Source organism: Antechinus flavipes, chromosome 4 (assembly GCF_016432865.1).
Source record: "Antechinus flavipes isolate AdamAnt ecotype Samford, QLD, Australia chromosome 4, AdamAnt_v2, whole genome shotgun sequence".
In the NCBI taxonomy this organism is placed as follows: Eukaryota; Metazoa; Chordata; class Mammalia; order Dasyuromorphia; family Dasyuridae; genus Antechinus; species Antechinus flavipes.
Genome location: NC_067401.1, coordinates 166306736 through 166378824, shown reverse-complemented (window position 1 = coordinate 166378824; position 72089 = coordinate 166306736). Strand labels below are relative to the sequence as shown.

The following is a 72089-nucleotide window of genomic DNA, read 5'->3' as shown; positions in this document are numbered from 1 at the left end:
ATATGAACACAGGGCTTCCTGACTAAAAATTGAGTGTTCATTCACTGTGCCACTTAGTTCACCTTAGTAAGAACTCCATCTGGCTCTGACACGTATTAGCTGTGTGACCCTGGGCAAATCACCTATTCTTTCAGTGCTCTGTGCAACTCTCCATGGCTGTAAAATACAGACAAGATATCAACCGACATTGGTAGCAGAAGTTTCCTTATCCACAAATTCTTTGTTCACACTCTCTCTGTGCCTCTGTTGTTGTCTCTCTCTTTCTCTCTCACCCTGTCTCTCTCTGTGTCTCCCCTCTGTCTCTATGTCTTTTTCTCCCTCTCTCTGCCTCCCTCTTTCTTCCCTGTCTCTTTATCTCTCTCTGTGTCTCCTTCACCTAATCCTTTCCCCTTCTTTTGTACTTGTTTTTGCCCTGCATTTTCCCCATCTTTCATCCACTTATTGCTTCTCTTCTACCTGCAGAGTCATTCTGGAGTATCCTGTAGTATCAAGATTGGTAACAATTTGGAAGAGGCTAGGAGAAAAACATGAGAGATTACGAAAATCCCCACCATTTAGCATTTTGATTGGACTTTACTTTTCCTTCAGTTTAGGTAGGAGAAAAAATATGAAAGGTTAAGAATGAGAAAGAGACTTTATACCCAGTTTGTTCTTTAAGTGCTCAAAAATCCAACCACAGACATTTATCTTGGGCAAGTCACTTAATCTCTTGTCTCAGTCTCTTCAACTATAAAATGAAGGAACTAATATAATCTACTTCTACAGGTTATTTTAGAGATTTGATCTTCTTCTAGTATTTATTCTTCTAATATTTGTAAAGCACTTAATGTCTGGCACATAGTGGGCTCCATAAAATTATTATTTTTATTATTATTCCTGGAAAAAAAAAACCTTTTAAGGAATGCTGAAAATGACTCTTTGGAAAACAGGATTTTGCTCAGCAATGGGGAGAGAAAGAGAGGAGACCTGGTTAAATGAAATAGGAAGAGGCAGCAAGAAGGGGAGTAAGTACTCCTGCTACTCCTATTTGACCAGTTCCAGTAATATGAACCCACTATCAAAGGAAATACATTCCAATTTTTAAGTTCTTCCTTATTATCAAAGACATTTGACTCTTTGGAACAAAGGAAAGAACTCTTTGGTCATAGTTCTCTTCTACCTGCAGAGTCATTCTGGAGTATCCTGTAGTATCAAGATTGGTAACAATTTGGAAGAGGCTAGGAGAAAAACATGAGAGATTACGAAAATCCCCACCATTTAGCATTTTGATTGGCCTTTACTTTTCCTTCAGTTTAGGTAGGAGAAAAAATATGGGAGGTTAAGAATGAGAAAGAGACTTTATATGACTTTGGGGTCAAGAATAATTATCTGTATTCCGGGTAAATTGTGGGTATTTATGCTATGGGCTATTTAATTTTGATCAAGCAATTTACCTTTCTGGGTCTCAAATTCATCATCCATAAAGGATAGTCAGAATATATGATGCCCAAGGTCCCTTCAGGCTCTCTTCTACAAAGTACAGTGATATATTCAAATAGAGTTGTAATTAAGGTGGATTGAGGGGGCTTTGTATCAGGATGCTGACAATGGATGAAGCATTTTCTCCTTATGAGAATTCTTAGGCTCACCATTCTTGTATGGTACAGCACAAGAACCTCATCTCTCATATGTAGGCCACCTCCTCTCCCTACTCCCAGGATTCCTTTGCCATAGTTCTTTTCTTCCAGGTTTTACTTTTCCCTCCCAGCACTCTGTGCTTCTCAGCTCTCCCCTATCTCCCTTCATAGAGAATGCTGAGGGGCCAGAAGTAAAGAGTTATGGACCATGCAAAAGGGTAAGAAATAGATCTCTGGGGATGGGCTACTTTGAATTTGAGTTCACAAAAGATCACTGGAAATTCACATGAAAATTATTTCAGCAGACATATAGGAACCTAAAGCTCTCTCCAAGGGCAGCTCAGTGGCAAAGTGGATAGAACATTGAGCCTGGAACCAAGAAGTCTCATCTTCCCAAGTTCAAATCTGAGCTCAGACATTTACTAGTTGAGTGATCCTGGGAAAGTCATTTAGCCCTGTTTACTAGCATTTCCTCATCTGTAAAATGAACTGTAGAAGGAAATGGAAAACTATTGCAGTGTCCTTGTCTGAAAAACCCCAAATGAAGTCACAAAAAGTCAGGCATGATGTTCTTTAGCCTAACAATACTATCAAAAGAGATTTGGGGAGAGGGGGAGAAGGAAAATGACCTATAAGTATAGAAAAAATATTCATAACAGCTCTCTTCTCAGGGTAAAAAAAATTGAAAATTAAGGGGATACTCATCGATTGGGGAATAGCTCAATTAACTGTGGTTTGTGTTTTTGATGGAATACTATTGTTCTATGGGAAATGATGAGCAGGATGCTTTCAGGAAAAAAACAACAACCTGGAAAGTCCTCCATGAACTCAAACAAAATGAAAGATACTGTATACAAAATAATAACAATGTTCTAGAATCATCAACTTGTGAATAACTTTGTTGTTCTCAGTAGGACAATAATCCACAACTACTCTGAAGAACTTATGATGAAAAATTCTATCCATATCCAGAAAAAGAACTAATTATGTCTGAATACAGATTGAAGCATTCTCTCTTTCTCTCTCTCTTTTTTAAATTTAACTTTTCTTGAGGATTTTTATTTTCATTAGGATGGGAGAGTTTGTTTTTTTTTCCACAACTTGACTTTTATGGAAATATTTTGCATAACTTCATAAATGGTTTCTTAATTGCGGGTGAGGATAAAGAAGAGAACCCAGAACTCAAAATTTTTAAAAACAAATGTAAAAAATTAATTTTGAATGTAATTGGGGGAAAATATTCAATAAATAAATTTAAAATTGCCTATTAAAAAGGGTGTATGTGACACAAAAAAAGAAGTCGGGAATGACCGAAAAAAGTGACTGAACAATAACAAAGCTCTTTCCACAGTGTAAATCTGGCTCTTCTGAGGTTAAAAAAATGTTCTACATATCATAGGCATTCAACTGTAGATTTGAAGTAGATTTGCAGCCAGGAATAAGATCCTAGAATATGAATATAGGACAAAGAGAATACTGGCAAACCCTTCATCTATTTCTTCTGAAGAATGAATGCCATTCACTCATTCATTCAACCTCTCTTTTTCCTTCCATCTCTGTCTACTAGCTTCTTCCCTACAAATATGCCCATGTCTCTTCCACTCTTAAAAAACATCACTTGATCCAACTATCCCCCTATTATCCTATATCTCTCATCCTCTTCTTGTCTAAATTCTTTGAGAAAACCATCCATACTAGCTGTCTCTAGTTCGTCTTATCTAAGTCTCTTCTAGACTAGGCAGCTCTTCTAGTAAGGGCCTCTCAGTCTTCATCCTTGATCTCTCTCTCTGAAATCTTTGTCATTGTACATCAAGTATTTGTCCTGATTGCTCCCTCCTCTCAAGATTTTTGTGATACTGTCCTCGCCCGGTCCTCCTATAAACTTCTATGATCATTCATTCCTTCCCAATAACCTTTGCATTTCTTTTCCATATCATGTCTACTAATTGTCAGTATTCCTCAGGATTCTATCCTGCACCTCTTCTCCCTCTACACTAGCTTACTTGGTAATTTCCTCAGCGCCCATTATCTCAATTATTGTTTCTACATAGATGATTGCCAGGTCTATATATCTAGCTCCAGTCTTTCTTCTGAGCTCCATCTTTTTGCCATTTCAGACATCCAAAATAAAACATGTCCAAAACAAAACTCAATTTCTCTTTTCTTTAGCATTCTCTTTTACTGTACAGTGAAAGAAATGTACTGTCATCTACCCTCAAAATTTTACTGTTTTCAACTCTTCGGTCTCATTGATTCTACTCATTCAATATATTTTCCAGATCATTTCATTTTTACCTTTATATCTCTCACATATGTCTTCTCTCTACTCACAGTCACCCTCCCAATCCATACCCTCATCTCCTCTTCCCCAGACTATCCCCATAGCTTTCTGATTGATCTCCTTATCTCAAGATTCTCCTTACTCCAGTTCATTTTTTGCTGTGATTTTTCTCAAGTGTAAGTATGATCGTGTTATCAGTGAGCTCCAGTGAGTCCTTATTATTTCTAGATTCAGATATAACAGACTTTATTTGGCATGTATAGTCCTTCACAGCGTGGCCTTTTTTCCCTTTCCAGATTTTTTACATTTTACTACCCCCCACAATGTTAGGATCTAGCCACATTAGCTTTCTTGTTGTCCCTCTACACAACACTGTACTTCACATCTCTGTGCCTTTGGCTTGCCTGTCTCCCATGCTATATATTTAAAGCTGGAAAAGACCTTAGAGGACATGTAGTGCAGCCCTGGATTTTATATAACAGAAAACTGTAGTCCACAGAAGTTGTGATTTGCTCAAAATCACATGTGGTAAGTGGTAGAATTCATATTTGAAACGAGGTCCACTGATTTCGATTCAGCATTCATTTCGTTATACTTCTCTCACATAATTGACTTACTTTTTTTTTTTTAACTTGATGAAAGAGTCTGTTTTTTGCCTCATTTGCTACTTAGCCTTAATCACTGAATAGATGTGGCTCCAGTCAAAGTGAGATCTGTCAAAGACCTTAGTTTAAAAAGGCTAAGGTCTCCCATTGCATTCAGGACCATTTCTAGTCATCCTGATCTATGTCTGGCCACTGTACCCAGATAACTTTGGAGGGGAAACTTAGGCAGCCCTCTCTCACTTAAAACCAATTCACTTGCATGACATGGTGCAATTTTCCTGCAGTCGTAGTCCTCTTCAAAAACAAAGGACAAATGACAAGAACAATTGCCTGAAAGATATAGAAGATTGTCATAACCAGCAGGACCTTGTCATTTGTGGGGTGTCGAGGAGGACAAAAAGACCTGTAAGAGAAACGGGCGAGAAAGGAGGAGGGAGACTACATTGCGGTGGAGAAGAATCTCATTTATTGAAAGAAGGTGCTTAAGTTATATATGATTTGACTGCCTGCGTTTTCTGGGTGGGGGGTTGCAATGTAAAAAGAGAAGAATGTCAGACCACAGGTGTGGCTGACATCATGGGGCATACTCGTTATCTAGTTCCAGGGCGGAAATGGCCAATTTCCTGGGACACACATTATCTTGTCTCAGGAATTTAGGACGTATTGTTTGTTCACAATAAGGTTTTAGCTAACCGTGTCAGAGTTTACGCACAGGTAGTCACATTCTTCTTGGCTCTTTATTTCCTGTCTCCAACATCTCCCCCTTCCTTATTATATGCACGATGAATTATGGGTCAGTGGAGGGCCTGTCTTAGGCTATGCGACGTGCATCTGGACCTGCGGCCTACCTAATTCATTTGGCAGGACTCCTGTCTTAGGCTATTCGAGCTGACACCACCCCTACTAGAGGCAGGCTCACAATAATCCTGTCATTGGATAATCCTGCAGCATAAGGCCAGCATATAGCAGATCACAGAGTCGCAATAATCCTGTCATGGGCTCCTCCACAGCTTTAGGCCCACTTAACTATCTCAACAGCATTTACGATACCAGGGGGTGTTGAGTTCGGCCTCTAAATTGGCAAACTGCAGAGGCTCAAAAAGTGGATTTTGCATTTGTTCCAACGACTCAGGAGTATGGAGCCTTTGATAGAACATGTGAGTACTCTTCTGAACGGCAGCATCCACCTGGGACTTAACAAAACCAGTTAACTTAGCAAACAGCCAAGGTCCGAAAGAAATAAGAAGAATAGCCACAAACGGTCCCAGAAAAGTAGGAAGAAGGGTTGTCAGCCAGGGGGAGGTTGAGAACCAGTTTTGATACCAGGATTAATAATCCCAAAACTGAGTCTGCCAGGGAAATTTTAACAAAATAAGGGATTCTAAAACTAAAGCATCCAAATTCAATCTGAACTAGTGAGATAAGGGGTGGGGCAAAAGTGCTTAAGGCAAAGTGAATAGGAGCTAGGCGTTCCCATTCTTTCAGGTATTTTGAAAAAATATATACCAGTTTCCCCAATGTTCTATCTCTATCTCCCCCCCCCCCCCTTTTTTTTTCTCACGGAAAGGAATTATCAAATGCCCATTCCCCATATAAATTCTGAGAGTGAATCAAAATCCCTATACATAACAGACTAATACAGTAGCATTTCCTAAAAAGCCCTCAAACATAAAAGCAATAATTACACAATTTTAACAAATCCCATATCAAATCTTAAACACACAGTAATAGATGAACCAGGCAAGGTTTAACAGTCAGTCATCAACCATTCCCAAAGTCCCTCATATCAGTCCAAAGTACAGTCGATGCAGGGTCCAGTCCATGGTCTCATTTAAAACTGCTGCTTCAGGCTGTGAAGTGATAGGAGGCTCTCATTCCTTGCAGAGTGGGTGTGTGCCGTGGTGACAATCAAAGCTGATCAAAGCTGATCCAGGTTCCAGAAGCAGGCCAATATCTGTAATTTGACCAAAATCTAGAGCAAAAACACAAATCTAGCAAATAAAGATTAAATCAGTCTCAGATAGACTCAGTTCACCAGACTGTTGCAAAATACGAGGAGGCCAAAATAAATTGGCCAGCAGTTTCCTATGTGAAGAAATGAGTTTGCTTTACAGGAAAAGCAAACAGCTGCAGTCTTACAGACCCCTGTTAATTGTCCACTTATCATGTAGAAACCTTAAGAAACAAAACACCAATATCCAGTAACAGACAGATGACCAGACGAAACAGTTAGTTGCCCAAGCATTTAGGATACAATGATTACATATGACCAGACTGAAAATAGCAAGGCATGACATAACTGAATTGTATTAACAGCTTCTTTTGACTATTGCTCTGATCAGAGAGATCAGTTACAGAAGGAAAAATTCAAGAACATAACTATAATATAACATAAGCAGTTGAGTTTTAACTGCTTATCAGTTGTCCCAGTAATTGTCAGAGGGTGGAGCTTTAAAACTCCCAATAGCATTAACTAATTAACTCTAAGCCCAAAAACCTTTACCTCCAATAACAGATGTCATTAATCTAATTTCTGATAAATCTTAAACAAAGAGTTACCGTAACCTTACAGTAATAACAGAAAGAAATTTTGCCTCAGTAAGTTCACAACTTAGAACAATTATCATATCTAGGTAGATGTTACATGAGTGAACATTATACATACAAATCATTTTGCTTTTAAAATGCCCAATACATAGAAAATTATCCCAAACTGCATATTGTCCATAACAGAAACATTCTCAAAGGACAAAGAAAAAAACTATTATGTTCAGAGACCCTTTAAATAACCTCAGGATGACCCAATACAATCAATTTAAACTTATACAAAAGACCCAATTCCACATAAAAGAATTCAAGAAGGTTTCTAACATAGCAATTAAAACTTTTAGAAATACTCGGACCAAAGTATGGATCACATTTATGACCATATTCCTTAACCAAGAAAACTTTTATCTATCAAAAAAAAAAACCAAGTATTCAATCAATTTAACCTAAAAGTAAGCATGTCCTTAAAAATCACAGTTTGCTGCACTGCCACAGTCAGATAAGAAAAAAAGCGGCAGGAACATACTTAAGAGGGTGAGGGGAGGAGAGGATTCCACATGGCCACCCTTCCCCCACTCCTGACCCCCTAGAAAAAAAACTTCCCTCGGGTTCCCCACTCGATTTCCTACATGGGGATCCTTTTCAAGATTTAACCCATCAGTTTCCCAATATCAGGTTTCTTCCCAAATCCACCCATTTCCAACTTTCTCTTTCCCTCTAGCTACATACTTAAATAATCTCCTTAAGAACTTTCCTTCCCAGATGCTCCTTTGGTAAAGTAGCAGAAGGCAGTGGGAGTGGGTGGCTCCCTCCCCCACCTCTTTACCTACTCCCAAAAGTCTTTCTTTCACCTTCCTTAAACCATGCAAACCTCTAATTTCCCTACAAATCAGTCCTTCCTAAATCACCTGTATTCCTCTTTCCTTTTCCCTTCAAAAACCTGTAAGATTCACACTATAGTGAATAACCCAAACCTCCACAAAACCCACACATGTCCAGCAGAGCTGGATTTAAAGTATAACTTATGTTAACAAATAACTCAATATATTTCAGATGGTAACAAACTGAATCAAACTAATACAGCTGTCTTTAAAAGTTTTTTGTTTTCTGGTTTTTTTTTTTGTTTTGTTTTGTTTTGTTTTTTTGTTTTTTTATTTTTTTGTTTTGTTTGTTTTTCACCACATTTCTTCTAACAGCTATTAGCATCTTATCTCCAGAGCTTTTTATTGCCCATGTCAGGCTAAGTTTGAATTTTATTGCTCTTTACTCTAGTAGGCTATTCCTTAAAAAAAATTTAAAATCACAAGCAAATTTTCCTTAATCATTGTTCTTAAAACTTAGCAAAGCTCTTAAATCAGCAAACAGACTAGGGGCTGTTTCCAAGACCTCCACCCCAAGAGAGAAGTTTGTTTCACCTTGAATTCCCTTTTCCCATTCCAGAATCCAAAGAGGTTTCTATGAACTTCCAAGCCCATTTAGTGCTTTTCTCTGCCTTCACAGAGAATGCCTAGATATTCCATTCAAACTTCTTTCCTTTAAATGTTAGCACACTGCTCTTCTATATATATTTTAACTTTCTGAACTTTCAAATCCCTTTCAATCTGTGTGTTTTTTTTTTTAATTTTCCATTTCCTTTTTCTTTTTTTCTTTTTTTTTTCTTTTCTTCCTTTCTCTCCCTTTTTCTCACAGGCTGCTGCAGTCAGCCAGAGACAGAGAGAGAGAAAGATTTTTCAAACTTCTTGATATTTTCTAAGCCTGCAACACAGAGGCTGAATTCTTAACCCTTACTCCCCTTTCCCTGAGTGAATCCTTAAGATCTTTAACAAAGATCTGTTCCTTAGAAAGCTTATGGCCCATAACTGAAATGAGGTGGATGAAACTACTCACCAGAATTAGGGGTCCGGACGACTTCAGGGGTCCACCTAGTCGAGAGTCCGTTCCTCGAGCCCCACGTTGGGCGCCACTTGTCCTAACCAGCAGGACCTCGTCATTTGTGGGGTGTCGAGGAGGACAAAAAGACCTGTAAGAGAAACGGGCGAGAAAGGAGGAGGGAGACTACATTGCGGTGGAGAAGAGTCTCATTTATTGAACGAAAAGGATCTTAGTTATATATGATTTGACTGTCTGTGTTTTCTGGGTGGGGGGTTGCAATGTAAAGAGAAGAATGTCAGACCACAGGTGTGGCTGACATCATGGGGCATACTCATTATCTAGTTCCTGGGCGGATATGGCCAATTTCCTGGGACACACATTATCTTATCTCAGGAATTTAGGACGTATTGTTTGTTCACAATAAGGTTTTAGCTAACCGTATCAGAGTTTACGCACAGGTAGTCACGTTCTTCTTGGCTCTTTATTTCCTGTCTCCAACAGAAGATCCCAAAGTATTTCTTTGTGGTTAATTATATAATAGGCAAGTCACTTAAATCTGTTTGCCTTGTTTTTCCTCATCTGTAAAATGAGCTAGAGAAGGAAATGACAAACCACTTCAGTATCTTGGCCAAGAAAACCCCAAGTGGGGACATGACTGAAATAATTGAACAATTATCAAAAGCATTTTGATTTGATAGAGCGAAGTATCTTTATAAAAGTCCTTTTTCCTCATGTCTACCATGCACCCATCAAAATTATACAAGATTCCTTGAAAGACATAATAGACAATCTTATTGGATGTCTCTTTATTAATATCAAGTAAGGCATGAAACAGGAAGGCAAAATTTTATCAGAGGTGTTTCTGTTTACAGATAACATTATGCTGATCCCATCAAGCTCTAGAATAGTTCAGAGATTAGCCTAATTATTCACTCACTGGAAAAAACCAAAGTAAATGAAGAATTTCTATTATCTATAACAGTAGTTCCCAAATCTTTTTGTCTCAGGACTCTTTCACACTGTTAAAAATTATAGAAAACCCCCAAGAACTTTTGGGGTCCACAAATGACCAATGAGGTGGGTCTAGAACTGAACAAGAGAAAAAGAGCAGATTGGATTACCTATGAGAAACTATAAAATCCTTTCAATGACTCCAACCTTCTCTCTGAAATAAAAGCCCATTTTAATTAAAAAAAAAAAAACCACCTTATTTTTATTGGCATCTTTTGCTTTTTTATCACTTTTATTTTTCATTTCTGAATATATTCTTTCCCTTCTCAGCAAGCCATTCCTTGTTACAAAAATTTTAGAAGGGAAAATAAGCAATTCAATAAAACCAACATCAATTATATGTAAAAGGTGGTACACACAATATTCTATACCCACTGTCTTCACCTCTGCAAAGAAGGGAGGAAGGTATATTTTTTCAGCTCTTCTCTTTTCAAAAAATTTCATAAATTTAAATTGTTTTAAATTATTATGAACTGATCAACAAACTTCTAATATATAAAGAACCAAAAAGAGAGTTATACATGAAACTATCAATTCTGTTAAGTATTATTTGGTTTTTAAAAGTATATAAGAAATTTAACAAAATTGCTTTTTGTATCACTTTCTGAATTTTTTCATCTTTTGTGTATTTTTTTTCCTTCTGTGTGTTCATTTTTTTCTCTTCATTTCTAGTGCTGCTTAGTGTGTGGGTCAAAAACCATTTAATAAAAAAGACTGGAGAGATCTCTAGAAGCAAAGCAAAGTTTATTATACATTCTCACGAGAATTGGGAATCCCACCCATGGAGCAGACAATTGAAGGGAGGAAGCACCGTAGGGGGCAGGGTCAACGATTTTAATCCCTAACGCAAATTCCCCTCCCACCACTGACCCTCATCCTTATTGGCTGAGGATCTTACATTCTAAACGCGGGAATTACCCAAGAAATTGAACTTGACCAATAAGTACATAGTTGCCCATATTTGGCTGAAATAAGGAGGATAACAAGAAGGGGATTTAAGTATGCCCTTAGGGAGATAACAGGGAGGAGACTTTAAATATGCCCTTGACTTAATGCTTAAAGTCCTTCAGGCCTACTCAAACTTTGAAATAGATGAAGCCTTACTGATTTGAAAGATCTCACCTTATCTCCTTCATCAGGAATCTACCAAACTCCTTGTAAATAGGGATTATTCCATTTTTTGTATTTAAATTCCTTGTTGCTTAATACAGATTAGCTGCTAGATTGATAAGCAAGGAAAATAAATTGATATATGGACCACATCTGAAAATGTGTTGACTTATTAGATCTCTCTAATTTATTATTTCTCCATTAAATAGAGCCCTATGGAATTGTCTTGGATCATTGTAATGCTGAAAATAGCTAAGTCATTCACAGATGATCATATAATATTGTTGTTACTATGTACAATATTCTCCTGGTTCAGTTTACTTCACTATGCATCATTTCGTTCCCTCCAGGTTCTTCTGAAATCAGCTTACTTGTCATTTTCTTTATTCTCATATAACACAATTTGTTCTATTCTCCAATTAAAGGATATCCCCTCCTTTTCCAATTCTTTGCCACCTCAAAAAAGAGCTGCTACAAATATTTTTGTACACATAGTATCCCATCACGATTTTTCAACTTTTCCCCAAGAAAAGGCCCATATTTTGGAAATTAATGTTCTATTGATGATATTATATGACTATATAAGCCTCAGAAGAAATGAAGTGGTAATAGTGAGCATGGGCAAGCTGCATCCATTACAAACAAGGAATTATACAGGCAAGGGGTATAAAGAAAGAGATGTATGATCAAGAAAAAGATGGTGTTAAACTACCCACCTCTCAGATTAGTTAAGATGACAGGAGAAGAGACTGATCAATATTGGAGGGGATGTGGGAAAACTGGGACACTAAAGCATTGTTGGTGGAGTTAGTTGTGAACTGAGCCAACCATTTTGGAGAGCAATTTGGAACTATGCCCAAAAGGCTATCAAACTGTGTATCCTAAAAAGTTCATAAAAAAGGAATAGGATCCACATGTGCAAAAATGTTTGTGGCAGCCCTTTAGAAGTGGTAAGAAACTGGAAACTGAGTGGATGTCCATCAGTTGGGGAATGGCTGAATAAATTATTGTATATGAATATAATAGAATATTGTTCTATAAGAAACGATCAATAGAATGATTTCGGAGAGGCCTGGAGAGATTTACATGAACTAATGCTAAGTGAAGTGAGTAGAACCAAGAGAACATTATACATAGCAACAGCAAGATTATGCGATGATCAATTCTGACAGACATGGCTCTTTTCAACAGTGTGATGATTCAGGCCAGTTCCAATGGTCTTGTGATGGAAAGAGCCATCTGCAACCAGAGAATGGACTGTGGGGAATAAATATTTTCACCTTTTTGTTGCTGCTTGCTTGCATTTTGTTTTTTTCTCATTTTTTTTTCTTTTTGATCTGATTTTTCTTATGCAGGATGATAACTGTGGAAATAAGTATAGAAGAACTGCATGTGTTTAACATATATTGGATTACTTGCTATCTAGGGGAGGGGATGAAGAGGGAAGGAAGGGAGAAAAAAAATTAGAACACAATGTTTTGCAGGCATCTTTGCATATATTTTGAAAATAAAAGCTTTATAAAAAAAAAAAAAAAAAGATGGTGTTAAGATAGCAACCTGAAAAGTTGCAGTAGAGCCTAGTACCTTTTTCACCTAACAACACCCTTGCAGGCAATTTCCCCAACTTTCACTTGTACTTTCAGGCTGGATCTTAGAGTGTGATTACTACCTTGGGTTCTACAGATGACCATGTGGGTAACTACCGCTAACTATAGTAGCCCATGAATGAGCCCTCAATGATAAATTTGTTTCAGCCAGTGGACACAAACTTCTATAAGGAAAGGAATTTATCAAGAAGATATAAAGAGAACAGTAGTTTCAAAACATTTCTCATAAAATTGGACACACTCTCCTAGAAATATACCCAACATTCATGGGAAGAATAGGCTCAAACTTAAAATACTATAGTAGATCAGCAAAGCAACTCACAATTACAACCTGGAATACAATATGCAACTTTTTCTCTCTACTTAGCATCCCCAGGCAGTTCCTTGCTGTGCAGTTTGCTCTTTTGGGTTCTTTAGGACTCCTCCTTTTTCTCAGTTTGACTCTCCAACCAGAGATCTTGTTCTTTGTATCTGCTTCTTTCATTAGATAACTGTCTCTTAGGAGTGCTTGAATGCTGACCTGGAGTTGGGAAGATTTATCTTCCTGAGTTCATATCAGGCCTCAGACACTTACTAGCTAAATGACCCTGGTTATGTCAATTAACCCCGTTTGCTTCTAATCCTCATCTGTAAAATAATTTGGGGAATGAAATGGCAAAGATTCCAGGATCTTTGCCAAGAAAACCCCAAATGGGATCATAAAGAGTAAGCAAAAGAGATATGTGGAAGGGTATGAGGCAACTCTACCCAGTTTGGACATCTCTTTCTTAAGCAGATGAATACTAAAATTTAGATCATTGTTAAATTCACAAAAACTGTTTCTAGCAGATCTGTGCCTGAAATGGAGGGTACATTGTCACCATTTTTTCTTCAATGAGATAGGATGTGCAAGGATAAATATAAGGTGTGAAATGACAGGAAGAAAAATTCAGACAAAATGGGTCTAGGAAAACCTGAGGAAAGAGAATTCTTCAGCTAGGTGGAAAATGAGGGACGACTTCATGGAATCTGAGTGATGAGATGTAGCCCCTGGTGGGGATGTAGCAATAACGCTAACCACCCTTAGGAATGCTTGGGAGTACTGTAGTTCCACAATGCTGGTTGGCAAATAATAATCTGTTGGTCAGTACTAACAGTTTCTGAAACAAAAAAGGGGACGAATTCCAGACTCCTCCTCAATTCTACCTTTAAGTCATATAATTCAATATTAAGACCACTCCTCAATTCCATAAAATTAGGGTATCAATGACATGAAGTACCTGATCTCTCTTTTTTCTATAAATCTATCTCCTTGCTTCTGGTTCTTTGCTAAATTGTTTTGGAACTTAGCCCTGCTGTTATCCGTGTAATTTTGCCCAATTAACTTGAAGACAACCTGAGTCTACTAATTTTTTTGCCATACTTGCTTCACTGACCTGGGAACCCTAACGTTGTTAGGATTCTTAACCTCAACATGATCAAAGATTCTGAAAGGCAGGCTAATTCAGAAAGAATTTATTCCAAATACATGGAATTGTCTTATGTAAATGTAAGAAAGCAATAGACAAAATTTTAAAATAAGGAAATAGGCAATTGTCTTGTTCAATTTTTAAAAAATTAACAAAAATTTAACAAATTCCTACCATATATACAAGACAATGCGTTAGACACAGACGACAAAAACAAAAGAATGCCTGCTCTTTCAGAGCAATCTTGAAGTACAACCTTATCTCTGTATCTATGTAAGTGGAGAGTGTGTATCTCTGCAACTAGTGGGGAGCCCTGTTGGCCCAGCAACTCTGATAGTATGGCTGACTCCCTGGCCTCTCCCCATTTCCTCCCACACTCCTTTCTTTTTTTCCTATATCCTGTCCCAGCTCCTCCTATCTTTTGAGACTTTAAAGTCATTCCCTACAAAGGCAGGTTGCTTAATCATCTGACTCTGCCTTGCTTAGTCATGGTTGGCTAAGTCCATGAACTATTTCACATAATAATAAATGGCAAACCTTTGCAACCTGTGATAGATATCTCTGACAAAATTTCTTTATGCTGCGAATTGAACCATTACTCTATTAACTATTTTTATAATTTCTTATAAAATTATGCTCTTCCAAATCTTCACATTTTTATTTCATATTATCCCTTCATCTTCAAGGGTCATAGAAGAAGGTAAGTATGATAAATATATGGCCAAATACATATGTGGATTTGTTTTGCTTGTTTATGCCTATTTGTTATGAGAGAACTTTTTAAAGGCACAGAAGGGAAGAGAACACAGACAAGCCCAACAGCTTTGTAATTAATATCCTGAATTTATTGCATATTTCATTTTTTAAAAGTCATATGTAATTGAAATTTATAGTTTAATATTACAGTCCTCTTCAGTTCTTTTTTTTGGTGTATGAAAATTTCCATATTTGTTGGTGTCTATCAAGTTCAAAATTACAAAAAAATTTTAAATGAACAAAAAAGATGGAAATCTCATTTAGTGAATGAAAGATAGTCTATGGAAAATCATGTTCCTTTGATATATACTCATGATGTAATGAAAATTTTTTTATTTTTTAGAATTTTAAAATTATTATTAAAGCTTTTTATTTACAAAGCATATGCATGGGTAATTTTTCCAACATTGACCTTTGCATAACCTTCTCTTCCAAATTTTCCCCTCCTTCCCGCCACCTCTCCCCTTGCTGGCAGGTAGTCCAATACATGTTAAATATGTTGAAAGATGTAAAGAAAATATAAAGAAAGCCACCGAATGTGTTGAGACTATCCTCTGAATTTACAAGATTTAGACCAGAATTGACAAGCATTGATGAATTTGCCTATGAAATCCACCACTAGACAGAATGCTCACATACTAATACTAAGAGGTTGGCAAACTATGGACAACAAGAAGTCTCCCTAGAATGGTAAAGCTGCCAAGAATACTTCTTCCATCCTTAGTAACTTATGGGAGGTAGAGAGGTAGAAAGAAAAGAGAAATTTTCTGTCACTAGAGTGCAATGTTTGAACTCAGCCCTTAACTCCCTTAAGTGAAGACAGAAACCCTGCTCTTGAAATTGCAGTTGCTGAGTCAATGACATGGTGAAGAAATTAGGTCCTTTTCTTGGGGACACAAGGTTCAGTGATTTGACCTCTGTATTCTCCAGAGAAGAGAGAGAGTCTGCAGAGATACAGCTGCCAAAAACATAATCTCAGCCTTGGTTAGTAGCTCATGTTTGCTATTGTTTGTCCTTTGTTCTCAAAGAAGACGATGACATTAGGGAGGTGATGCCATTAATGTGATTGTGGAGAGTAATTTCTAGTTCCAAATGATGTTTGGCATTTAACACCAAATGATGAGATGACATAGACAACAAATGTTGGGGTTTGGTCATGTGAAGAATCCACAATGGCCATTCTCTTTGGCAAAAGGAAGGTTTATAAATAGGAGAAGAGGGTATAGACTAAATGAAGAGATAGACACAAGAAATGGTAAATATGAAATAGATTTGGGAGAGCATATAGTTGAGAAAACTTTTTTTAAATAAAGCTTTTTACTTTCAAAACATAAAGACAGTTTTCAATATTCATCCTCACAAATACCTTATGTTCCAATTTTTTTTCTCCCTCATTCCCTCTAGCACCCTAGATGGCAAGTAATCCAATGTTAAACAAGTGCAATTCTCCTATACATATTTCCACAATTATCATGCTGCACAAGAAAAATCAGATTAAAAAGGGAAAATATTGAGAAGGAAAACACAAAATCCAAGCAAACAACAACAAAAAAGGTGAAAATACTATGTTGTGAACCACACTCAGTCCCCTCAAGTCTGTCTCTGGATGCAGATGGCTCTATCACAAAACCATTGAAACTGGCCCCAGTTATCTCATTATTGAAAAGAGCCATGTCCATCAGAATTGGTCATTGTATAATCTTGCTGTTGCCATGTGCTATTGTATTTCACTTAGCATCAGTCTGTCCAAGCCTTTCTGAAATCATCCTGCTGATCATTTCTTAGAGACAATAATATTCCATTACATTTATATATCATAACTTTCAGTTTTTTTATTCAGTCATTCTCTAACCAATGGGCATCCATTCAGTTTTCCAGTTCCTTTCCACTACAAAAAGGCCTGCTACAAACATTTTTGCACATGTGGGTTCTTTTCCCTTTTTTATGATATCTTTGGGATACAGGCCCAGTAAAGACACTGCTTGATCAAAGGGTATGTACAGTTTGATAGCATAATTCCAAATTGTTCTCCAGAATGGTTGGATCAGTTCACATCTACCAAGAATGTATTAGTGTCCCCATTTTCTCACATCCCCTCCAATATTCATCATTATCTTTTCCTTTCATTCTAGCCAATCTGAGAGGTGTGTACTGTTACCTCAGAGTTATCTTAATTTGCATTTCTCTTATCAATAATGATTTAGAACATTTTTTCTTATGACTAGAAGTAATTTTAACTTCTTTTTCTGAAAATGGTCTGTTCATATCCTTTGATCATTTCTCAATTGGAGATGGCTTGGAGAGAAAGGAGTTTTAACAATTAACAATGGAAAGTTCCCTATTGGAACTCACAATTAGCCAAAAGAAAGGCAACACCCAATGAGGTTGGAGTATGTCCTTAGCTGACAGGCCAAATTCACAGACGAGTTTAGCACCCTAAAAGGTTAATTGGCTATAAGAAGGAGAAAGACACCATGGGGCTAAGTGGGGTGAGAGGTGATGGGCTATCACCCCGAAAGGTTTTCAGCAAAGAAGGTGTGAGCCATGGACAGATTTATAGGGGAAATTTAACTTCAAGGGCTTAACCTAACTCTGATTTCTTGCTGGGCATAGCAAGGTGGGCCTATCCAGGACCTCCAAAGAGGATGTAACTATAAGATTGAACCCATGCCCAGCTGTGCCCTTCCCTGCTTGCCTCAGGGAGTAATTCCATCAATACTTCAGACTTTCTCAGTCAACCCTATCTAGTAACTAAGGACTTCATTGTTGACATGCAAGTGAATTGGATTTAAGGGTGGAAGGGCCTCTTCAGAGTCTGGGTCCAGCGGCCAGATATAGCTCAGACTGACTGGAGATGGATGCCATGGGAGACTTTGGCCTTTTTTAAGCTAAGATCTTCAACAGACAGCAATTGAGGTAAAGATTCTCCTGTTTCACCAGTACCAAAAAAAAAAAAAATCAATCTATTAAGTCTAAATAAATAAATATGGCAGAAACTCCCAGTTTCTGGTCAATACAAAAATGATGACTATTTACATTCACTCTGAGTCACTTAGGACCCAAACAATGCCCAAGGGGGCTTGGCCTGAGGCTCACTGTTGGCCAATGAAGAGAGTCGGAGTGGTTTTGGTTTAAGGCATGGTCCTCAAACAAGAAATCTAGCCACAAAACGATGTTGGGAGATTTCAGGGATGCAAAACAACCAAAAAAAAGTTAAGAGCATCGGAAGGTAAGGTGTGGTATTTTATGTGGTCAGAGGGAGGAAAGAAGGAAGGAAGGTGCTTAATACATATTTACTGATTGGATTCTGAAATCACTACAGGTGCTGCCCACACCAAGGTCCAATGGGCGTCTACACGCTCAAAGGAGCTCCAGGCGAAGGTTCTCCTCCCACAATTCCCCAGGATAAACCTTTATTAATCCGGGGATCGTAAAAAGACCCTGAGGTCAAAGCGATAAGGAATTCCCTCTCCCCTCCCCCTCGTCCCCAGGTTCTTCCCGGACTCCTTCTGAGCCGAGCCACGTGGGGCCTACGCGATCTGGTGGTTCCTGGTCTTCCTCGGCCACCGTAGCGTGGCTGGGCGGCCCCTGGCCGCCGGGGCTCGGGGTTCCTTGTGGACTTGAGGAAGCGGGGCCGGGCCGGGCCGAGCAGAGCCGGGTCTCCACGGCCGTCATGGGCAATTTGTTCGGCCGCAAGAAGCAGAGCCGGATCACTGAACAAGACAAAGCCATCCTGGTGAGGAGGCCTTAGCGGCGGCAGGGCAGAACACGAGCTGGAGCGCCAGAGACCAGGATGGGAGGGAGTCCCGGGCCGCAACTTCGGCCGCTGCGGAGTAGAAACCAGAGCCTGGGGTCTCAAGGCCGGGCTCCGCCCCTCTTGTGCCGGGTGACCTCGGATAAGTCATCCACCCAACCCCCTTCGCGGCCTCAGTTTCCTTCTGTCAGAGTAGGCTGGAAGATTCCCAGGACCTAAGTGTGCTGTTAGCAGGGCTCCTATCCAGGAGCTGGAGGGTCGTGGGGTACGGGAGCGGAGCGTCTTCATCCTGTTTGAGGGTGAAAAGGCTGGAGGGCTGGAAGGGCCTGCTCTCCCCCTTGACCTTTCTGCCCCACCCCAATCTGTCTTGCATCTTCCTCCCAACCTTCCCGTCCCTCCGCCGCCGCCTCCTCTGCTCTGCGGTCCTCCCCTTTCTGTTGCTTCCTTTCTATTTCTTTAAGGGTTTTTCCTGGGGGACGGGGAATGGGAGGAGGAGGTGGGGTCTGGCCCGAGGCTCGAAGCTCTTCTGGGTCTTGAAGTTACTGCCTTCGGTTTTTCGGACTTAGCGCCTTCGTTTTCAGATTTGTTTTGGAGGGTTAATACCTGGTCTGGCTGGAGGAAATTAACAGCAACAATTATATCTAACTTTTACCTTCCTCTTTAAGGTTTGCAAAACAAAACAAAATTTATGTGCATTATTTGAGCCCCACTACAACCCAGTGGAAGTGCTATTAACGCCCCAGGAAGAAAGTTATTCCTTAGTTTCATTTTCTTTGAAGGTTCGTAAGCCTCTTCTTGTTATTGCAGGACTTGTCCCCTTCCCATCATCTTAAAAAACAAACAAACAAACTTTAGTCAGATCTCCTGTCATTTTATATTAGTGCTATTTCTTCAGGGTCTTTAAACAAAATATATAAATTGCAGGCATAATAGGTAGCTTTTATATGTCGAGTTAAGATTTCCAAAGTTCTGCCTATCCCAGCTTCTTAAACTGTGGGTCATGATCCCATATGGGGTCTCTTAACTGAATGCGGGGGGGGGGGGGGGAAGGGAGGTTCGTAAAATTATGACTATTTTATGCTTAACATGTAAAATAGCTATGTTTTATATTTATATTTAATATATTTATGTATTATAAATATATATTTGTAAAAAAACTACATTATGCTAATATATAAAATATATTAACAGCAAATGTTTGATTTGGATACCTATTTTAAAGATTTATATACTCAGGATTGAGTAAATTTCTTGGCTGAAAAGGGATCTATAGTGGGAAAAGCTAAAGAAGTCCCCCTGTATATAATTAACAAGAAAATGAAATCTTTCCCTGGCCAGTTTTTGCGCAGTTTGCTTTGTGTTTGTATCCTCAGTGTTTCACTGAGGATGATGGGTGGCACACATTAGGTGCTTAAAATGAATACAGAATTCAGTAAACATACTGTGTTGTCTCAACTGGGTCAGTCACGGCTTTGAAATGAAATTGATACTTTGAATGAATGGGTGTTGTAGCTTTAAATACATTCAACTTTTCCTTCCTCCTTTCTAAAAGAAGAGCTTCTGTATTTTAGGGATTAGGTATTCAAAAATTAGAAAGGATTAATTTGGAGGGTGGGTTGGTGAGCTTTTCAAATACTTCTGAATTCATGACTGAGTTTGTACTTAGGCATTCAAAAATTGTTAATCATTATCTAGATTATAGATTCATGTACCTTTAGAGGGGACACTGGACTGGATGTAAAAGATAACTTTCCAAAGGTGCTTAAGGCTTTTATCTAAAATTATCCAACCAAAGATGATGGGGATAATTATAATTTAGTTCTTTATTGTTTTCATCTTTGGTTTTCATGAATGTGGGGACTTGGGGGCAGGAGGTGTTGATATAGGACTTAAGACTTTTATCTTTGGTAACAAAATTGTTTCTAGGGTGCCATCAATTTGCCCCAAGGCTTTTATCCTTTTTAACTCCTAGTAATTGGGAACACCACCATGAAGAAATTTGATCTTTCTGAAAGTCTTTTTTTTTTTTTTAATTTCTTATAAACACCATTAAAAATTCTTCCCAAAGAATTATTTTTGGTATGTTTTGTAGAGGGGAACAAACTTGATATCCTTCTTTAAAAAGAAAAGAAGGAAACAAGCATTTGCTGTGTCTGACTTTTCCCTTTTGTCATTTTCTTGGCAAAGGTACTAGAGTGCTTTGCTGTTTCCTTTGTTAGCTCATTTTACAGATGAGAAACTGAGGCAACCAGAATTGGGCAGGGTCATATAAATAGTGTCTGAGGCCAGATTTTGAACTCATAAACAAGAAGTCTTACTGATTCCAGGCCTGGTATTGTGCCACCAAGCTGTCCATTTATTAAGCCCTAAGTGTCAAGTCACAGCGCTAAGCACTTTACAGATATTATCTCATTTGTCTTTAATCTTTTCCGTTTCCTTACAAATTCTCAGGACCATGTATATTCACAGACTAAAGGAACAGATTGTTATCACCTAACATTTCTTTGAGATAGGACTGTAGGAAACTGTATATCCCAACATGTGTTATGGTGACCTTTGCTCAGAAATTATTTTAAGAACTGTTATTTTCACAGAGGAAGAAGTTAGTTTATACTTGCTTTCATTATGATGTCATGCCAGAGAAACTGAGGCAAGATAGAGATTAGAAAGTATAGAAAGTAATTTATTTAAAAGGAGAGATTTATAGGGATCAAATGGATCCATGGTTTGGTCCCAGGGCTGAATGAAGAATTCAGAAAACAGTGTTGAGTTCTCAATGAATTATATACACATGGCTCAGACTCAGAGGGTAGACTGAGGCAGGAGGTGGAGTCAGGGTGCTGAGAGTGGGGAACGGGACTCTTGACAGGGCGAGGTGAGCCACCTGAGACGAATGACAGGAGATGGAATGACCTAATAGGGGAGGAACCCCGGAGATGGAGAGAGGCATCTTGATAAGACGGTATCTGACATTCTGATAGCTTGGAATGGGGAGAGGGATTCGGATATTCTAAAACATAAGATCTTTTTTTTTTTTAAATAACTTTTTATTGATAGAACTCATGCCAGGGTAATTTTTTACAGCATTATCCCTTGCATTCACTTTTGTTCCAATTTTTCCCTTCCCTCCCTCCATCCCCTCCCCCAGATGGCAAGCAGTCCTTTACATGTTGAATATGTTAGAGTATATCCTAGATACAATCTATGTATGCAGAACCGAACAGTTTTCTTGTTGCACAGGGAGAATTGAATTCAAAAGGTAAAAATAACCCGGGAAGAAAAATAAAAATGCAAATAATTTACATTCATTTCCCAGTGTTCTTTCTTTGGATTTAGCTGCTTCTGTCCATCTTTGATCAATTGAAACTGAGTTTGATCTCTTTGTCAAAGAAATCCACTTCCATCAGAATACATCTTCATAAAGTATCGTTGTTGAGGTATATAATGATCTCCTGGTTCTGCTCATTTCACTTAGCATCAGTTCATGTAAGTCTCACCAGTCCTCTCTGTATTCATCCTGTTGTCATTCCTTACAGAACAATAATATTCCATAATGTTCATATACCACAATTTATCCAACATTCTCCAATTGATGGGCATCCATTCATTTTCCAGCTTCTAGCCACTACAAACAAGGCCACCACAAACATTTTGGCACATACAGGTCCCTTTCCCTTCTTTAGTATCTCTTTGGGGTATAAGCCCAGTAGAAACACTGCTGGATCAAAGGGTATGCACGGTTTGATAACTTTTTGAGCATAGTTCCAAATTGCTCTCCAGAATGGCTGGATGTGTTCACAATTCCACCAACAATGTGTCAGTGTCCCTAAAACATAAGATCTTTTGTCTTTATCAAATATTCTGATAAAGAGGGAGGGGAGGTTTTGCAGGATTGAGTGGACAGTTATAAACTGAAGTAGAACAAGGCAGGACTGGGTCAGGATAATTAGGGAAACTGAGTCAGGACAATAAAATAGAATTGTGGCATAACAATGACATTTTTACTATTTCCTGATATTCGAATTAAAATTTAAATAGATTTGGAGTTAACAGTCTTTCAGAAGTTGGTGTGGTAAGCTGGTAAACCCTTTCTCAAGATAGAAAGAAAAGACTATGGCTATATCAGCTTTTTTGAATATGTGAATGGAACATAAGCATGTATTACCTCTAGAGCAGCAGGGCAGTGTCCAGGAAAAGAAGGTACTCGTGACTGACTCATATGATACTGAAAATTCATCCATTTGCCAGCTTGGGAATGGATTACAGACCAAATCCTTTTATATAATTACTTGTCCAAATGGTGAAAACTTTAATATTACTGATTGTACATTTATCATTGCAGGAGTGTGTGTCTCATTGTATGTGGATCAGTCTTGCTATTGTTTCTTCTAGAGCATGGATTGCCTGAGGATAGCTATCACATCTGCACAATATGGCCTATATGTTATTTTCCTTGATAAAAATGGTTACCTGAAGGTTGGCTATATTGTCAGAGGCATTATGACTTGATAATGAAAAATAGATTTGCATGCATCAATCAAAAATTTTAATGAGGGATAGCTAGGTGGCGCAGTGGATAGAGCACCAGCCCTGAAGTCAGGAGGATTTGAGTTCAAATCTGGTCTCTGACAAACACTTCCTGGGTGTGTGACTCTGGGCAAGTCACTTAACCCCAATTGCCTCAGCAAAAAACCCAAAACAAAACAGTTTTAATAAGATGCAATTTTCTCTTGCTTCTAATAGCAATTGAAACAACAACGGGATAAGTTGAAGCAGTACCAGAAGAGGATTACCCAGCAACTGGAAAGGGAAAGGGAGATTGCTAGACAACTTCTTCGTGATGGAAAGAAAGAGTAAGTGAGAGGACTAAAGAGAACAACTTGCTTCTGGCCAAAATAAGATTTGGGAAAATCTGGGTTGGAAGAACTGAATTCATAATATGGAATTCTCTGGGTATTTCTTCCCTGAGATTTCTGAATATCAGCTCACTAATTCTGCATATGGAGACACAAACAAGTGCTCCCTGAGGGCATGTTCTGTTTAGGGATGCAGACGTTGTCCCTTTTATCAGGTTTGTGCTCTAGGGGGCCTATTTGCTTTAGTAATTGACAGGCACTGAGATTCCCACCCAAAGTGATTATGTTGTGATTCATTTGTTTCTTTCATCTTATATCACTGTGTCCCTTGTTGCATTTCTTTCTGTAGAAGGGCAAAGTTAATCCTTAAGAAGAAGCGTTACCAGGAACAGCTCTTAGATAAGACAGAAAACCAAATCACGAATCTGGAAACAATGGTATGTATATAGACATCCCCTTGGCCCAGAGTGATGGCTGTGCCATTGAACCATAGGCTGTTTTGATAACATTAAACAAAAGTGCTCTTGTAACAAACATAATTCCCCCCTTCCTCAGTCCCTTCCTCCTTTCCCTCCGTCCCCCGGGCCACACAGCCAGGAAGTGTTAAGTGTCTGAGCCAAATTTGAACTCAGGTCCTCTTGACTTCAGGGCTGATTCTTTATCCACTGTGCCACCTAACTGCCTCTATAATTCTTTTCTAGAACATGATTTAATCTAATTTATTAATGAAGCATTTGCAACTGAAGGGCCCATACTAGGTCTGTATACAGATACAGTTGTCCTGAGATGAACTAAAATAGATTTTCCCTTTTTTAGAATCTGTAGCTTAGCGAGAAGAGAATTAGAGAAGATTGGACTAAATTAAAATCTTGTCCTGGAGAAAAGAGAACTATGAAGTATACAAGTGAGGGTCAGCATTCAGTAAAAACATGATTTATATAGAGAAGCAGTTTGCTGCTGAGTAAGAGGTCCTGGATTTGAACTCCACACCTACTAGAAAAGAATTCTGGCTTTTACTTGAAGAATATTGAAGGAAATTAGAGAAGCTATACATAACTACTGGAACCTTTCTAAAATGTGGGCTGTGCAGCAATGTTTTATTCCTGTATCTATAGATAGCCATTCTATAGAGGACTTATCTTTTTTTTTTTTAATTATTTTTTTTTATTTTTATTTTTATTTAATAATTACTTTATATTGACAGAATCCATGCCAGGGTAATTTTTTTTACAACATTATCCCTTGCACTCGTTTCTGTTCCGATTTTTTCCCCTCCCTCCCTCCACCCCCTCCCTCCTTCCACCCCCCTCCCTCCCAGATGGCAAGCAGTCCTTTATATGTTGGATATGTTGCAGTATATCCTAGATACAATATATGTTTGCAGAACCGAACAGTTCTCTTGTTGCATAGGGAGAATTGGATTCAGAAGGTATAAATAACCTGGGAAGAAAAACAAAAATGCAGATAGTCCACATTCGTTTCCCAGTGTTCTTTCTTTGGGTGTAGCTGCTTTTGTCCGTCATTTATCAATTGAAACTCAGTTAGGTCTCTTTGTCAAAGAAATCCACTTCCATCAAAATATGTCCTCATACAATATCGTTGTCGAAGTGTATAATGATTAGAGGACTTATCTTGAAGACAGGAGGAGCTAGATTCAAATCCTGCCTCTAATTTTAGCTTTGTGACTCTGGGCAACTCACTTAACCTGTTCATCCTCTAGGCCAGGGTATCAAACACATGAGCCCATAACACTCCTCAGGGCTACCCAAACCAGATTAAACTGTGATTGGGAGATATTTAACAAGAACAACAAAAAAATAGAAATATGATAAAAAATTGATATCAATATGTAGCCCACAAAAATATTTATATGGATTAGTGACCCCTGTTTCTATCTGAATTCGACACCATTAGCGTAGGCAAATTTTTAAGGCTGTATGTTGAAGAAAAGGTGTTGATTGGTAGAAGTTTTCTCTCTCTATCATGGGCCAGTGCCAATCCCAATTATTCATAGTGTAATCTTTCAGTTATTGCTGCCCATGGGAAGAGGAATCATTGAAATTCATATACAGTCCTCTGGATTTTCACCAGCACTCTCATGATGAGCATCATAACTACTTTGATTTTTGCTTTTTCTGTTTTCCTCTATTTGCATTCTAATGAAGGCTTGGGATAAGTGAGTTTTTTTTTTTTTTAATTTAATAGTATTTTATTTTTTCCAGTACTTACAAAGATAGTTTTCAACATTCTCCTTTGCATAGTTTTGTGTTCCAAATTTTTCTCCCTCCCTCCCCACTTTATTCCTTCCCCAAGACAGAAAGGTATCTACTGTAGGTTAAACATGTGCAGTTTTTCCATATTCATCATGATGCTCAAGAAAAATATGATCAAAAGGGAAAACAAACACAAGCATACAAACAGCAACAACAACAAAAAAGGTGAAAATATTTTTGATCTACATTCAGTCTCCATAGTTCTCTCTCTAGATACAAATGGCACTTCCCATCCCAAGTCTGTAGGAATTGCCTTAAATCACCTCATTGTTGAAAAGAGACAAGTCCATCACAGTTGATCGTCACATAATTTTGTTGTGATTTATTTCTGAAGGTAGGAGGAACATATGAGGTGTCATTCATATCATTATTAGCCTCTGAAGTATACAAGAAATGCTTGATTATGTAAAAGTAATAAAGTAAAACTAATTCCTATGTGGAAAGTGAGGGGAAGAGTGGTTGGTTGCATTCTGTCTCATTCACAAAATGGGATTTGATTTACTGGGTTTTTTTTTCTCCCTCTAGGTTCAGAATATTGAGTTTACCCAGATTGAAATGAAAGTGATTGAAGGCCTGAAGTTTGGAAATGAGTGTCTGAATAAAATGCATCAGGTAGGTCAAAACCACTAAGTACTATGGGGATGGAGGAAGAACTAAATGGAGCAGCAAGGGATGAGGCAAATAGAGCACTGAACAGCTACCAAAGAGTAGCTGGGGGAAACATTTTTATACATATGCAAGAGAGAGAGCTTTGTATTGGTTGGTGTAGAAAAATACAAAAAAAAAAAAAAATAGAAGCTGTGCTCTCTGTCACTGAGCTATGGTTTTTTGTTTTTGTTTTTAAAAAAGCTTTATTTTTTTCTAATTTTGTGTTAATTTCTCATAGTACCTTGGCCATGTCACAAATTCATGAATGTAATCAGTTTATATGTTTGTTTTTTAAGGAGAAAAAAACCAAACCTTCCTCTATAAAGTGACTTAACAACAGTTACCAAGCAACCTATCAACAAGTATAAAACAATGCAAACTAAATCTATTAAGTGCCAAAGAGATGCAGAGAAAAATGTGACTAATTTAAAATTAACTGGGAAAGACTTGGTAGAACAACAGTTTTAAGCTAGGTCTTGAAAAAGGTAATAGTTGAGTTGATTCAAAGGAGAAGATTAAAGGTGGCATATATTTGTCATAAATCCCACTGCTCCCCTTTTGATAACTTTTTTAAAAAAATACCTCCTTGTGGCATAGGGAGATAAAAATGGGAAAGTAGAAACATTTGCCCCCAGGTTTTTTTGTTTTTTTTTAATGAACATGCAGGACTTCTATAGGATTTATATACAATGTGGCACACCAACTCTGAGAAAATCTCCTAGAGGAGCCTGTAATATTTTATGCTTTGTTCAACATTAGTGAAAGCAATAATTCTGGGGGTTTATTTTAGGTCTGAGAACTGGGACCTGGCCTAAGTGGCATTTCTTACCTCGCCAGTAGAATTCATAGTTGTTTTTAACCATGTTTTAACACCAAAATGGTAGCAGCATGGTAGATGGTGATACTACTACTGAGTTACCATATCAGTTCTCACTGTTCCATAATTAACAGTGATTTGGGACAGCAACTTCATTTTTCTAGGTCTCAGTTTCATCCTTTTAGGCTGCATGAATTAGGCTATGTGAGTGCTGAGATTCCTTCAAGATGTAAACATTTTATGTTATGCTATTAGGTCATGTCCATAGAAGAAGTGGAAAGAATAATGGATGAAACCCGGGATGCTGTAGAGTATCAGAAGGTATGAGTTCTGTATATCATTCCTATCCTTGCTAGTTGTCCACTTCCTGGATGATGTTACTCAATAGTCATCAAGGATATAATTTCATTGTTGTACTTCCTTGATGAGTGAAATCTTGTGACGAGACAATTTTATACCTGACCTTTCTCATCTTTTACCTTGCTCCAGGTTTCAGTTGTAAGGAGCAGGGACCTAATGGCAAAGTATGTTAATCTCTATGGTTTTTCTCTTTGCAGCAAATTGATGATCTCTTGGCTGGCAGTTTTACTCAAGAAGATGAAGATGCTATTTTAGAAGAACTAGAAGCGATCACTCAGGTAACATTTCAGTTGACTGCTTTCTCTTTTTTAAAGAAGAAGGCTGAAAATCCAAACCCCTACTGATTTAGATGTTACATACTTAGATTATGAGTTAAGATCTTTTTCCCCAACTACTTTTTGTTGCCGGCTAAATCATTGTAAATATTGAAAATGGTTTACATTTCCTGCACACACATACACTTATTAGGTAGTAAGATAAAGATTGCTGGAAATATCCTAAAAGACAGGCTGGGATAGAAATTTTTATTTATAAATGATCACATGAATAGTTGGGAATTTGAATTTTGTTTTCTCTGAGAAAAGAGCATTATTTTCTTTGTTCTTCTGTATCCCCCTACTCCTCTACCCACAATTATCAATGGTGTGAGATTTTTTGACTTTTTTTTCTATTTTGTGGTTCTGCTCAATGGTCATTGAATGGATGAATACATGCATACATGCATGAATGAGCACCTCAGTCTATAAGAGACCTTTATGAGGAATTAGCCAACTTCCAGAGTTTTCTATTTACTCTTCAGGGTCTGTATTTAGTCCCCTAGATCAGGGATTCCCAGTTTTCTGGGCAGCTATCCCAGTTTGACAGACTCTAGTTTAGTAGTATGAACTAGTGCCTGCTGCCTCCCATTTATATTCCCACCACAGAGCCTTAGTCATAAGGCTGGTTTAATGGAGCCCACCCAACTCTCATACCAGTGAAAATCCCCAGTGTTACAGGGACTTAACCTAGAAGCTTATTAGAATAGTAAAAAGGGGAAAGTGATAGGTAATAGATAGGTAATATAAAATATATGATATAATATATATGATATAGTATAATCTACATAATATATAGGTTATATTCACTGGGAAGGCAAGAACCCACAGAATTATGTTTAATCACTTGGTAGGTATTTATGAAGTGCCTGCTTTATTCTAGGTACTGTGCTAATCCTTAGGGATATAGAGACAAAAACAAAACAATTTTTGCTTTCAAGGAGCTTATATTTTAGTAGGGAATGTGGGGAGAAAAATAGCATGTACATTCAGGTATACGCAAGACATGTACAAACCAAATATTAGGTAATCATGAGGAAGGCATGAGCAGTTAGAGGAATCAGGAAAAGACCTCATAGACATGATGTTGCAAATTGAGTATTGAAGGAGATCAGATTCCAGGAGAGAAAGGTATGAATGGACAACATTGCAGGTATACAGATAGCTGGTTCAGAGTCAGGAAACCTCAATTATAGAGAGTAGCCAGATTCTGTGTGTGAAATGCCAAGTTGTGAGAAGATTTGATCCTAAATATATCAGTAAAGTCACTGGAGTTTGAGTGGAGGGGTAACAGGGGCTGAGCTACACTTAGGAAAAATCATTTTGGAGGCCATGTGGAGGTAGCTTGGAGCAGGGAGAAATTTAAGATAGGAAGATAATTTAGGAAATTATTTGCAGTCATCTAGCAAAGAGGTGATGAGAGCTTGAACTAGAGTAGTGGCTAAGAGCATGTACAGAGAAAGATTGTTAGGTTGATGATAAGATTTGGCAATTAAAATGTCATATGTGGGGAAGGGACATTAAGAGCTTATGAACTTATATGATTGGAAGGATGGGAGTTGTGTAATAGTAATAGGGATATTAGGAAGAGGAGGTAGAGTTGTGTTTTAAATATGTTGAATTTGCCAAGCTTATGGACATTCAGTTTGAGATATCTAATAGGAGTAATCTTGACTTCAAAACAATGTTTCCAGACAGTAAATACAGAATGAGATGTTTTCAGATACGACCAATTCAACATAAATTCATTTTGATTGACTCTGTTTCTTGTTACAAAGGAGAGCCTTCTGATGGAGAGGAGAAGGGTGATAATGATGTTAAAAAGTCAGTAAAATACATAAAACATGTAAAGAACAAAAGGAAGGTCAAAAGAGTGATTAAAGTTGATCTATACATTAAAAACAACAAGCCATATATAGTTTCATATGTAGTCCTCTCATAATTGAACCTAATAGTCATTGGCAACTGTTAATAAAAAAAATTTAATTAAAAATGTCTATGAGGCGTTGCTGTTCAGGAGGGAAAGTAGGTCTAGATGTGAAGATTTGGAACTCATCTGCATAGACTTTAGTATACAGAAAGCAGAGGATGCTAGAGCCTGGTGAAATTGGCTTGTGAGAGTCAGTTGTTAAATTTTCATTGTGAGCATTCAGTCTCTCAAATCTGCAAGCCTTGTAGATCAGGGCTTAGTGTATTGTTTTGTTGAAGTCAGATTGCAGAGGTTTCAGAAGAAAAGTAGAGGCCAGAAATGTAGAAAGCTTTTTCAAGGTTAGTTATAAAGGGTAAGGATATATAGATAAATAGCGGGATCATCAGTTCCACTGTTTATAGGAAAGGGAAAGGATTAAAAAGGTCTTGGAAGTTTGGACATATTTGTAGGCATCGACAAAAGAGTTAGAGATTGAGAGAGAAATCCCTACCTAACAATAGAGATTGTCAGTTTGAGAGGAAAAAAAGGAGATGAAACTAGGAGCAGTTACTGGAGAAGACAGGAAGGAATAAGTTCAAGAGTGCCCATAAAGAAGTTGACCTGGATGAAGAGAAGGACTTTTTCTTCATTAGAGCTTAGTTAAGGGTTTTGAAATGCAGAAAAAGGAAGAAAATGCTTTTGATGAATAATTTCTGTATGGCCACTAAAAGATACCATAAGGATAGAACCAAAATTGTTAGAATTAGAAGGGAACTTAGGATACTAATTGGCATTAATAATAGTTCACATTTTCTGTAAAATGCATTGTGCAAGTGTTATCCCTTTTTTACGGTTGTGGAAACTGAGGCACACACACAAAAAAACTAATTGATTTGCTCTTGATTACAAGGCTGGTATGTATCAAAACCAAAGTTTTGACCCCAGAGCTTCTGATGTCCAAGTCTGATGTTCTTCCTACAATCCAAAGATCTAGTCCAATCTCATTTTACAAAGCAGAAAAGAGGTTTAAATGAATTCTCCTAGGTCATAGCTAATTATTAGTCAAGTCAAGATTAAGAACTTGCGTCTCCTGACTTGTAGTCTAGAGATTTTTCCATTATATCATGTGACTTTTCTAGTACTATTTTGATGAGCTTTCCATTTACTACCTTTCCATCTCCCTTTAGAGTCTAAATGCTCACAAATAGTATGTTTAACCTAACTTAATAGGACATGAGCAATGGGGCACAGAGCCGTAACAGACCTCCTCAGAACCAGAAGCTATTGAAATTGGTTATGCTGAATCAAGGGCTCTTGATATGGGGTACCTAGAAACTTGTTTTTAAAAATAGTTTGATATTTATACTTTAAAATAATTGGTTTCCTTAGTAATCTTATATATTTTATTTTATGTATTTAACAACATTATTCTGAGAAAAGGTCCACAGGCTTCATGAAATACTGCCAAATAATAATACTAACATTTAATATTTACCTAGTACTTATGTCCCCAGTTTTAAAATGCTATGCACTTTAAAATGTGCAATTATTATCTAATCTCACAACAATCCTTCAAGGTAAGTACTGTTATCATCTCCTTTTTTCAGATGAGGAAACTAAGGCAAACAGAAGTTAAGTGATTTGCCCAGGTTCAAACAATCAGTAAGCATCAAGGTTGCATAGGTCTTCCTGACTCCAGGGCTAGCTCGCTATCCACTGTGCCACCTAAACGCAGCCCAAGGAATTCATGATACAAAAAAAAGTTAAGCACTGGGGTCCTGATAGATGTATTCTGAAGACCATAAGGACCCAAAAGTTCATTGTTAAGAGCTTTGGTCTCATATAAAATCAATAGTTAAGGAAGATCCTTTGAAGTAAAGAAGTTTACTTAATCAGACAAAGTTAAGCTAGACTAGAGAGAGCCTATAGGGACCACTTGTTGAAACAACTACCAAACCTTAAGACTTTATAGAATTTTATCTCATAATCTTTTCCTCTTTTGTCTTTGTAGGAACAGATAGAGCTTCCAGAAGTTCCTTCAGAACCTCTATCAGAGAAGATTCCAGGTATGTTCTTTTTTCCCTTTTTAATTAATATTTTAGCATCTTTAAAGAATTGAGAAATTTTGTTGAATTTAAGGGATAATCAAAATGCACATAAGCATAGGCCTTTCTTATTTGGTACAGACTGGAAGTGAGGAAGCCAGTCCCTTGGTAGTGGCTCATAGCCTTCTTGCCTGGGAATTCCAAGAGGGAAAAATGCTTTCCATTGAAGTCATTCTTCTTAAAATATTGCATAAGATTTCAAAAGCACTGAGTTAATATTGTTTTTTCTTTTGTCAATGATCTGGACATTATTTTCAAAGTATGTCCTAGAAATTGGGAATGCTATAATTTTTTTTTTTAAACAAAAAAACATATTTTGGCCACGAAGGATCTTCCCCCATCAACCCATACAGTTTAATACATTCTCAGAAGAATGGGGTTCTGCTCATTGTTTCTTGTTTTCTCTGGGGAAGAGCGGCTGCTGTCTTCCCATAAGTTCATCATAACTCTCAGAAAGTGTCTATTGGCAATCTGCCCTTTCTTTGCTTTCATAATTTCCCAGTTTTGCTTTTTTTTCTTATTATCCTCTAAGTAGTTCCTGTTCTTTATTTAGAGTTTTTTTGTTATGATATCTGTAGCCAGCTTTGTTCTTACCAAAATCAATTTGTCTTAGATTTTTTTCCTTTTATAATAACATTCTTTTTAACTAGCTGCTTTTTCATATTTAAGATGTAGAAGCAAACAAGGTCTCTCAGAGTGGAATGGCTCTCAGAAACCCAGTTACTTGTCTCCCTGTCAAACATTGTTTTCCCAAGGTTTTCCCAAAACCTTATTTTCTGATTTTGGGGTGTTTTGTGTAAAAGTAATAAGTATTTTTTTCCTCCACAGAGAAAGAACCCATCAAGACGAGGGCAAAACAGCCAGAAATGGTGGCAGCATCTTAACCTTCTTTATTCCCCAACTGGGGCCTTGAAGGGACTTCCTAAGAAACTGTGACTCCTGAAGGGTTTGGGTTCTCAGTCCCAGGAATGGGCATGCCCTGGAACTCTCCTAGATTGGACAGGGCAGAGCAAAGCAAAGTGGACAGGGGAATGCTGACTGATCAGCAGTACATTTATTGCTCTTGTATCAAGATTTTTTTTCTAGAGCATTTTTTTTTCCTGGTACTTTAAAGTCTAAACGCACTTTAGTAGTGCTGTCTCTCTCATTTCTGGATTAAATGGTGACTTGCAAACTTTTCAAGCCAAATGCTGTTGACAAAGGTTGTGATTTCCATAATGGTCAAGCCCCATCACAACACTCTTGGTGCTGTATTTCCACTACCTATCCTGGACCTTGTGATGTGCTTCAAGACTCCCTTCTGTAGGCCTTTTCTAGGGTTTGGCTGCATTGGAAAGGAGCTCTTCCTTGAGTAGTCCCACCCAAGAGGAAAGATCATTTGATTTGGGTTTCTATTGGATTCTTTGTGGAAGTAGAGGAAGGAAGGCCAGAAGAAGTCCCTATAAACAGCAACTTTTTGTGCTACTCTTCTTAGCAACTTCATCCTCTCACTTTAGGACAGCAGCATGTTCAAATCTGGGTCAGCTTCTCCTCACTGAACCAAAAGGTAAAACTCTTAAGAGGGAGAATATAGACTTTAGTTTCATTCCTGTTATTGGTTTTATTGTGTTGTTTAAATTGGGACTGTGTTGGGGAGATTATCACTGGTCTTTTAATAGGATTTCCAAAAATGTACCTGAAAGATTCCAAAGTGTGGTAGAATAGATTGTACTTCCAGCATGAAAGTTTTTACCTATGAAAACCTATGATTTTGGGTCTATTCTAACTATTTTCAAACCCTAAGATTCACCTAAAATATTCATTTCCTTAAATTCAACTGCTATATTCTCCCTGCCATAACACTAATCTGCTTCTGAAGTGAGATGGGAATTCCCTCAAACCGTTTGCTTAGTTCCTATTTTTATATTAGACATTGGATCTGAGATTTGACTTTATTCTTCATTTGAAATGAGCAGGAACAAAGATCCTAGCAGAAGAACCTTCTGATGATGGTTCTCAACATATTTCCCCTATAATCTCTCCTTCCTTCAAAAAAAAAGAGGAAAAAATATCTAGCATTATTCTAATCTCATCTCTGATAAGGGTAGGATGAGATTGGATTTTTGCCTCTGTGGAACTTGGAGTGGAATGTGCCTTGGGGCTTGAAGTTTCCTTTTAGAAAGGCATGTGGATAAGAGAATTAGTCTGGCAACAGAGGTTAGGAGGTGGATTCTGATAAATATTATTGTTATTTGGCTGTAATCACCTTGGCACAGTCATGAATTTGAATCTTTTTCTCCATAAGTACGTTATTCTGTGATCCCCACAACTTTGATCCTCAAGATACCAGAAACCTTGTGGAAATAAGGCAGATAGCGTATGTCATGCCCTAAATGGTTTAAAATCAAAACCAAGGGTGCCTGGGGTGCGCAGATTAGCCATTGGGGAGGCTGGTCCCTTTTGCTACAAAGGGAATCCTTGCCTGGCTAACTCCAACTGAAGCCTTCCACCTCCCTGTCTCTTGCTCAGTGACAGAAGCATTGATCCAGAGCCAGGGAATCTCTAAGGCTGCCTCCCTCCTCCCTCTCCCCCCTCTCCCCCCCAACTTCATTTCACAGATGAAGGGACTGAGACCTGAGGGGCTAAGTGAGGTCCTGGGCGCCAGCAAATGATTGAATTTGGGATCTCTTGACAGCGGAGAGCGGCTGTTTTCCCCATACCACCGAAGTACAATGCAGTACTTAAAGTGCTTTTCTTGGAGCTGAGGGTCAAGTGACTGGTTGGGTTTTGTAGAACAGAAGTAGAATCATAGGGTTTCACAATTATAAGGGACCTTTGGAGATTGTCTGTTTCATGTTACCTAAAAAAGGATCCTTATTTCAACATACTCCATTAAGGCCTCTACTTGGGGACCTTCAGTGGTAGGTAGTTCACTGCCCTCAAGGAAACTCCTCCTACTTATGGTCAGCTCTGTGTGGGTCAGAAACCATTTAATAAAACAACTGGATAGATCTCTAGAAGCAAAGCAAAGTTCATTTACATTCTCGAGAACAGGCGTCCCATCCATCGAGCAGACAATCAAGGGAGGAGACATTGTAGGGGGCAGGGTCGGGGCTTTTATCCCTAACGCAAATTTCCCCTCCCACCACTGACCCTCATCCTTATTGGCTGAGGATCTTACATTCTAAACACGGGAACTATCCAAGAAATTGAACTTGACCAACAAGTACATAGTTGCCCATATTTGGCTGAAATAGGGAGGATAACAGGAAGGGAGCTTAAGTGTGCCCTTAGAGGGATAGCAGGGAGGAGACTTTAAGTCTTTAAGAAGATAGCAGGAAGGGGCTTCTGTCTTTAAGACAGCAGGGAGGAGACACTTTAAGTATGCTCTTGACTTAATGCTTAAAGTCCTTCAGGCCTACTCAGACTTTGAAATAGATGAAGCCTTACTCGATTTTCACAACTGTCTTGAAAGATCTCACTTTATCTCGTTCAGCTCTGAGGGTTAAACAGCTCTGCATGGAGCCTAAGTTGGTCTTTTAACCCTTTGCCCCTATCCTACCCTCTGAGACCAAGAACAAGCTTAATCATGGGTCCACACGATAGTCCTCAAGGTGACTATCATGTTCCTTACCCCCAAGGCTTTTGTCATTTAGGCTAATAAACCTCTCTGGTCACTTTAATCCATATATGTCAAGACAAGGATTAAAGCCTTTTGACAACTTGTTCATCCTCTAGATTCTCTCCAGATCATGTCCCTCTTAAACATTTTTCCTGTAGTAAGGATACTTAGCAGTGGTGGAATGGGGCTGCATTTTAGGCTTTTTCCAGAAAAATGAATTCTTGGGGATTATCACTTACCTCCTGCTGCCCCAGTTACCCTAGCTGTAAAATGACCTTTGCCAATTCTCCCAGCTCTGTGATTGAGTTGATCCATGCCTCAGCAGTTAATTCAATTAGCCAGAGTTGTTGGGAAAAGCAGGTTTGGATGCTGAGGTCCATGTATGATCCTAACCCCTCATTTTAGGTGAGTGTCAGTCTTCCCACCAAACTCCTTCCAGAACTTCTAATGGGTGCGCACAGAACAGAACAGAGCAGATAGGAATTTTCTTTTCTCTCTCCATCCTATCACCCGAAGAAACAGGGATCATGAGATCCTAGAACTGAAGGGACCTAGAAGTCCTCTCATCTATCCCCCTCATTTCTCAAAAGAGGACACAGAATCTAGTGAGTTGCCTACTAAATAGCAAGGCAGGATTTGAACCCAGGTAATGCATTCATTCCACTCTGCTGCACAACATCCCTTCAGGGAGAAGGTTGCAAAAAAGCCATGAGTCTGGATAGTTCATCTAGTAGGTAACAGCCAGTCCCAAGCCTCTGAAAATGGCCTGTCTCTCTACAGCAGAGGAGTAACTCCTTTTGATTTCAGGCTTGGAGATGAGGTCATTAAGGATCATCTACTCATACTGCTAAAAAGGGAATGGCGCAAGGAAGTGGTTAATGGAGCCATCCCTCATGTCCTACCTGCTGTCACTGAAACACTAATAAATTCCATTTGCCTGAGACTTACAGCAGCCAGTTTTCAAGGGCTTGCCTAGTTTCCTGTTCTAACCTCTGTACCAAACAGATTGTACTGTGTATATCCTTGAGAGAAGAAGCCGAATGTGTTGTGATCTTCATGATATGTTGTAACAATAAAGTATTTTTAATGGTTTCATCACCAAGTTCTTGCTATTCATATTGTTATGAAAAAATTCTGCTTTATTTGATGGAGTAGCAAATTATATTCCCAGTGGCATTTGGGGTGAAGCATGTTTTAAAAGCATAGGTTTATGGAGAACAGTAAACCTGCCTAGTGATTTAAGAACTGCCAGTAGTCTTTAATTATATGTGGGGTAGTGGGGCAGTGCAGAAGCCAGTCCAAAGTGGGGAAGGATTATTTGTATAATTTCACAACAGAAGACTGATGACTGAAGTGATCAGGATGGTAGAAAGCCACATGCAGACAAGCATTATTTCATCCATTTGATTTGGTGAGTTAGAGCATGGGGCCAGTGGAGCTACAATAACTAGCGTTTGTTCCCTGTAAGATGCATCTGATTATGTCCAGCCACAGAGCACATCTACCCCTACCAGGTGTGTGTATGCACAGGGAGTCATTGGATGAAATGGTGCAAGCTCAATGCTACTAAAAAAAAACCCAAACCTTATATTTTGGTGTGTAGGTAGCATGCATGTGATAGAAAAGCAGAACCTTTCATTCCTGAAGCTGTTGTTTCAAACTTGAGAGTGTATCAGAAAGAACCTATTGGAAGGGAAGCCTGTTCAAGGTCCCTTTTTGATTCTCCTAGTTCTATAATGACCCTCTATTAGCTTTAGGTCAGTGGTGGTGGGAGAAATAAAAGGCAAAAAAAAAAAAAATGCTAGAAACCGAGGGGAGGATTCTGGGCAGATGGTGAATTAGGTCAGAAAATTCCAAACTAATGTTTTCTAAAATACATTTTTCTCTGGGAGCAGGTTTCTTGCGGGGCTTCTGGAGGCAGCCTTAGTTTCAGTTCAGTGTTATCATCCCAAATGCAGCCAGGTATTAAAAGTCAAAATCCTTTATTGTCTCTTTCCAAGTCTTGTCTCTTATTCTGGGATCAGGTTAGCTTTAACAGACGCCTATCTCTCTCCTTGGTTCCAAGAGCTTAAGCTGCCTTCTCTGGCTTGTGAATCTCCTCGACTGCATCCTGGCTGAGATTCAGAGCTTCTAGTGGGCTTGTCTTTTAGTGGGCTTGTCCTCTAGTGGGCTTGTCCTTCCTGGCCCTGAGACCTCCTCCTTATATATCACACATGAGTATATACCAATCATTATATCACCAGGAAACTATTATTGGTTGTAGGATTAAATCAGTGCTAAACTAGATTTAACCACTTCTAGTCAGTTCCACTAGATTCTTGTTTCAAATTCTGGCCCATAACCTCTCCTTGTAGGATCAGATCAATCATACTGAACCATGCTAAATTAGATAATTATTGTCTCTATCAATTCCACTGACTTTGTACCTTGTAAGAATCCTAACACCAAACTCTCCAGATTTCCCCCACAAACAAAACAAATTTGCATAGGGTGAACATAGATGGGGGGAAAAAGAAGGCTTGGGGCAAACCGGGTTCTCCAGGGACAACAGACTCCAAAATCTGCAGAAAGCAAGCAGGGAGCCCTGGGAACTAGCTGAATACAAAGATAGCCTGAGCCACAACCAAAGGAACTTTCACCTCCCAGACCTCGTGGGGAATCCGGTTTTTGAGTGAGATAAGATTGAGGGAACCTCAGCTGATTAGGAAAGCCAGGCTCAGGTGTGCTGCAGTGATGTGGCCCGGGGCAGGACTGAGCCATCCGTGAGTGCAAAGGCAGTGGGGCAGGGATGCTGCTGGCAGCAGGCACTTGCAGGAGGGTGGAATTTTTGATTTGGTGTTGCAGGTCAGGAGAGCTAAAGTGAAGTAAGAGGCTCCCAAACCCAGGATTAGTGGTACTTATATTAATAAGTGCTCATTTAAAAATGAGCAGGCAAAGGAGAAAGAACTCAAGAAACTTATTAAGGGAATAGGGAAGACTGGGATTCATCATCAGAGGAGAATGTTGAAGTAAAAAAAAAGCTTCTAATCCAAACAGTATCGTTAAATGGCTCCCCACCCAGAAAGAATTTATAGAACTCAAAAGACTAAAAACTAAATGAGGAAGATTGAGGAAAAATTAAAAAAAAAATACAAGAAGATTATGAAAAGAATGTCAATTGGAAAAGAAGATAGAGCCTTAAAGTAGAAAATAATTCTTTGAAAATTAGAATTGAGAAATGGAAAACCAATAAAACGATAAGAGACCAAGAAATAACAGAACAAAATATAAAGAATGAAAAAATAAAAGTGGTGAAACAAGGAAAACAACAAATCTGGAGAACAGAACAAGAAGAGAAAACAGAAGAATAAGTGGACTATCTGAAAACTGACCAAAAAAAAAAAAAAAAAAAAAGAATCTTGACACAATATTGCAAGAAATAATCAAAGAAAATTGTCCTGAAGTGATAAAACACTTATAGGGGAAAGTAGAAATAGAAAAAAAAAAAATCTACTCATCGCCACTTCAATGAGATTCTACAAGGAAAACACATAAAAACATTATTGCTAAATTTTGAAGTCCCCAGATCAAAAAGAAAATCTTACAAGAAACAAAAAAATAAACAAATTCCACTTCCCCATCCCCTTCACCCCCCAACAATTAAAATATACTGGAGCTACAATTAGAATTGTACAGGATTTATTAGCAGCTAGAATAAAAGATTGTAGGTCTTAGAATAGGAAATATTGGCAATCATAAGAAGTAGGCCTTTAGCCAGAAATATATTCAGCAAAATAAGCATAATATTGAATGGAAAAAAAAGGACATTCAATGAACTTGTAGATTTTCAAGATTTGTCTCAACCAAACCTGAACTCAATACCATAAGAACCAACATCAAAGACTAATTTCAAGGGACTCAACAAGGACAAACTGTCTATGTCTTATATGTGGAAATATAAACATACATCTAAGATTCATTTCAGTAATTGGGTAGTTCAAAAGAAAGATTGGGGCAGTGCTAAATATGATCTGACTAAAAAATTGTCTAGGAAAAGATAAAAATAATATTTATGCTATATAAATGAGGTACAGAGGAAAAATTGACATAGAAGCATTAGATGGGGCTGAGTAATTTTAAAAGCTACTCACATTGGGAATGGGTTAAATAGGGAACAATACATATATATATATCATTAAGAGTATAGAATCCTCCAAAATTTAGAAAAAAGTGGGGAGGGAATAGGATAAGGTAAGGTATAGAGAAGATACATAGATTTATGGTAGTGTAACAAGGTACATAAATTAATCGGGAAAGGATAAAGAGGGAGGGAAAGGATGAGAGTGGAAGAAAAAAGAAGGATCCTTTAGTGGGGGAAGGCTACATAATAGCAAAGCAAGTTAAGGAGTAGAACTAAAGTAGAAGAATTAGCAGGGATGGAAAAAAAGAGGTCTACCCAAACATAATATCAAGGATCAGGAGTAGAATTTATTAGGGAAAAAAAGTAAGGCTAATAATCATTGATCTTAAAGTCAAATTTAAGGTTCAATTAAGAAAGAAATCTATGTCAGCCATATTGATATTGTTTTCGATGCATGTCTATGTATGTATAAATGTGTACGTATGCAGGTTTATGTATGTGTGTGTATATATATGTGTGTGTGAATATATACATACATACATACATATATATGTGTGTATATATATATATCTGTACTTCTATATATATATATATATATATCTATAATCTGATTGGAGATGTTGAGGATGAAAGGGAGAAAAAAGAATAAAGGAAAAACTTCATAGTACAGAACAAAAGTATAACCTACAAGGAAGCAAAGATGGATATTAATGAATATAATCTCTTCTATTATGATATATGTATTCTTGAAATGGGAAATCTATTGTTATATTTATTGAATCCTTCCTGATATTCTGCTGGACACAAGACAATATATATTTTTAAAATGTCCCTTTTTCTTTTTCTATTTTTTCTTTTTTATTTAATTTTAAATATTAAAAAAAAATGATAGAAGCTTCTGCCTATATTTTTTCAATTCTAGCCAGGAAGTTGAGGTTTGGACTTGAGTCAGGAATTCTGGGTCTGAATCCATGCATGGACATTTCTTGATATGATCATACAAGAAGAATTAATTAACTTTTCTGAACCTCAGTTACCTCACTTGGAAAGATGATCTGTAAATTTATAGAATCTAAGTACTTCATCTACATCCAGAGAAAGAACTGTGGAGACTATGGATCAAAGAATAGTATTTTCACTTTGTTGTTGTTGTTGTTGTTTTTATTGTTTGTTTGCTTGCTTTTTTTTTTTTTTCCTTTCCTGTGTTTTTTCCCTTTTGATCTGATTTTTCTTGTGCAGCATGACGAATATGGAAATATGTTTAGAAAAACTTCACATGTTCAACCTCTATTGGATTGCTTGCTCTCTTGGGAAGGGGGAGAAGAGAGAGAAAAATTTGGAACATAAAATATTGCAAAGGTGAATGTTGAAAATTATCTTTGCATGTACTTGGAAAAATAAAATACTATTATACATCAGGTAAAAAATTCTAAGTACCATAGGAATTCCAAGATAGTTCTTCTGGCCTGGGCAGACTATATCTCGGATCTTATATTCAGTTCCAGAAACCACATTTTAGGAAATACATTAACAACATTTCCAGAAAGAAATAAGCAGAGTGTGAATGTCATGCCGTACATAGACTAGTTGACGAAACTGAGGATGTATAGCCAAAAGGAGATAAGATTTAAGGACAAGATATTTGCTATCTTCACATATTGACTTTGGTGAATTTTGTTTAGTTTTAGTTTTGTCTGTAGAGGTAAAATTGAAAACTAATCACATTATCCTGCTCTGTGGGAGGTAGGTGGATGTTGTGGAGCCAGAGTATTTTAGTCCTTGGTAAGTCTCTAGCCCATTGAAACAATTGAGCCCTCTTGGTCAGAGTGTCTCCCTCTGACTTTATCCCATTAGGATGAGGACAGATTAGTTTTACTACCATTCAAGGACAGTAGGCAAAGATTGCCGTAAGTCAGCCCCAGTGGTTTCTCTGCAGAAATTAGATTCCGGCTTCTCAGAATGAGCTATACTAATAGAGATCATGCAGCACAGAAAATCCCAGAATTTCAGAATTTAAAGGGACCTTGGAAGCTAATTAGTCCAACTGAGCAAGAAAACCTCTAGTAAAAAGGGCATCCAGTACCTCCCAAGGCAATCCATTCCATTTAAGAAGAGTTATTAGAAATTCTGCTCTTTCCCCCATTAAGCCTAAATTTAGCTCTTTGGAATTTTCAGCAAGTGTTCAGTCAGCACTATATGTAAGATTCTCTCCTTCCTCACCACTTTCTCTTAAAGACCCTAACTCCATTTAAGACTCATCTTAAATTCTGCTTTATCTTTCCCAATATTAGTACCAAATACTACTCCCTTATTATCAATTGTATTTTGTGTTTATTTCTCCCCAATAGGATGTAAGTTCCTTAAGAGTAGCAACTATTTTTTTTCCTTTATATTTTCAGTGCCTAGCAGGTACCTTAATAAATAGGTACTTAATGTAGTAGGTACTTAAAATAGATACATATATAATAGATAATAAATGGCCATTGAACTGATTTAAGGTCTAGAGTATCAAACTGATTTGTTCAAGGCAAATCTTAAACCCAGAGTCAGCAAGACCTAAGTCTAAATGCAACCTCAAACATCAGCTGTTTGATCTCAGGCAAGTCATTTAACCTGTCTGCTTCAGTTTCTTCATTTCTAAAATGAAGATAATAGTAACACTACCTAAAGAGTTGTTGTGAGATCAAATGAGATAATACTTGTGAAAGAGCTTAGCACAGTCGTGGCTTATAGTAGATGCTGCATAAATGTTCATTCCTTTCCCCTCTTTCCAAAGTTTCACATGCAATAAGTGGTAGAACTGGAATTTGGATTTTGGCCAATGACTACAAATTCACTTCTTATTCCACTGAACTTGCCATCAGAGAGCCTGAGCTATAGAGATTATTCTAGGCATCCTGTGCCTGCTCATTCAATCATTTTCAGTCATGGCTGACTCTTGGTGACCCCATTTGGGATTTTCTTGGCAAAGAAACTGGAGTGGTTTACTGTTTCCTTTTTGAGCTTATTTTACAGATGAGGAAACTGAGGCAAATAGGGTTAGATATTTTCCCAGGATCACAAAGCTGATTTGAACTGTCTTCCTGACTCCAGGTCTGGCATTCTATCTACTGTGCCAACTAACTGCCCCTGTGCCTGTTACAGCTCAATCAGATATAGCTCTAAAGTGACTGGGAAATTTTTGGTTTGTAGGAGAGACTACTGAGATAGCTAACTTACCAGGTGTCACATTTCTGTTTCTGCCACAGCACATCTGCCTGCTGGTTGTGATGTCTGTTCATCAGAGAAGATGGTAAATTTAAACCTGCTAAAAACAGAACCCAGTTGGATCTGACATCACTTGAGCTCCTGGGCTGCTTGAAGGTGCCCTACACTCTCACGGTCTCTATGGATGATTATGGGGGTATCAGACTAGCTTCAAATGCTATTTTGGCACTTTAGAGGTGACCTTTACTACAAGTAGATATTTCTACAACATAGCATCAAGTTTAGCTGCCAATTAATTAAAAAACATCTCAAAGGATATTCCTTGTGCCATTGAAATGAACTCCAATCTACCTTTTTGTGGTTGTTATACATCAGGGTTTAATTTTTTTCCACTTGCAACCCCTTTTCACCTGATAAATTTTTATGTGACTTTACATATATAGGTTTATAAAATAGTTATACAAATCAAACATTTACTAATAATAAGTCACAAAGAAATTTATTTTAAAACAATTCTTTCCTTTACATATCATTTCCACTTATTAAAGAAGAAAGAAAATTTGCATACTAATGAGATAGATGTGCTAATTTATTTTTACATAAAGAATTAAATCTTGGCAGAATATTTTATACCTTATATGTTGCCAAATTTTTCAGAATCTCTACATTTAGTTACACAACTCCATATGGGGTCCTGACCCAGTTTAAGAAGTTTTGTAATGCATAACTCCCTAATGCTCTCTATGCTCTAGCCAAACTGACCACACACACACACACACACACACACACACACACACACACACTATAATGCATTTCCCTACCTCAAACTCCACACATATCCGCATTGAAAAAACAAACAAACACCCAACTCATTCTGGCAAATGAGCACAGAAAAGCAAAAAAGACTTCTCTCTTCTCCCTTTCCTACTCCCCTTCACATTGGCCAGATCTGAAAACTAATTCTCATTATACTTCTTGTGTCCATCATCTCTTTATCAGGAGGTGTGTAATATGCTTTATCACTGATCCTCTGGAACTGTGGTTGGCAGGTCATTTCATTATTCAGAGTTCTTAAATCTTTTTAAGTTCTTTTTCTTCAAATATTGTAGTGATTGTATAAATTGTTCCCCTGGATCTACTTGTTTCACTCTGTATCAGTTCATGCAAGTCTTCCTATAAGATATATGAATCTACCCTTCCTTTTTGTTATTTATTGTGACACAATAATGCTCCATTACATTTATATCATAATTTCTCCATTAATTCTCCAATTGATGAGCACCTTCAATCAAACACATATTTGTTAAACTTTTAACCATGTGAAAAACACTGTGTTAGATACCAGAAATACATAAATAGGATATAACACTGGGAATACAACAAATGAAGAAATATCTTCTCACAAAATTTATGTGCTAATGAGGAAGATAAGAAGACATATAAGTATATATCAAACCTATCAAGAATAAGTACAAATAAATTCAAAGTAGTTAAATTGCAAGGTAATTTAGTAGAGAGGATGAATAGTTAAGGGAATTAAATTATTTGCTACAATAAAAAAGTGCTGCTGCAACCATTTATATATATATTGATTCTGCATTTTTATCTTTGATCTCTTAGGAATATATACTTAGTGGTGGTATCCCTGAGTGGAGGAGATGCATAGTCGAGTCACTTTTTGTGTATAAGCATAAATCACTTTCCAGAGTAAATTGGTAGACCATTTCATGGTTCCACCAACAGTACATTATTCTTTCACAACCCATTCAACAATGGTTATTCTCCTGTCTCATCATCTTTGCTAATTTAATGTATATAAAGTAGAATCTTAGAGATGTTTTAATTTGTGTTTTTTTACTATTGGTAGTTTGGAATATTTTATCATATGGTTGGGGTTTTTTTTGAGATTCCTTTTTTAATCAAAAATTTTTTAAACTTTTCAGTTTCAAATTCTCTCTCCCGCTCCAGCCCCTTCCCTAGTTGAGAAGATAAGCAATATGATATCCATTATAATGTGATCATGTAAAAAGCATTTCCATATTAGTCATTTTGGCAAAAAAGCAAGAAAAATAAAATGGAAAAATAGGTTCCAAACGGCACTCAAGAGTTCATCAATTCAATATAATTGTTGATGACTTGCATTTCTCCTTTTGGGAACTCCTTGTCCATATCCTTTAACTATTTATGTAATAGGGAATAACATATACTTAATTTAAAATGATCTTATATATTTAATTATTTAAATATCTTGGCTATCAGACCTTAATTGGAGAAACTTGATGCAAAGATTTTTTCCTAGTAAACTGTTGTCTTTCTAAATGATTTTGTTTGTGCTGATGTGCAATGCAATCTGCATTGATTTTATTTGTGCAAAAGCTTTTCAATTTTGTCATGAAAATTGTCTATTTTATCTCTTGTGGTCCTCTCTATCCTTTTTTTTATTTTTGGTAAAACTCTCTTTTCATAATTGAAAAAGATATCTCTTTTCATGATGCATCAATTTATGATGTGACCTTTTGTATTTAATTCCCATATTCAATTAGAGTTAATAATTTCTGACAGACTCCTCTCCAATTTTCCCAATAGTTCTTGTCAAATAGTGAGTTTCCTCCCAAGTAGTTGCTGTTTTCTAGTTTACACTATTTTACTTCTATTTATTTGCTTCTATATTCTAAACAAATTTTTAGTAAGTGCCTAAGGATGGCTTTCCATTTTTGGTGTTTACCTGGCACTCAACTCTTACCTGTGGCTCCAAGAAGTTATAGACGATTCAGTGACATGTACACTGTTCAGGCAGTGAGGGTAACCTCAACCACAAAAGGCCCCCAAACCATTGGTGAGTTAGTGGGTTGTCTGCTTAAAACATGTGGAGACTAACATCGGTAGAATGGGTGGATGACAACAATTTGGTCCAAAGTTCATGAAGGCAGCTGAAGCAAGTGCTGCGGAGTATCTAGAGCTGGTTGATTCCAGATCACCACTGAATCCTGGGCCATTGCCAGTCATTCTGATTTTTGTTCTGCCACTGGACTCTGATGACTTTATTTGTTGTTGTTGTTGTTTTTGTTTGGTTTTAGTTTTGTTTTTGGTAAAGGAATTGAAGCTAAGTGACTTGCCCAGAATTACACAGCTAGTAAGCATTAAGTGTCTGATTTGAACTTAAGTCGATTCTGATGACTTCTTTTTTTTATAACTCTGCCTCAATTAAATCCAATTCATGCATGAATCAAAACATCATTTTGTGATGTCATTGGTCCTCTTCAAATTGAACTAAAAACATTAAATTCCTAATATGTGCCCAAAACTGCAAAACACTGGGAATACAAAGGCAAAAATGAAACAGTCCCTAACTTCAAGGAGCTTACCCTTTGAGGAAAGATGCAGAAGATAACATGTACATATGTGGATATATAAAATAAATATAGGAAGCTTTGGAAATGAGGTTTATTAGTTGCTTGCAAATCAGATAAGCAACGATTCTACAACTTACAACCTTAGGTTGTGGCTTGCAACACTGAGAGGTTAAGTTTCTATCACAGTATCACACAGTCAGTTCTGTATCAGAGGCAGGATTTGGATAAATCCTGGCTCTGAAATTGACTCTCCATCAATTACCCCCATACTTTCTTCTTAAACACTTACTAGGTGCCCTATGGGCACTAGGTGGCACTATAGTGTATAATGTGCCTGACCTGGAACCGGGAATATTCATGTTTGTGAGATCAGATTCAGACACTAACTGTGCGACCCTGAGCTTGTCATGGAACCCTGCTTTCCTCAGTTCCCTCATGTCTCAAATAAGCCAGAAAACTGTCAAACCACTTCAGCATCTCTGCCAAGAAAACCCCAAATGGGGTCACAAAGAGCCCGAAAATGATGGAACAACGATAATGTGCCGGGCACTGCTAATATGAAGGCAAAACCGCCACAGTCCTAGACCTCAAGGACTTACATTCAAGCAGGGAAGACACAGATCAATAAATATAAAATTTACACAAAAGAAATTAAAAGTTGAGGAAAAGTATTAATAGCGATGCATGAAGGAAATAACACTGGAGCTGACCTTAGAATGAAGCTAAGCGTTCTAAGGATCAGAGATGAGGAAGGAGTGAATCCCTGGAAGGAGGGACTGTCTGTGTAAAGGCATCAAGGTGGAAGGTAGGGGCAGTTAGGTGGCACAGTGGACAGAGTCCCAGCCCTGGAGTCAGGAAGACCTGAATTCAAATCGGTTTCAAACACTGTGTAAGTCACTTAACCTGGATAGCCTCCAAAATAAAATAAAAGATAGAAAATAGAATATCATTCTTCAAGAACACCAAATAGGTTAATTTGACTGGAATGCAAAATGGTGTGAAGGGAAGTATAATAATTAGAAAGACTAGTGCCAGTCATTCAAAGACATCTTTCACAGAGGTGAAATACCAAACAAAAATTTCTCTTCTACTCTAGAGATCACATAGAGCCACTGCGTCTTCTTTAACAGGGAGAGGGCCAGACCTTATCCCATTAGCACTGGTATGGTGATTGTATTGAAGATGGGAGAGACTTGAGATGGAGAATTATGAGAGAAGGAAGCAGGTTGCCTCAGGAAACCAAGGTGGTTCTGGGTAGGTTATATTCAATTGACTATTTATAGGTCTAAAACTTAGGAAAGAGAATATGACATAGTTATATAGATCTAGTAGGGTTGTGAACCAGGGCTGAGTCAGTCTAGTCTGATGGTTAAATATCTAGAATGTAATAAAATGGGATAATCATAGATAATTTAATATCCAACAAAGTAGTTTTCTTTAAAATATCAGGGTAAGACTATTTAGCTCATATTTTTGTCCTACTGATGTGCCCAATTAGCAATATGTATAAAGTTGAAAGAGCCCCTGACTTTTTGTACACAGTGGTATTCCTTGTACATCAATGGTTCATGTCTTGATTCCTTGGACCTCATGTCTTGAAGACAGTATAATTGCTTTTTATAGCCAAACCTAGATTGCATGGAGATAGACATTGCTCCTTTTACTTAGACTGAATTTCATGGGGCTGATAAATAAACCTAGAAGAGCTAATGAGATAATTGAGAGAGAAAAGGAAAGTTGAAAAAGAAGAGAAGAAATCCCAGGAGACAGCATTGGAATATATTCACAATAAACAAATAAACAAATAAATTCAGTAAAGGAATCTGAGAAGAATCATCCAGACATATAGGAGATTTCAATATTATAAAACTGTTTGAAAAAAAAGGAAAGAAGGGATCCTAAAAACTTCAGAGACCAATTTGATCCTGATTCCTAAATCAGAGAGAGATAAAGCAGAAAATGAAACTATAGACTAATATTCTAATGAGGATTGATGCCAAAAATGCATAAGAGATTAGTAAAGAGGTTACAGCATATGTAAAAGAATGCACACTAATACTATATTGGAGTTCTACTATGAATTCAGATTTACTTCAGTATAACCCTTCTTAATTTTCCTATTTATCAGGGCTACAGAGTTCCTAGTCTTGGTGTCAAAGGTAGGTTTAGGATAAGTAGTTCACTTTTAGATATATTAAGTTTGAGATGTCTGTTGATAATACAGCAGAACCTCAGGATAGAGGCTAGGCACTGTGTATGTATATATATGTGTGTGTGTATATATATGTATGTGTGCATGCATATATATACACTATGTGTACATACATCATTATATGGATTTTGTTCTATATTATATGTATATACTTGCATATATAAACATATACATGCATGAATGTATATATGCATTGTCAGAAGGAATTTCATAATCTGGAAGTTTACTATACCAATTAAATTATCCTATAAACTCCTAACCAAGATTTTATACTTTATCCTAAAGGCAAAAAAGCAGCCAATGAAGTTTCTTTCCCTCTTCTCCCTCCTCCTTTTCTTCCTCCTCCTTTTCCTTTTCCTCCTCCTTCTCCTCTTCCTTCGTCTCCTCCTCTTCTTTCTCATTTTCTTCCACCTCTTCTTTTTTTGTCCTCCTCTTCCTCTCCTCCTCTTCTTCTTCCTCCTCCTCTTCCTTTTTCTCTGGCTGAAAGTACTGGTGCCAGTACAATTTGCTAAGGACCATTGACTTGGCCATTTTTCAACCTTTACCAGACATCCATGCTTAGACAACCCAGTAGCTCCCTGGTTCCCAGGAGGTTCCCAGCCTCCCAGCACTAGTGAAACTTCTTGGGCAGTGTGGTGACATGATCAGATCTATTCTTTTGGAATATCAGTTTGGAAGCTTTGGGGAGGTCTAAGTGGATTGGTGGAGTGATTGCAAGCAATTAGGAGTTAATTCACACTTTTAAAATATAAATAGATATGATAGAAGCAAAGGCAAGTAATGGAGGATAGATAAAATGTCATGACATTAACCTATAAGAATAGCCTTTTAAGTGCTGAAGTTCAGAATGAGTTGAGAGTGGTGAGAAAAGTCAAAAAGGGATTCTTCTTCTTCTTTTTCCTGTTCTTTTCTTCTTCTTCCTCTTCTTCTTTTCCTTCTTTTTCTTCCTTCCTCTCTTTCTTTTTTCTTTCTTGTTTCTTCTTCCTTCATTCCTTTGTTCCTTCCTTCCTTCCTTTTTTCCTTTTTTCCTTCCTTCCTTCCGTCCTTCCTTCCTTCCTTCCTTCCTTCCTTCCTTTCTTTCTTTTTCTTCTTTCTTTCTTTTTTCTTCCTTCCTTCCATCCTTCCTTCCTTCCTTCCTTCCTTCCTTCCTACCTTCCTTCCTTCCTTCCTTCCTACCTTCCTTCCTTCCTTCCTTCCTTCCTTCCTTCCTTCCTTCCTTCCTTCCTTCCTTCCTTCCTACCTTCCTCTTCCTTCCCCTTTTTAAAACACAAATGGAGGAAGAAGAAGAGCAAGGAAAAGATAGAATCACTAATTTCATGCTAACTAATAATAACTGATATTAGTGGGAAAGCAGGACAGCTTAATACTTTTTCCTCTGCCAAGAGTCCTTATCTTTGGATTGAAAAGAAAAGTACAAAAATTGTCCATAGGTAATTGATGTCCAAGAAGGAATTATATGTAGCTACTCTTGAGGAATTTAAACCACCAGACTCAGACAGACTATATCTTCAAATATTGAACCAGGGCTATTTAAAAGATTATGGAGATAATGAAAAAATGCTATCTACCTCCAGAGAGAGAACTGAGGAACTCTGAAAACAGATTGAAGGATACTTTAAAAAAAACCCTCTATTATTCTTTTTAGAAATTTTTTTCCCTAAACTCATGCTTGTGTTTTCTTTGGCAAAATGGCTAATATTGTGTTTTGCATGATTTCACTAGTATGATAGATATCAAAGCATTTGCTTTCTCAAAGAAGGGTTGATGTAGGAAGGACAGAGAATTTGGAACTCAATTTTTTTTAAATTGTTAAAAATTTTTTTACATGTAATTATTTAAAAAATAAAATTTAAAAACTTTATGGAGAGCAGAAGTTTTTGATGAATTGAGTGAAAGAAAAGGATGATCAGAATTGTGGAAATTTGTGGAAATTATGAAGATACAAACTTGGTTTCTATGTACTGCTTTTCAGATATTTCCTGGTAAACAGCATAGGTACAAGGGGACTCTTTTACACACCTCAACATGGCAGTAGCATGCTTTTTTTTTTTTTTCCTGAGGCAATTGGGGTTAAGTGATTTGCCCTAGGTCACACAGCTAGAAGGTGGTAAGTGTCTGAGGCCAAATTTGAACTCAGGTCCTCCTGACTTTGGGGCTGGTATCCTACTGTGTTACCTAGCTGCCCCTAGCATGCTTTCTTAATTAGCAATAGAATATAGGGTACTCCTTACTTCCTCTCTGAGGTGGGATACTTCTTCTTTAGGAGGACCCACTTGCATGCTTCAACTAATTCCCTCCTTTCCTTTCTGTACAAGATTGTTTTACTTCCTATAGAAAGTAGCCTGACAATCCCAAAGGACTAATAATGAAACATTATCTGCCTTCAGAGAAAAACTGATATTAATTGAACACAGATTAAAGCATGCTATTTTTTTCACTTTTTTATTTCATTTATTTCTTTTATTTGAATCTTCTTGTATAGAATTATTAATATGGAAATGTTTTACATAATTGCACATGTATAACTTAAATATGATAGCTTATTGGTTTAGAGAGGGAGAGTTTGAATTTGAAACTCAAAACTTAAAATAAAAGTGTTTAAAAATCGGTAAAAAAAAATTATCCTTGGTCTAGATGAAATTCAGATAAGAGTTAACACCTTCTAGCATCCAGTTAAAATGTCACATTACTCCAGGCGCAGCTCTAGGTACCATTAATTTTGCTGTTTTGTTTTATTTTGTTTTTCTGTGTGTAGGATAGGGCTTGTCATTTTGATCCCATTATTTTCCAGAATCTTATTTTATTTTTTCATAATAAACAAGGACTTTTCACCTTCAGGAATAACACAGATAATTTCTGCCCACAGAGAAATATGGTTTCATAATGGAGGTGCAGGCATCTTTCCAGATTTTTGAACCTTTCTTGTCCCCAAACACATTGAATGATAGTGTTAAACAAAGAATGTTCAGGGCTATTCTGCCTTTGGCCAGCCTTATTTATGTGATTTGTTATTACTATGTGTTTTGAGGTTTTTTAAGGTGTTTTGAGGTGTTTTTGTACTTCGTTTATCACACATTTTTGCAACTTAGTTGTAAGAGCTGAGCAGGGTGATTTCCTGGGATATGCAAGGCTCATTCCCTTGGTGGGCTAGCTTCACCAGTCTTTCTAAGGCAGCCACCTCTTCCAGGAGGAGCAGCATTGGGATCATCAAACTTCAGGTGAGTTTTTTCGAGAGCAGGGGTCCAAACTCCATTATAGCCCCAAGAGGTAGCTGCATCACAGGTTATCCCTTTGACCAAGCAAACTCTGGGCCTCCCTTGGACAAAAGCCAGAATTGGCCATATCACTACCTATCTTCTATTGTCCTTTTTGGTACTGCAGTGCAAAACCTGTGTGGATCTCTTGTTCAGATTCATTATTTAAAAAGCAGTTTCTTACTTTCTTTGTTCTTTTGTAGGAAGTAGCCTTCTTTGTCACTAGACTTTTGGGAGGATAGGTGACATTTTTTCCCTCCTACTCCTCAGATACTCAGGTATCAGACTGGTTAAGTCCTGGTGACAGCCTTGGACTTCTGGCTGCTTTCTCTACTTTGTGCTACCTTTCTGATCAAGTGAGCAAGCATAGGCTTTGAGAGGGATACAAGTCCAAGCTTGGTGGTCTTTTGGGTTCAAGGGATTAGCTTTTCATTGTCATTCTGAAGCAGGAGGAAAACATTTCCATTGGAAAAAAACAGTACCAGCAGAAAATATGGATTAGGATTTGTTTGGAGAGGGAAAAGATGAGGTCTGAGGAGCATCAACTCCTTGTGGGCTGGTGGTTTTATAATCTAAATCACCGGGAAATCCACTGGTGGATTGAGAATTAGCCACTTGGTCCAATCAAGTTTTAATGACAAATGTGGCAGGGGCTTAAATGAATAGGAAAATTATGTCATTGGCTCTAGCCATAGTCAACTAATTATGACAAAAGATATAAACGACATATGAGAAGAATAGGTTTAAATTCCACTAAAGTAGGAATTATATGTTATTCTCAAAACAGGGGGAAAAAAAAAGCTCTTTCTGTTACTGGTAGTTCTGAATGTTATTTAACAATTGTTAACAATCTTCACTGTGGTCCCATGTCATTTAGAAAGAAGTTGAATCAAAGTCCTTATACCCATTATATCTTATATCCATTTTTGGTTGAGAGATCGGACTCTCTCCTCTAGTTTCTCCTCTAGTCTCTTCAGCTTCAGGAATGGAGTTTAGTCTCAAGAATATGATCAGTTTACAATGGCCTTAATCATCTCAGGCTTCTAGGGGAAATCTAAGTGAATCTTGAGTTTAAGTTTTTAGGATTCTGCTTGGGAAAGTAAAGAAACCCCCTATGCTTCTTAACGCAGATAGGCTGTGAAGTACCAAACTCCTTAGGATCATACACCTGTGTGAACTCTGATCTCCAGTAATAATATGCCCATATAACAAACTCATTTACAAATAAAGAATGGGGCATCTGCAATAGTAGACAGGAAGATAGGACACAATTGGATTTTGTCACCCCTCTCTAAATGAAAGAAGGAAGTAGAGAAAGGAAGGTAAAGAGACACACCTCAGTTATTATATCTCACAGCCAATGGATTTGGGGGAAGCCCCCTACTTTCTTCCAGTCGAGTTATTGTAGACACTGGCCATATCTGGGGATGCCTGAATGATTTCTATCCAAATGAACAGTTTCTGCCCTATCTCCTGGTCTCTATGGTCAGGATTCCTAATTTTCTTCTGTGTTGCCTACCTTCATGCATTGACATCTCGTACTTTTATGTAAACCCTGAACAGCCATACTACTTCACCCTGGCAGCTATTTCATTATTCCTTGGGGGCTGCAGGAGGACCTTGAGTTATTTATATATATACATGACAAATAATTCCTAATTAAGTAGAATTAAATTATGTTCTCCACATATGTGGCATGCTAAGTTCATATCTTTTGTTATGATTAGGTGACTATGGCTTGAGCCATTGACAAGATTTTCCTATACAACTAAGACCTTGCTACATAGGCTGTTCCGATATATGCTATAATATATAGATATATTAGCACATCTCTCTATATGAGTTTATATATAGATATGAATATGCATACGTGTGTGTGTGCTGAAAAATAGCCTACATAGCAAAGGTTTTAAGTAAATTATATGCACACACATATATGTATGTGTATACATATATATACCTATATACCTATGCATACATATACATAAATACATATATGCATATGTGTATATGTATATATCTAAAACATAGCAAAATGATATTACTAATGTTGGGATAAAAGTACAGCTTGTCCCACTGTGGTTGAGCAGACCAATATCAACTCAGAATTCTCTGCCACAGATTGGGCACAAATAGTCCATATGAACTTAATTTTGGAGTGGAAAGGTTTCTAAATTTGTGCATCTCATATTTTTTGGAGCTTCTGCACTTCTGCTTTGCTCACAGGGCACAGAATCTTTGTTAATATGGGCACACCATGCTGGGCAATTCTGTGCCAGTGTCTCCTATGTCTCACAGTAGTTTCCAAATTCTTCAGAGAGACCTCAAGATTGTCTTCATATTGCTTCTTCTGATCTCTGTATGAGCTCTTGCCTCATGTGAGTTCTCCATAAAATAGTCTTTTAGGCAAACATACTTTTGGCATTTGAACAATGTGGCCAGCCCATTAGAGTTGCGCTTTCTACAGTAGAGTTTGAATGCTAAGCAGTTCAGCTGGAGTGCCTGATACTTTAAGTTGCCAGGTGATCTTCATAATTTTCCAAAGACAACACAAAAGGAAGGGAATCAGTTTCCTGGTAGAGTGTTCAGATTCACCGGCATACAATAATAAGGTCAGTGTAATGACTCTGTAGACTTTGTGTATATACACACACAAACATACATCCCTGCCTTTTGTGTGTGTATGTGTGGGGAGCGGGGGGAATCGCCCAACCTATAGGCTAGGGTCTTAAGTAAAATTAGTCCATTCTATATGCAGGGCCTAATTCTACATGAACAGCTTAGCCCCCAGCCCAGTGAAATCTCACAGAAAACTTTCCTGCCTTTAAGGAAAAGGACTAGCCTGATTCACGTGGCAGTAGTTGCTTCTACATAGTGATTTGTTTCTTTGTTTATTAAAGCCCTTAATACACCTGAGAAATTTATCTACTGGCCCATCTCATCAGTATAATAAATCCTGGGATATGAATTACTTGACCAAAAGCCTGAATGGATGTTAATCTTTTCACTATATCTATAGCAAGCTTTGTATATTTAAAGATAGATTCAGGAGGGTTGAGTCAAAACAGAAATTCAGTCAATGAATTTGGCAGCTTTCTTCTTTGTATGAGCTGGTGACTCATGTATGAGAAGAGATTTTCTCAGAATCCAGCCAAGGTCATGAAGAGCAACTTCCTATCTCTATGAAAACAGACCCAAAGTCAGAAATGGGATGAGTCAGACTTTCTTTCTACCTTCTACCCTCACCTTCTCTTCCTGCACTCCCAGTTTGCCTTTATAACCAATTGCATTGCTCAAAGATCTCAAAGCACAGATCTGAGAGAGTAGAGCTAACAAATAACATTTTGTTTCCTCATCAATCACTGCCCTAGAAACTCTAGGAAGTGAGCAAGGACTTCCTAGCAAGCACCAGCTACTATGCGCCACACATTGTGCTAAACACTGGGAATACAAAGAAAGGTAAAACACAGTTGAATGTCAGACATAAGATTTTTCTTGTAAAAAAAAGCTGGGAATCCATTTTGGTGAACTATCCTTCCCTTCCCATACTCTCTCCTCACCTCCCAGAAAATAAATTGTGCAACAAGATCATGGGTAAAGCAAGGATGAACATTATCACAATTATCATTTGATATTATATAAGCAATATTAGTTATAGTAATAAAAGAAAAAAGAAATTGAAGGATTAGAATAGACATTGAAAAAGCAAAACTTACTCTTTGCAGATGAGATAATGGTATCTTTAGTGATAACTCTAGAGAATCAACTAAAAAAACTAATTGAAGTAATTAATACTATCAAACTTGTAGGAAATAAAATAAATCCACATTAATCACTAGCATTTCTTTTTTTTTTTAATAACTTTTTATTGATAGAACGCATGCCAGGGTAATTTTTTACAGCATTATCCCTTCCATTCACTTCTGTTCCAATTTTTCCCCTCCCTCCCTCCACCCCTTCCCCCAGATGGCAAGCAGTCCTTTACATGTTGAATGGGTTACAGTATATCCTAGATACAATATATGTGTGCAGAACCGAACAGTTTTCTTGTTGCACAGGGAGAATTGGATTCAGAAGGTATAAATAACCCGGGAGGAAAAACATAAATGCAAGCAGTTTATATTCATTTCCCAGTGTTCTATCTCTGGGTGTAGCTGTTTCTGTCCATCTTTGATCAATTAAGGCTCTCTTTAAGAAGCCTTATTGAAGAGATCCACTTCCATCAGAATACATCCTCAAACAGTATCGTTATTGAGGTATGATGATCTCCTGGTTCTGCTCATTTCACTTAGCATCAGTTCATGTAAGTCTCGCCAGTCCTCTCTGTATTCATCCTGCTGGTCATTTCTTACAGAACAATAATATTCCATAACATTCATATACCACAATTTACTCAACCATTCTCCAATTGATGGGCATCCATTCATTTTCCAGCTTCTAGCCACTACAAATAGGGCTGCCACAAACATTTTGGCACATACAGGTCCCTTTCCTTTCTTTAGTATCTCTTTGGGGTATAAGCCCAGTAGAAACACTGCTGGATCAAAGGGTATGCACAGTTTGATAACTTTTTGAGCATAGTTCCAAATTGTGCTCCAGAATGGCTGGATGTGTTCACAATTCCACCAACAATGTATCAGTGTCCCTGTTTTCCCACATCCCCTCCAACATTCCGCATTATCTTTCCCTGTCATTCTAGCCAATCTGACAGGTGTGTAGTGGTATCTCAGAGTTGTCTTAATTTGCATTTCTCTGATTAATAATGATTTGTAGCATATTTTCATATGCCTATAAATAGTTTCAATTTCTTTGAGAATTGTCTGTTCATATCCTTTGACCATTTATCAATTGGAAAATAGTTTGATTTCTTATAAATTAGAGTCAATTCTCTCTATATTTTGGAAATGAGGCCTTTATCAGAACCTTTGATTGTAAAAATGTTTTCCCAGTTTATTGTTTCCCTTCTAATCTTGTTTGCATTTGTTTTGTTTGCACAAAAACTTTTCAATTTGATATAATCAAAATTTTCTATGTTGTGGTCAATAGAATCACTAGCATTTCTATATATTATCAACAAAGTATAGCAGCAAGAGATGAAAAGAGAAATTCTATTTAAAAATAACTGTGGACAACATAAAATACTTGAGAGTCTACCTGTCAAGAAAAACTCAGGAACTATATGAATACAATTACAGAACATTTTCCATAATAAATAAAGTCATCTAAACAACTGGAAAATATTAATTGCTTATGAACAATTAAGCTGAGCCAACATAGTAAAACGTAATATAAAATATGTATCATCATAAATAATGATATAATAAAAATGACAATTCTGCCTAAACTGATTTATTTATTCAGTGTCAAACTAATCAAACCACCAAAAAATTATTTGTTAGTGCTAGAAAAAATAACAAAATTCATCTGGAAGAACAAAAGGTCAAGAATATCAAGAGAATTAATGAAAACAAACAAACAAACATGAAGGTGGTCTAGCTGTACTGGATCTTAAACTATATTATAAAGTGGTAATCATCAAAACTGATATTGGTTATGAAATAGAGTGGTAGATCAGTGGAATATATTAGGTACACAAGAAACAATAGTCAATGACCATAGTATTTAGTATTTGATAAACTCAAAGACTCAAGTTTTTTGGGACAAAAATGCATTATTTGACAAAAAGTGCTGGGAAAATGAGAAAATAATAGAACACAAACCAGGCATAGGCCAACGCGGGGAGAAGGGGAAAAGACCCATTTGTAAAAAAAAAAAAAAAAAAAAAAAAAAGTGTTTATAGTAGCTCTACTGTGATGGCAGAGAAGTGGAAATTGAGGGTCTATCCTTCAATTGGGGAATGACTTAACAAGTTGTGGTATATGTAATGAAATATTATTGTGCTATAAGAAATTATTAGCAGCAAGATGTTGAAGAGAATTCAGAAAGTTGCCTGACCTCTCCCTAGTTTCCTTCAGAAATAATGTCAAATCAAGTCTCTTGATGGATTTTCAAGCTACCAAAACCACAAAAAGTCAGAGTGAAATAGTTTTCCAGCTTAAGATAATTTAGAAGGACTTCACTTGGATAAAAGGGGAGAACTGAACACAGCTGGTTTTTGAGCACAGCTGAAACACAAATGGTATTTGAGCAACCCAGTGGGAGGCTCTTAGCCAAAGCACATCAACAAATGAGGCTTCTCTGTCATGGCTCAACAGAACAGTTGCACAACATGCTATCTGTAAGACTTCTAGCACAGAGGAGAAGGCAAATTGCTAATCCTATATTCCCAACACAACAGGCACAACTGGATTGGGCCATCCCAGGTCGGTGGGCAAGGCAGGCCCTGATATGAAAAGTCAGTGACCAGGCCTCCTGGCCCTCAGTCCTTTTTGGAAGAGCTTAAAAAGGATTTTAAAAATCAAATAAAAGAGGTAGAAGAAAAACTGGGAAAAGAAATGAGTGTTATGCAGGAGAATTATGAAAAAAAGAAATCAATAGCTTGGAAAAAGACTAACAAAAACAACTCCTTAAAAAATAGAATTTGCCAAAGTGGGAAAAATCCACTGAAGAAAATGACTCTTTTAAACATATAATTGGCCAAATGGAAAGGGAGATCAGAAGCTAATTGAATAAATGATGAGCAAGATTCTCTCAGAAAAAAATTGGAAATACTTACATGAACTGATACAAAGTGAAGTGAGAAGAGCCAGGAAAACATTGTACCCAGAAACAATCACCTTGTATGATGGTTAATTGTGAATGATTTAGTTGTTCTCAGCAATACAATGATTCAAAACAATTCCAAAGGATTCATGATGAAAAACACTATCTACCTCTAGAGAAAGAATTAATGGAATTTGAATGCTGATCAAAGTATACTATTTTTCACTTTCTTTTTTATTTCTTTCTTTTTTTCTTTGCTGAGGCAATTGGAATTAAGTGATTTACTAGGGTCACAAAACTAGAAAGTATTAAGTGTCTGAGGCCAAAATTGAACTTGGGTCCTCCTGACTTCAGAGCCCCCTTTATTTTTTTTTTTCATGAGATTGTTTAATTATTTATTGGTCTGTGCCTTCTTTCACAACATGATTAATAAGGAAATATGTTTTTGCATGATTCCACATATAAAACCTATGTCAAATTGATTTTACCTTCTCAGAAAGAGGGGAAGGTAAAGAGGGAAGAAGAGAATTTGGAACTCAACAATTTTTTAAAATAAATGTTAAAAACTTTTTTCAAATATGTAATTGGAAAGAAATAAAATATTATTTAAATGAATTGTAGCTACTTCTAGACTTAGAGATTTGCTGCGTCTTTCTTTCTTTCTTTTTTTTTTTTAAATAACTTTTTATTGACAGAACCCATGCCAGGGTAATTTTTTACAGCATTATCCCTTGTATTCATTTCTGTTCCGATTTTTCCCCTCCTCCCTCCACCCTCCCCCCCAGATGGCAAGCAGTCCTTTACATGTTAAATAGGTTACAGTATATACTAGATACAATATATGTGTACAGAACCGAACAGTTTTCTTGTTGCACAGGGAGAATTGGATTCAGAAGGTATAAATAACCTGGGAAGAAAAACAAAAATGCAAGCAGTTTATATTCATTTCCCAGTGTTCTTTCTTTGGGTGTAGCTGCTTCTGTCCATCTTTGATCAATTAAAGCTCTCTTTATCGAAGAAATACACTTCCATCAGAATACATCCTCAAACAGTATCGTTGTTGAGGTATATAATGATCTCCTGGTTCTGCTCATTTCACTTAGCATCAGTTCATGTAAGTCTCGCCAGTCCTCTCTGTATTCATCCTGCTGGTCATTTCTTACAGAACAATAATATTCCATAACATTCATATACCACAATTTACTCAACCATTCTCCAATTGATGGGCATCCACTCAGTTTCCAGCTTCTAGCCACTACAAACAGGGCTGCCACAAACATTTTGGCACATACAGGTCCCTTTCCCTTCTTTAGTATCTCTTTGGGGTATAAGCCCAGTAGAAACACTGCTGGATCAAAGGGTATGCACAGTTTGATAACTTTTTGAGCATAGTTCCAAATTGTGCTCCAGAATGGCTGGATGTGTTCACAATTCCACCAACAATGTGTCAGTGTCCCTGTTTTCCCACATCCCCTCCAACATTCCGCATTATCTTTCCCTGTCATTCTAGTCAATCTGACAGGTGTGTAGTGGTATCTCAGAGTTGTCTTAATTTGCATTTCTCTGATTAATAATGATTTGGAGCATATTTTCATATGCCTATAAATAGTTTCAATTTCTTTGAGAATTATCTGTTCATATCCTTTGACCATTTATCAATTGGAGAATGGCTTGACAGAGTCAATTCTCTATATATTTTGGAAATGAGGCCTTTATCAGAACCTTTGACTGTAAAAATGTTTTCCCAGTTTATTGTTTCCCCTTCTAATCTTGTCTGAATTTGTTTTGTTTGTACAAAAATTTTTCAATTTGATATAATCAAAATGTGGTCAATAGTGATCTCTATAGTTCTTCTTTGGTCATAATTTCCTCCCTCTTTCACAGGTCTGAGAGGTAAACTGTTCTATGCTCTAACAATTTATTTATAATCTCATTCTTTATGCCTAGGTCATGAACCCATTTTGACCTTATCTTGGTGTATGGTATGCTGTGTCTTTTTTGATCTTCAATAAATTTCATTTGAATATTTTGTATGAGGATTTTTTTAAAAATTTTTTTGCTTTGCTAATGTGGACATGATTTACCAAAGAATTAATAATTTGGAGATGCATTTGCTGTCTAATTCAGAAATTAATGAGTAGGAAAATTTGATCAGTCCTTTTCATTTTGAGAATAATGATGCAAACCTTAAGAAATAACCCTAATTCAGATTGGTGTCCTAAGTGGGATTAATCCAGAAATTGCCACCTCAAGTTATAGGGATAATCCTGTAATTGGCATTTTCTTCACATCATATCTTATGAGCTCCCATAAATGAACTTTTCATTAATTCTTATCAAATAAACTTTTTTGTTAAATCATTTCAATTGTGTCTGATTTTTCATGAGTTTACTTGGAATTTTCTTGGCAGAGATACTTGCCCTTTCCTTCTCCAGCTCATTTTATATTTGAGGAAACTGAGGCAAACAGGGTTAAGTGATTTGCCTAGGGTCACATACAATAAGTGTCTGAGACTGGATTTGCTCATGATGAGTCTTCTTGATTTGAAGATCAATGCATTATTTAGTTGCCCAATAAACTTAGGGAAGGCATTTACTCAAATGGCATAGTAAAAACAGTAATTATAAAACATTGCTACTGCCTACCCTTCACCTCCTACCCTCACCTGAAGTATACTCTCCCACTGATACACACATAGTGAGGTTAAGTGAGCACAAATGTAAGGTACAATAATAATGAAGCATACTTGTAGGAAGTATGTGGGGGCCCAGGCAACTCACAACTCTGAAATTAGAGAGCCCTGTTATCTTTTCTTTCTCTTTGCAAAGTTTATTGTGAAAATATCAGCTATGGATGAGTCACTGCTACTTATCTGGACTGGCTCTGGAGTTTCACATGGGCAAGTATCTTAGTTGGGCTTTCCTTTACAGGGAAGGTATGAATCTCTACTCTTGTCTGAGCTTGTCTTTTGGCCAAAAGACAATTCTTCCCTGGGCACAAATGCTGCTGAGCTGATTGAATTGGGGCAGGTCTATTAGCCACAGACTGGCTACTACCATGGTAGAGCAACAAGTTATTTGGCCATTGGGGTGGCTCTTTGTAGGTGTATGGTCTCTGGATGACAGGTCCATTTGCTAGACTTCCAGACTTACTCTTTAGGGAGAAGCTGCTATATCCATCATCCCCAGTCTTTGGCCCTGCTGAGCATTACTATGCTCTTTCTGGACTACAATGTTTTATTTTGTTTTGTTTTTAGCAGGAGTACAATCATACTCTTTCAGAAAACTTTAGCCTCTCAGGATCTTGGCTTAAGGTTTTGTCATCTTTCAGGCAGGTGCCTCTCCTTTTCAAGAATTGTTTCTGGTTTATAGAAAGGTTACCTCCCTGAGGGATCCTATGCTTGCTTAGAGTGACCAGATATTTATATCTCACATCTTTGGGGAATCTTATACAAATGAGTGGCTGAAAACAAGGGTTTTAAGGTGGACTCTGGTGCAGTTCATTTTCTTTTCTGACTTTTTCATATGCACTGAGATAATCAAAATTTTATATCCCTTAAAAAGTTTAATAATATTTTATTTTCCCCCTCAATTACATGTCAAGACGACTTTTAGAATTAATTTTGGTTTCCAAATTTTTCTCTTCTCTTCCCTCTCCTCTTCCAAAAATGTTAGGCAGTTTGATATAGGTTATGTATGTACTATCATGTAAACTATATTAGTCACACAGAAGAAACAGATCAAAAGAAAAAATGCCATGAAAAAGAATAAAGTGGAAAAAATATGCTTATGTCTGCATTGAATCCATTAGTTCTTTTATCTAGCTGTAGATATCATCTTCCTTCATGAGTTCTTTGTACTTGTCTTGGATGACAAACTTGTGTTGATGAGAGGAGCTGAGTCATTCATACTTGATCATCATACTTGTTGCTCCTACTGTGTCCAGTATTTTCCTGGTCTGCTTATTTCACTTTACTTTAGCTTGTACAATTTTCCCAGGTCTTTACGAAATCTGCCTGAATAACATTTCTTAATGGACAATAGTATTCCATTATATTCTTGTGCCACAGCTTGTTCAGCCGTTCTCCAAATGATGGGCATCCCCTCAATTTCCAGTTATTTACCACCAAAAAAGGGCTGCTACAAATATTTTGTACTTATAGAGCTTTTCTCCCTCTTTATGATCTCTTTGGGATATAGACTTAGTAGTGATATTGCTGAATCAAAGGATATGCACACTTTATTTGACCTTTGGGTGTACTTCAAAATTGCTCTCCAGAATGGTTGGATCAATTCACAACAATCAGTGCCCCAGTTTCCCCACATCATGTTCCAAAACTTCTATTTTCCATTTTTGTCATTTTAGCCAGTCTAATAACTATAAGTATTTTGATTTGCATTTCTCTAATGAATAGTGACTTAGAGTCATATGACTATAGATAACTTTAATTTCTTCCTCTGAAAATTGTTTGTTCATATTCTTTGACCACTTATCAATTGTAGAATGGCTTATATGCTTATAAATTTGACTCAGTTCATTATATATTTGAGAAATGAGGGCTTTATCAGAAACACTTGCAGGAAAGATTACTTTCTGCTTTCCAAGTTTTCTGCTTTATAGTCTTGGTTACATTGTTTTTGTTTTTGTTTTTGTTTTTGGTTGTTGTTGTTTTTGTGTGAGCAAAAGCCTTTTAATTTAATATAATCAAGATTATTTTATTTTTCATAATATTCTCTACCTCTTGTTTGGTCATGACTTTATTTTTTATTATTTTTTATTTACAAACATATACATGGGTAATTTTTTCAACACTGACCCTTGCAAAACCTTCTGTTCCCAATTTTCCTCTCCTTCTCCCCCATCCCCTCCCCTAGATGTCAGGTTAAATATGTTAAAATATATGTTAAATTCAATATATGTACACATATTTATACAGTTACCTTGTTGTACAACAAAAATCGGATTTGTAAGAAAAAAAATCTTAGAAGGAAAACAAAAATACAAGCAAACAACAGAAAGAGTGAAAATGCTATGTTGGTCCATACTCAGTTCCCATAGTCCTCTCTCTTGGGGTAGAGGGCTCTCTTCATTACTGAACAATTAGAACTGGTTTGAATCATCTCATTGTTGAAAAGAGCCACATCCATCAGAGTTAATCATCGTATAAAATTATTGTTGCCATGTATTATGATCTCCTGGTTCTACTTATTTCACTTAGCATCAATTCATGTAAGTCTCTCCAGGCCTTTCTGAAATCCTCCTGCTGGTCATTTCTTACAGAACAATAATATTCCATAACATTCATATATCATAATTTATTCAGCCACTTTGAGGGGCATCCACTTAGTTTCCAGTTTTTAGCCACTACAAAAAGGGCTGCCACAAACATTTTTGCACATGTGGGTCCCTTTCCTTCCTTTAAGAACTCTTTGGGATATAAGCCCACTAGTAACACTACTGGGTCAAAGGGTATGCACAGTTTGATAACTTTTTGAGTATCATTCCAGAATCTCCAGGATTCTTTCACAATCCCACCAACAATGTATTAGTGTCCTAGTTTTCCCACATTCTCTCTAACATTCTACATTATCATTTCTTGTCTTCTTAACCAATCTGACAGAGTGTAGGGGTATCTCAGACTTGTCTTATTTCTCTGATAGTGATTTGGAGCATCTTTTCATATGACTAGAAATAGTTTCAATTTCTTCATCTGAGAATTGTCTGTTCATATCCTTTTGGTCATGACTTTAAAAAAAATTCTTAGCAATATTATCTGACCAGTGGACTACTCTGTGCTCTTCTAATTTGCTTGTAGTGTCACCCATTATATCTAAATTATGCACCCATATTGATCTTATTGTGGTATATAGTGTAAGATAAGTCTATGCCTAGTGTGTGTCCCATTGTTTTCTAGTTTTCCCAGCAGTTTTTTGTCAAATAGTGAGGGTTTTTCCTAAAAGCTGTTGTCCTTGGGTTTATTGAATACTAGATTACTATGGTCATTGACTACTGTTTCTTGAGTACTTGATCTAGTCCACTGATCCACCATTCTGTTTCTTAACCAGTGCCATATAGGATTTAATTTTTTTTTTTTCTTTTTTGAGGCAATTAGGATTAAATGATTTGCCCAGGGTCACACAGCGAGTAAGTGTTAAGTATCTGAGGCTGGATTTGAACTCCCAACTTCCTGACTCCAGGGTTGGAGTCTGTCCACTGTGCCAATTAGCCATTCTTCCCTTCCCTTCCCATAGTACCACATAGTTTCGATGATTACTGCTTTATAATATAATTTGCAACCTGGTCTTTCTAGGCCACCTTCCTTTGTATTTTTTTCTATTAATTCCCTTGATATTCTTGACCTTTTGTTCTTCCAGATGAATTTTGTTATTTTTTCTAGCTTTATCAAATAATTCTTAATTAGTTTGATTGGTATAACATTGAATAAGCAAATTAGTTTAGGCAGAATTGTTATTTTTATTATATCGGCTAGGCCTACCCATTAGCAATCAACTTGTGTGAAAAGTGTTTTTGTAACTGTGTTCATATAGTTCCTGAGTTTATCTTGTCAGATAGACTCCCAAGTATTTTACATTGCTTACAGTTATTTTAAATAGAATTTCTCTTTCTTTCTCTTGTTGTTTGGCTTTGTTGGTTATATAAAGAAGAGTTCATGGTTGTTTTTTTTGGTGTGTGTGGGTTGATCTTATGTCCTGCAACTTTGCTAAAGTTGTTATTTCAGGTGGTTTTTAAAGTTGATTCTCTAGGGTTCTCTTAAGTATACCATCATATCATCTGCAAAGAGTAATAGTTTCATTTTTTCATTGCCTATTCTAATTCCTTCAATTTCTTTTGTAGCTAATATTTTTAGAGTTATATTAAATAATAGTGGTGATAATGGGCCTTCTTGCTTTACCCTGATCTTATTGGGAAGACTTCTTGCTTATCTTGATTTACAGATAATGCTTATTGATGGTTATAGATAGCTAGGGCTTATCATTTTAAAGAAAGCTTCATTTATTCCTATGCTCCATAATGGTTTTTTGTTTTTTTTTTTAGTAAGAATGAATGATGTATTTTGTCAAAAGCTTTTTCAGCTTCTATTAAGACAATCATATGACTTCTGTTGGTTTTATTATTGATATGTTGATAATTTTTCTAATATTGAGCCAACTCTACATTCCTCCCATAAATCTTGTCTGGTCATAATGTGTAATCCTTGTGATGTGTTGCTATAAATTGCCTTGCTAGCATTTTGTTCATGTTTTGCATCAGTATTCATTAGGGAATTGGTATATAATTTCTTTCTCTATTTTAGCTTTTCCTGGATGAGGTATGAGCACTATATCTGAGTCAAAAAAGGAGTTTGGTAGGATTCCTTCCTATTTTTTCAAAATAATTTATGTAGTTTTGGAATTAATTGTTCTTCTTTAAATATTTGGTAGAATTCACTTGTGAACCCATCTGGCCATAGGGCTTTGTTCCTAGGAAGTTCATTAATGGCTTGTTTATTTCCTGATTTGTTAATCTAGGTAATTTATATTTTCATAAATATTCATTGACTTCACTCAGATTGTCAGATTTGTTGGCATATGATTGGTCAAAATAGTTCCTTATGATTACTTTAATTCCATCATTGGTTGTGATTTCACCCTTTTTATTTTTGAAACTGAATATTTTGTTTACTTTCTTTTATACAAAATCAAATTAATCAACAGCTATTCTATCTTATTGGGTTTTTTCATAAAATCAGTTTTTATATTTATTAACTCAATATTTTTTTTAATTTTCCATCTTATTAATCTCTTAATTTTCAGGGTTTCCAGTTTGGTGCTCAGTTGGAGATTTTTAATTTGTTCTTTTTCTAGTTATTTTTTTTTTTTAGTTGCATGCCTATTTCATTGATCTGTTCTTTTTCCATTTTGTTGATGTAAAAATTTAGAGAAATAAAATTTCCCCTGAGTTCTGTTTTGACTGCCTCCCATAAATTTTGGTATGTTGTCACATTATTGTCATTCTCTTTAATGGAATTATTGTTTTTATGATTTGTTCTTTGACCCACTTATTCTTTAGGATTATATTTCCAATTATTTTTAATCTATCTTTCCACTGTCCTTTACTGAATGTGATTTTTATTGCATTATGATCTGACAAGAATACTTTGAATATTTCTGCCTTTCTACATTTTATTTGAGGTTTTTATGCTCTGTTACATTTGTGTAGGTACCATATGCAACTGAGAAAAGATATATTCTTTTCTGTTCCCATTTCGTTTTTTTTGAAAAGGTTTCTATTATTCTAGTAGTTTTCTAGTGTTCTACTAGATATTCTAGATAATATACTAGATAAAATATTAGAAATTCTAATATTTCTTACTTTTTGTTTGGATTTATTGAATTTTGAGAGGGGATAGTTGAGGTTCTACAATTATAGTTTTTTATATCTATTTCTTGCTGCAACTCACTTAATTTCTACTTTAAGAATTTAAATATTATACCACTTGGTGGTTTAATAGTGATATTTTCACTGTCTATGGTACCTTTTACCAAAATGTAGTTTTCTTCCTTATATCTTTTCATTGGATCTATTTTTCTTTTACTCTATCTTAGATTAGGATTGCTACCTCTGTTTCTTTTCTTTTTCTTTCCCTTTTTTTGTTTACTTCAGCTGAAGTATAATAGACTATGCTCCACCCCTTACCTTTACTCTGTGTATGTCCCTTTGCTTCAGGTAGGTTTGTTGTAAACAATATATTGTAGGATTCTAGTTTTTGATCCACTCTGAAATCTGCTTCCATTTTACAGCTTAGTGTTAGGTGTCTGAGGACGGATTTGAATTCAAGTTCTCCTGATTTAAGGAATGGTGCTCTATTCACTGCATCATCTAGCTGCCCCTGGTGCATTTCTTTAATGCCTATTTTCCCCTTTGCTTCCAGGACAGCAGGCCGATTTTCCTTGATTTCTTGAAAGATGCTATCCCTAGCTCCATAATCAAAAAGATTTCAGGTAGTCCAGTGATTTTAACATTGGATCAATTTTCCTAGTCAGTTGTTTTTCTCATGAAATATTTTACATTTTTTTCAAATTTGTTCGATTGATTCTGCAGTCATTTTGCCCAGTTCTAAATTTTAAAAGAGTTGTTTATCTCAATTAGCTTTTGTACTTTCTTTTCCATTTGGTTAATTGTAGTCTTTAAGGAAGTTTTCTTCAATGGATTTTTGAATTTCTTTATCCGTTTGTCCAATCCAAATCCAAACTACTTTTTAAGCAGTTATTTTCTTTTTCCGGCTGTTCACTCTTTTTTCATAATTCATATCTTTTCCCGTCTGTCTTATATGATTTTCAAGGTCCTTTTTGATTTCTTCCATGAATTCTTTCTGGGTTTATACTACTTTCCATTTTTCTTTAGGGTTTTGTCCAAAGGTGCTTTCACATTTTTGATCCCTTCTGAGTTTATCTTGAGCTTCCATATCATCATGGTAACTTTCTGTAGTCAGATTCCTTTTTTGTTGCTCTTTGCTCATCTTTTTTGGCCACTTTCATTTCTTGCTCCTGGGATGAGAGAGGTACTAGGGGTTGCAGACATTGGCTCTTTACCTGGTGTTGCCCTGAGGTCCCTAGAGGATCCTTGTGTCTGGCGCTGTGCTGAGAGGATGAGATAGAGAGGAGATGGCTGGTACTGGAGGAGGTCATAGGAGTCTGGCAATTTATTTGATGCTCATCCAAGGTCCATCCAGTGGGGGTGTCTATTGTGTGCTGAAGCCAGTAGAGTATTTCTGTATTTCCCCATTGCTACAGTAAAACATGTGATGGTCTGACTGCTGTGGGATGCCTGTTTGTCCAGGGCTATGCTAAAGCCTATGGCCAGGTCCCAATACTGCCTGTTTGCTCAGGCACCTATAAGACTGATGTTTATCTGTTTGCCTGGACCTAGAATGAAACACATGGGAGTTCTGATCCCTGGAGGTTGCTTCTTTACCCAGGACTTATGCTGAAACATGTTGTTTCTTAGAGCTGGAGTCTGCTAGTTCCCTCAGCTATGTTGAAGCATTTGACATGTCCTGGTGTTGGCATTTGCCTGCTTCACTGCACTGAGGGTCAGGATCCATCACTGGTTTGCTGATGTGGCATGTGCTGCTGGCTTGTTGAGATGTTTCCTGCCCTGGCCTGTACTCTCCTTTTACCCAAGTAAGACAGATTTTTCTTGTTAATTTCTAAGTTTTTTGGTTTCAATATTATTTTGCCCCATCTTTTTTCTAGGATTTGTCTTAGGATGCTATTTTTTGCTTGTTGGGAAGTAAATATGGGAGAGTTAAATGATTTATTGATTATTCCACTATCTTGGCTCCTGGAAATTGTCAGCTCTTAAACCCCTTTCAAGGAAAGGAATATTTAGTTTAGACCTAAAAGAGTCTCATCTTTATATATTATTGTTTCTGTTTTTGACCCCCAAGAACTTTTAATTTCATTAAAATATAAATAGGCCACATACATCGGTTGGTGGAGTTGTGAACTGATCCAACCATTCTGAAGAGCAATTTGGAACAATGCTCAAAGAACTGAAAAACTGTGCATAACCTTTGATCCAGAAATGTCTCTCCTGGGCCTGTATCTGAAGGAGATCATAAAAAAGAAAAAGAATCCACATGTGCAAAAATATTTGTGGCAGCCCTTTTTGTAATGACAAGGAACTGAAAACTGAGTGGATGCCCATCAGTTGGGGAATGGCTGAATAAGTTGTTTTATGAATGTAATGGAATATTATTGTTCTATAACAAATGATCAGTAGGCTGATTTCAGAAAGGCCTTACATGAACTGATGCCAAGTGAAGTGAGTGGAATCAAGAGAACATTGTACATGGCAACAAAATTATGTGATGATCAACTCTGATGAAGATGGTTCTTTTCAACAATGAGGTGATTCAGGCCAATTTCAATAGACTTGTGATGGAGAGAACCATCTGTATTCAAAAAGAACTATGGTAATGGAATATGGATCACAACATAGTATTTTGACCTTTTTTGTTATTGTTTGCTTCCTTTTTTTTCTTATTTTTTCCCCTTTTGGTCTGATTGTTCTTGTGGAGCATGATAAATATGGAAATATGCTTAAAAGAATTGCATGTTTAATCTATATTGGATTACTTGCAGAGATGGGAAGAAGGAGGGAGAAAATTTTGGAATACAAGGTTTTATAAGGGTGAATGTTGAAAACTATCTTTGCATGTATTTTGAAAATAAAAAGCTATTGTCAAATAATAACATATCCTCAAAAAAACAAATAAAAAGTACAAATAGATCACAGCCTTTCAAAGCCATTCAGTCTAATAACTTCTGAGATCCCAATAGATGAAGAATCTTGCTCAAGGTCACATAGAAATTAAAGTTTACAAATGTAGAATCAGGATTTTGTCATTTTGTCTCCCACAAACCCAGAACTTCTCCCACTGTGCTGTGTTCAGTTTTTTCATCTATAAAATAGGGATAGTAGTAAGTAACTAGTCCTTTCAAAGGACTGATTAAATCAAATGAGATAACATATGTAATACACTTTCCAAACCTTAAAATCTGTATATGAATATCATCTATTGTTATATTTCTTGGGATTAAAATAAGAGCCTATTATAAAGTATAATTTGTTTTCTTTTTAAGGGTACCACTCTTTCTTTCCTGCCCACCTCCAATAATTCCCTACTATTCTCTTTCTTTTTCTTCTTCCTCTTACATTTTTCCTCTTCCTCTCAACCTGCTTTGGGCACACTTCAGTGAATGAACATAGACTGTGATGACAGCTCTCTATGCGTATGCAAGTGAGAGGCGTCTTCTAGTCCTACGCCTCCTCTACTCTCCCACATGCTCCTTCCCTGACTCACAGTTCTAAACCCAAGTGCCTGACTTAGTGCTCTGTCTGTCTCTCTATCTCTTTCTCTGTCTCTCTGTCTGTCTGTTTCTGTCTGTTTCTGTCTCTGTCTGTCTCTTTCTCTTCACACACACAGATCAGAGAGAATTGAGAGAGAGAGAGAGAGAGAGAGAGAGAGAGAGAGAGAGAGAGAGAGAGAGAGAGAGAGAGAGAGAGAAAGAGAAAGAGAAGGGGGAAGGGAGAATTAAAGATGCTTGATAAAAGTTGCCTCATTACAGATGCCTCAAAATAAATTAGCACTGTGACTATTTCAGAATGCCTGAATCTCTATTGTGTCTCAGATCTTTATGTTACTGTCCCCTCTCCCACTCCTATTCCCCCCCAGCTATCTTCTCCAAAAAGAGCAGGGGCATTTGGTGAAGTATTGAAGTTGACCATGACTTCTTTTGCTCTACTCCATGGAAACCCATTTGAAAACATTTCTCTTTATCTTTTGGTCTAACCTCCCCAGATCTCCCCATATCCGAAATTGATTTTCTGCGAGGGATGTGTCAGCAGAAGCTGGGGCTCATTGTTTCTCTGGAATTGCCCAGCTCCCTCTGCTCATTCTCCATATGCCATAAAACATTCTGTGTATTATGTGATAGCCTTGGCATCTCCATGGCAACCAGCTCAGTTGTCTCCTCTCTGCACAAGATTAAGACTTCAGGTAGGAATCAGCAGTGGGAGTGGAGTAGTGGGGAGCATGTGGGGGGTGGAGGCGGAGGAGGGAATGGGGGAAGGGAATAATCTAGCCCTTTTAGAAAGTGACTAAGACAGAAGGTGAAGAGAATCAGTAATGAAACAGAATGAGCTAAGCCATCATTTTCCAAATATGAGGTTATTCACAATATAATAAAATCTTCTGATGTTTTGTGCACCACAGTTTTCTGGACAACTTGGACCATGTTTGATGCTGGTCTGAGGATTTTTATTGTGCTTAGGTTGTGGATGGAACACTGACTTCTTCCCTTCCTAAGTCTGGGTTCCATATTACTAGGTTCAACCCCTCCCTGTCTGTATTAATTGTGGAACTATGTAGTCAGAGTGAGCATGTTGGGAGTTGTCATGACAACACAGCTGGATTTCTGGACAGGTTAGGAAGGGAAAGGGAGATTAGATTAGTTTTGTACCCCTCCTTCCCAATAAAGGCTTACTCAACCCTGCCGTGCCAATTATTACATTCCCTCCCTAATAATAACAGTAAAAATAATAATAATAACAGTAGACATTTATTCAGGTTTTATGGTTTACATTTTACATAGATTGTCTCACTTGAGTCTTACACCAATCCTTTAAAGGTAGGGGTTATAAATATTCTTCCCATTTTAGAGATGAAAAAACTAATGCTCAGAGTCTAGATGACTTGCTCATGGCCACTTATCTAAGAAAAAGAAGTATGAAGTATGAATTCAGATTTTCCTGATTCCAAGTTGGATGCTATATCCATTCCACAGTCCTATACAGCTTGTGGCAATTAATGGACCTTGGCAACTAGGTGGAACAGTGGATAGAGCACATCTAGTCAGGAACATTTTGGTTCATATATGGTCTCACACTTCCTAGCTGTATGACTTTAGGCAAATCACTTAACCTCTATCTGCCCTAGTTTACTCCACTGTAAAATGGGGATAATAACAGCACTTATCTCACAGGATTATTGTGAAGATCAAATGAGATATCTATAAAGTACTTAGTACATTTTTTAAAATCAGCTCTTCAGATATTGGTTTTGCTTCCAGAAGATGGTGACTCTTGGCAGGAGCCTCATCAGTGCCCTTATTCTTTAGTACATAGTAGGCACTTAACAGAGACTTATTCCCTTCTCTTTTCTCTAAATGATCACTATTTCAAGCTGGATGTTCCTCTCTGGAATACATATATGAGCAGGAACC

The 72089-nt window shown here is 37.1% G+C and overlaps 1 protein-coding gene and 1 long non-coding RNA gene across 2 annotated transcripts; one reads left to right on the top strand and one right to left on the bottom strand.

Annotated features, from left to right (window-relative positions):
* Positions 1-4945: 4945 nt before the first annotated feature.
* Positions 4946-9300, bottom strand: LOC127560665 (uncharacterized). The gene is made up of 2 exons (XR_007953386.1): positions 8937-9300; positions 4946-6493 (listed from the first exon to the last, which is right to left on the bottom strand). It is a non-coding gene; the product is annotated as an uncharacterized LOC127560665 (long non-coding RNA).
* A 9082-nt stretch (positions 9301-18382) lies between these two features.
* CHMP6 (charged multivesicular body protein 6) lies at positions 18383-36588 on the top strand. Its single transcript, XM_051995414.1, has 8 exons — positions 18383-18589; positions 23351-23460; positions 23813-23900; positions 26262-26348; positions 27457-27522; positions 27759-27839; positions 31796-31850; positions 32718-36588. Exons 1-8 carry the CDS (start codon positions 18527-18529, stop codon positions 32771-32773), a joined length of 606 nt encoding a protein of 201 aa, XP_051851374.1. The 5' UTR covers positions 18383-18526; the 3' UTR covers positions 32774-36588.
* The last annotated feature ends 35501 nt before the right edge of the window (positions 36589-72089 follow it).

Bases quoted from the DNA above. Each gene is read 5' to 3' on its own strand.
- CHMP6 (XM_051995414.1), top strand. From the start codon at position 18,527: ATGGGCAATTTGTTCGGCCGCAAGAAGCAGAGCCGGATCACTGAACAA. The intron at 26,349-27,456 runs GTAGGTCAAAAC...TTATGCTATTAG, and splicing joins GTCTGAATAAAATGCATCAG to GTCATGTCCATAGAAGAAGT. The intron at 31,851-32,717 runs GTATGTTCTTTT...TTTCCTCCACAG, and splicing joins TCTATCAGAGAAGATTCCAG to AGAAAGAACCCATCAAGACG.